Source organism: Dromiciops gliroides, chromosome 3, assembly GCF_019393635.1.
Source record: "Dromiciops gliroides isolate mDroGli1 chromosome 3, mDroGli1.pri, whole genome shotgun sequence".
Classification (NCBI taxonomy): Eukaryota; Metazoa; Chordata; class Mammalia; order Microbiotheria; family Microbiotheriidae; genus Dromiciops; species Dromiciops gliroides.
Window position 1 is genome coordinate 351,867,141 of NC_057863.1, and position 72,089 is coordinate 351,939,229.

Below are 72,089 nucleotides of genomic sequence, written 5' to 3' on the forward strand. Positions count from 1 at the left end.
CCTGACTCCAGGGCCAGCACTCTACTGTGTCGCCTAGCTGACCCCCATATGTACTTATCCTGTACATACTTATCTATTAACATGTTGTATCCTCCCTTGTAGAATATAAGCTTGTTGAAGGCAAGGACCATCTCATTTTTATATTTGAATTCCTAGTACTTATCACAGTGCCTAACATATAGTAATTGTTTAATAGATGTTTGCTGATAGATTAACTGATTGTTGTCCAAATAATCGACACTGACTGTGGTTGGAATAGAACTTAGGAGAGAGTCTAAAGCTAGATGTATAGATCTAGGAGTCATGTGCATAGTGAAGATAATTGAACTCCTGGGAACTGATGCCTCTTCAGGACCTGTGGGACCTTGCCCTGTTCCATGTCTCCATATTCCATTCATGAATGAATGAAGATGATTTATCCCATGTATCCCCTACCTTCCCAGGATCCAGAATTCTGAAATTCTGTTCTCTGACCAGAATCTACTGTCCTTCCAAATCTCTACTCACACAAAACCTAGTTCCTGCCATTTTGTTGAACTCTGTTCCCTTCAACTGTCTATTTTCTCTACTTTACACACTTTGATTTCACTTGCCCTGATCCCAGGGTCTGCCACTACCTAAAACCCTAGAATTCCTTGTCCCTCTGACCTTTTGCTAATCCCAACCTATAAACCTTCATATGTGGTTAACCCCCATCATCTAATTTTCTAGACATAAGTTGGAATAGGTAGCCTCTGGGCTCTTTTCAAAATCTGAGATTCTGTAGTTATTGATTGCCTATTTCTTTCTCCCATATTATTGGCAGCAAGTCTTCTCTTTCTACATATTCAATCATTATATCTTTCCCTTTCTCCCATGCAAATGTAGGGTAGGCTTAAAGCCTGGAAAATTATTCTCTTTATTATTATTATTATTATTAACAATAATAATAACCACTAATAATTACATAATGCTTTAAGATTTATAAATCACTTAAAATATTTTACATATCTCTTTTAACCTCATTTGACTAGTCATATATACAGTATGTCCACTGGGCTTAGCAATTGTTCCTTCACCTTTGACTCCTTATTCATTTTCATGAAAGACCATAACAGTTATGAGGTTGAAAAATTTTAAGGTCTTCCCATGAAGCAACCCTAGAGAATTTTACTGAAACTAATTTAAACTGATGCTAATGAGAAGCAGTTTTTGCCATTGTAAATTAAGCAGGGAAATACAAGAAAGTTTTAACCCTGAGTCAAAGTGGGACCTCTGATAGAAACTTTGCCCTTAGTGAACAGGCCAAGTCAATAAGCATATAAGCATATTTTAAGTGCCTACTGTGTACGAGGAACTGTGCTAATGCCAAGGATACCAAAAAAAAGGCAAAAAAAGTTCCTCCTCTTAAGGAGCTCACAGTCTAATAGGGGAGACAATATATAAATAACCATTGCTGTTTATCCTGTGTTTTCAAAGAGGACTAATGACGTAATGGGTGATGTCTTGACTTGGGTATGAATTGGATGTAATTGAGGCAGAGTTGAACAAAGTCAGCAGCCTCATTCTCTCTTCCTGAGTCATTGAAATTCAGTAGCAGGACAAAGGTCAAGAAAAACGGGCAATAGCCTGGGATGCAGTGGATGACCTTGATATCTTGGATGTTCCACCAAGCTCTAAGTGTTCTATAGTGCCTGCTTCAGCTGCTTTGTTGGAACAAATTGTTTTCATCTGCTCATTCCACTGAGGGAAGTCTTCACATTCTCAAAGTAGATATTCCCCTAATTCACCAATTGCTTTGAGGCCTATTGGTTACCCTCAATCTGGTTTAGTCCATCTGCCAAAATGGTTTATCCAGGTGTAGCTCCTGGGCATGTTACATATTCTTAGAGCCACAGGTAAGAATTGGGTTAGTCAGGTGAACCCCAAAGGTGGATGAGAAGCCCTGAAAATGCTCAGCAAGCCATCACACCAGAGGTGTTAGTCCTCCTGAACACCTCATACAACCCATAAATAACTATATACAAACAAGACATATACATTATAAATTGAAGATAATCTCAGAGGGAAAGCACCTTCTAAAATGAAGAAATAATGGAAAAGACATTTGAGAAATGTAGTAACAGGAAATACAGGTTAAAAACTGGAATTAAGTCTGATGGCTTTACTTAATGGGCCACTTTTCTTTTTCAAAGAAATTGACATCTGAGGTAAGAAATGTCCTTCCCGACAGGAAATAGGCATTTCAGTCAAGGCTGGCAGGAAAAGAAGAAAGGAAGAAAGAAAGAAAGAAAGAAAGAAAGAAAGAAAGAAAGAAAGAAAGAAAGAAAGAAAGAAAGGAAGGAAGGAAGGAAGGAAGGAAGGAAGGAAGGAAGGAAGGAAGGAAGGAAGGAAGGAAGGAAGGAAGGAAGGAAGGAAGGAAGGAAGGAAGGAAGGAAGGAAGGAAGAAAGGAAGAAAGGAAGAAAGAAAGAAAGAAAGAAAGAAAAGAACCCTCTTAATAAAAGAAAAGTAATTAATTTATTCCTATATCCTCACCTCCATCCCAGTTCAAGGAAAGGAGAGGGGAGGGGAGGAAGAGGGGAGGAGAAGGGAAGAGTGGAAGAAGACAAGAGGGGAGGTGAAGGGAGGGGAGAGGTTGATTTGTAAAAGTAAATACACTGAGAAGTATGTGAACTATTGTTTTGAGAGGATGTTACCTAAAGAGTATACTGAATCTGGGGTAGCTTTATGTGGAAAATTCATATAAAAATTAGTGGGTAGAAATCAGGTTTCTACACTAATAGTAAATGACCTAGCCTCTTACTTCATTAAGGAAGATTGGGGACATCTGACTTACACTAGTGTGCAAATTACTTGAGACAAGCTGTAATTTTGATATTGTTTCATTTTGTGACAGCACTATTCATATATTCATACTTCAACTAATGTTAGGCTTACTTAATACATCTTACCTTGGCCAAATGAAACTATACCTTACCTCTAATTAGTTCTCTATAAGTAGAGAACAAAATTTCATGGCATGAAGGTTTAATTGATCTCTTTTATTCTGTTTAATTCCATTGTTTTTAAGATAGATATTAGTTTAAGGAAGTGTCCAAAATTGTGGCTCTTAAAGAGTATACTTCAGTGATTATTAGAGATATCACAACAACTATTGTTTAAATCAAACATTTAAAAGATAATAGCATCAGACACAAAGGGCACTGTGGTCAAAAAATGAGAAACAAGACCAAGAACTGGAATTATGGCTCCAAAACAGCCTAAGTAATCTTAGAAAATAATCAAATACTTTCAGGGGGACCTGGAAGCTGGAGGCTTTGTTATCGATTCCTCTATGTGGTATAGGTTTCTTAAAGGTGGCAGAATAGCAAAAATACCAGCAAAATAATTTTATGGACAAAAAATATTTGTCATAGGCAAGATAATATGAATACTGAAGTATTGAGGATGGGGAAAATGTCATTTTTACTGATAAAATTCACTTTTTCGTGCAATCATATACCAAAACCATTATCAAAAAGTATGGATGGTCCTATAAAATCTAGGCATTTTCATAATATTATGAAATATCCATCCAAAAAACAACATTTGGAGGACTTGTTTAATATCTAATTGGCAAAGAAATCTGTTCCCATTGAAGTAATGATCAATTCTCATAAATATATGGACATACTAAGAAGCAGCATCATTTCAGAATTACAGAAATCCCCAAATGAAGATGGAATACTACTACAAACCTTGCACCATGATGTACATAATAGAAGGTTAGGAAAGTTATCTGAGAGATGGAGATAAGCAGTCTGATGATTTGGGAACTCACCTGATAGAAATCTCATTAAAAATCAACTAGACTTGAAAAATGAGTTGTTTATCAAAGGTATGCTTAGTATTTGTGGTGTCATATTGAATAATACCTGTCAAAATCTTTAGAATACAATGTCAAATCATGTAAAACAGGTGAATGCAGCCAAAGAGGGGCTCGCTGTATGTTTTTTTTAATGTTAAGATGTAATGGTTTACTGTATAAGTCAATAAATATAATGGTTTTATTTTGCCCTAATTATTTGCATATCTCTATAAGCTCTGTCAGCCCTCCTTTTCCATTCCTTAAAAGTTTCACCACAATCACCAGTTCTTATCCTTCTGGTCACAGAAAAGGAATTCTAACCTTTCACTGAGGCTAATCCCTCTACATAAACCCTTGATCCCATTCTCTGTATCTTCTATCACTTTGATACAGCAGTCATCTGCTCTGATCCACATCTTCAGTCTCTTCCTTTCCATTGGCTCCTTTCCATCTGTCTATAAGTATACTCATCTTTCACCAATTCTTTAAAAAAAAAAAAACTTCCATTGACTCTCCTACCCTCCATATACTATGCTTTACTTTCCCACAATCCACTATCTTTTTTTTTTTTTTTAGTGAGGCAATTGTGGTTAAGTGACTTGCCCGGGGTCACACAGCTAGTAAGTGTTAAGTGTCTGAGGTCGGATTTGAACTCAGGTCCTCCTGACTCCAGGGCTGGTGCTCTATCCACTGCACCACCTAGTTGCCCCTAATCCACTATCTTTTTTAACTCCTTGCAATCAGGTTTCTTCTCCCACAACTCTGTTGGAAATGCCTTATTAAAAATCAATAATGTTCAGTGTCAGACACTTAACACTTACTGGCTGTGTGACCCCGGGCAAGTCACTTAACCCCAATTGCCTCACTAAAAAAAAAAAAATCATAATATCCCGTGGCTTCTTTTGCAATCTTTCTCTACCCTGACCTCTGAAGCTTTTGATCCACTCCTTACTCCTGGATATTCTCTTGCCTTGACTTTAGGAACACTATTCCTTTATTTTTATGCCTGTCTTTCTAGAATAGATACTCTTATGTCTCCTTCACCTACTCCTTATCTTTTGCTAAGACTCTTAATATAATTGCTCCTCAGAGGCTGCCATTGGCCCTGTTTTCTGAAGATATAAAAACTGGATTCATCTCAAAGACAAAATGACCCAAGAACATTCCCTACAGGTCCCATCTAGTCTTTTTGGGGGGAGAGGTGGGGAGGCAATTGGGATTAAATGACTTGCCCAGGGTCACACAGCTAGTAAGTGTCAAGTGTCTGAGGTCAGATTTGAACTAAAGTCCTCCTAACTCCAGGGCCGGTGCTCTATCCACTGTGCCACCTAGCTGCCTGCCCCAATGCCATCTACTCAAGTGCTGAACCCTTTACCTATGCTACAGAAAAACCTTGTACTTGTCCTTCTCTTTTCTCTCTGGAATCATCACCTATTCTCTTAACAATTTCCTTCCTCTTCTTTTAAGTATGCCTAAAATAGGTCTCCCCTATTCGGATCACACTAGCCTTTTGAGCTATCATCCCAATTCTCCCCTCCCATTCATTCTTCCTCCATAATTTCCCTGTGTAAACCCGAGGAATCTAGCTCTTACCCCCTACCAGTCCAGTAAAAGTATTCTGACCAAAGTCACCACTTTTTGGACAATTCCACTGGCCTTTGGTCTGTTCTCATCATTTTTGCATGTTATACCAACGTGATACTATCATCACTTTTTTCACCTTACCACTGTGTCTACTCTTGCTGGCAGTTAGTCAGGACAAAACATTTTAATTCAGAGGCCTCTTCCTCCCTTGACTTTCTTTCACACATCCCCCCAAGGCCTCAGGCTTCCCAGAATCCATCTCATTGCTTGACTACTCATAACACCTGAATGAGATAGGAATTACCAATTCTATTCTTTGCAATGAGAGAGGACCACCAGCTTAAGCTTGCCATCTGCCCTGCCCTGACACTCTCTAGACCCATCTTGCTCTGTCATCTGACTTCCTGATACAAACTAAGGACCTCTGGGTCTTGCTATCTATACCAGTGCTGTACGCTTAGGCTTTTCCATGCCCCTCATTCCCCGTAATTGAACTTTCTTTTTATACGTTATTTGTATAAAGTTTGAGCTCCTGGAAAGCACAGACTTTCTCTTTTCTATTTGCACACGGTGCTTGGCATTTAATAAATGCTTTTTTCATTCATTCATTCTACTTTGAAGAGTAGCTACAAGTCACAAAAGGGAACAGGCATAAAAGTTGGAAACCCTTCTCCTTCTCCCCCATCTTACAGGCAAAGGAATCATTTGTATCAATTAAGATTTACCAGACAGAAAATTCTTAGCATGAATGATGAGTAAACTTCTACTGAGGCCTTTCCCATCTGGGAGTCTCTGGAGAAAATCCATAGAGACTAGAATCCCAGAGGGGGACAATATGAAAAAGCCCAGCCAGAGAAGTGATTATTTTGAGAGGGTAAATCTTGACCAAAAATGAACTTGAAATTGCATACTCAATACAATTCTCCTAAAGTCACAAGGAACTTGCCCACTTTCCTGAAGGCTTTTGCCACAGTAATTTACACAGGTACTTGCTACTAGTTTTAGAAAAGACTCATTTGCCTGTTGCTAAAAGGAGGGGCAGAAAAGATTTGATTTACGTAGTTTGTGACCATTTATCATCCTTCTTTTGAAGTCCACTTGTGAGCAAGGCCGCAGCCCAGCACTGCAGAAGACTGGGAACTTTTGCTTGGGAATCAGGAGGACAGTGAGTATGATTTGTGATACTCTGAGGGATAGATGGTAAAATTACATTTCTTCAGTAAGGCATTGGTCAAAACATTGATTGTCGATTTAAATTGTTTCATTCTTGTTCAGAAGAGCATAGACCTGTATCTCATTTATTTGAAAAAGTCTCAATGCCTCTTTCCCAGAACCATCAATTCTTGGGATAAACTTCAAACTAATGATTTTGATTCTTTATCATTAAGTACAAGTCAGCCATATTCCACCTCAATAAAAGCTCCTGAAGAGCCACTGTGTGGGTGGTTGCATCCCCTCTGCACTCTTATCATCTCTGTGGCCTACCACATCAGGTTTGAGTTTATTCTGTGTCCCTCATTGGATGGGTGGGCTCTAACTTGGTTCCTTCAGATCTACTGAGTCCAGTTCTTTAGACTCAATCCAACAAACATTTATTAAACACCTACTTTGTGTAAGGTACCAGAGAAGGCAACTTCTGCTGTAAATATGTCCCATGAGTTCTAACACTGTATCTAGCCCAGAAAAAATAACAAATGGAAACTTATAAGGTATCTAGAACATACTTATTTTTGAAAAGAAACTATTTTTTAGCATAGACATAGAGCAGTTGAAATAACATTGATCAGGTTCAGAGGATCTGAGTCCAAGTCCTAGCCCTGCCATTTATCAGTAAGGAAGCCTTTAGTAAGTCCTTACACAGCTTTCTCACTAGTAACATGAGGATAATAATACTTGTACTATTTCACAGGGTTATGAGGAAAGGTCTTTGCAAACCTGAAAGTTTTAAATGTGTGTTTTGATTATTACAGCCCCAGACAGAAAATAAAGAACCAAACTAAGCTTTTTTTTTCTTGTCTATTTTATGAATTGAAACTGAAAAGGTCATAGAAAAACTGGCATCCCTTTATGTCAGTGTGGTCTTAATTCTGAAAGTCCTATAAATATAATACATCCCAAAATGGTGAAAGCTGAATTAAGTCATCTCACAATAATAATAAAAAAAGGACAAACTTCAGGGATTGCAGGAACATACCATGGAATGGTGTCTCTACTGTTAAGGAAAGATAGCAACAGATCTGCATGCAGCAAAGCAAGAATGGGAAACTCCACTATGATAAGGGAAAATTGAAAATAGAAACCAATATGAAAGCAGCAGTCCAGAAAACAGGCTACTTGAGTCTTTAGTATGGAAAACACTGCAGAGTGCATCTTCAGCAGCATTTTGAATTATATACAATAATGAGACTTTATGCAAGAATAGTAACGCAAGAACAATAAACCATATATGGTGATTATTATAGAGAGAGTATAGATGATAAAAACTACATTAATGAATTGAAGAGTGCAAAGTTTGGTCTAGTATGTTTTCACCTCCATTTCTACAAAATGCTGCTTTGGTAGTCCTCAGCTATGGGTCTGAAACCAGGTTTATGTAAGAGTGTTTGCCTCTGAAGGTGTATGTGTAGGTAAAAAGAATGCCTCCTCATTCCTTTATGGGAGTAGACATTACCACATCTGTCAGATGTGAGGGCCCAGGCTGACCACTTAGCATCTTGTTCCCAAGCACAGACTAAACCACTTACAGCTTCATAGGAATATGTTAGAGCTGATGGCCATGTAAAGTGGGAACAGTTGTCTCTTGGAGATAAGTGCAGACTCCAGAAGATAATATGGGAAGGGAGAGAAAAAAGTTTTCTCCCTGAGCACTAGAGGAATTCATGTTCCATTACATAGAGAAAGAATCAAACAGTGGATAACAAGTAATTTTGTGTTGCTCTCCATGCCAAGATTTACTATACACATTGATAACTGTGTAATTAATGCCTGAGCATTTTACAGAGAAGCCTTCCTCACAAAAGAGATGAATACATAATAAGTAAGCCTCAAGGAGAAAGGTCACTGTCTTCCTTTTTCTTTTCCCTAGCAATTATAAGAAAAATAGGAAGCAAGGTCTGGAGCAGATGTGCTCATCTGCTGATATATGAACAGAAGGGAAGTTTTATTGTGTAAAAGGAATGTTCTGTGTCATTTAAAAAAAAAAAGTCTTTGGAAGAAATCCACTTCCCAGTATGGTTGTTAAGCAGTAGTGCCCTTGTGGATACTCACAGGGAATATTCAACCAACTCCTTCCCTTTCACATTTAATTTCTGACTTGATGTTATGCATAGATTAGTGTTTGCTAAGTAACCTGGGACAATATTTTCAGTCTGCAAACATTTTTACAGCCGAAGGTTATTTCTTAAAACTTTTACACTTTAAAACCAGAATTCTCCTTTCCCTCTGCTGTATAATATGTGTCATCTTTCGACTTTTTACCCCTCCTTCTTTGTGGCTCCCAATTCTTCCACCAAAAAAACCACCACTTCCACCTACCCACCAACTCCAAACACTAAGCACTGCCTTACTGAGGCATTTCAGTACTTAGATCAGCTCATGTTAGGAAATGTAGAGTTTATCTCCCCACAGCATGAATTGGGCTGGCAAATACTGATATAAACTTTTCCACATTGATGACTGTTGACAGGGTGGCAATCATAAGCTTTCCTTAAAAATTGCTTTTCCTATCTTTGGATTTAAAATTTTATTTAAGTCTTATCTTTCCTTAACTTTTTTTATTCATTGCTGACTTGTACTAGATATCCCTGAAGCTGAATTTGGTCTTGAATCCTTTTTGAAGACTCTATTTGGAAATAGACTTGCATTGAAAACATCAATTCTATTTGCTAGGGTATGTTCATCACTAATAAAAGTGTAAGTTTTAAAATTCTATTGTTATCTACAACTACTTGGCTACATATACCACATCAACTTAACAAAGGACAAATTGATAAATTTATAAATAAATTATAATTGTAAATTAATAAAGTTCTTAAAATATGACAGGTGAAGTATTCATTTTTATTACCATATTTTATTTCTATGGTAAATACTATTACACTCAGAAAATTTGTATTCAGTGAGCAGCTCAACTAGTCAAGTGCCACATGATAAGTTGTTACATTCAAGATAATTTTTTTTTCATATTTCCAATTTACTGTATGCTTTCAGGAGTCTTGTAATTATGATTTAACTGGAAGTAGATACTAATAATCATATACAAAAGAAACAAAATAGTGAAACCAAATGTATAAGGATTTGAGTAGAAAGATGACTATTCAAATTTCCTGGCTCCATTCTATGAGGGACTTTATTATAATAGTTAGAAAGTTTCCCCTTTGTACCAGACTACATTTTAGTGATACTAAGATACTACTTTCTTTCTCTTTGCCTGTTTTCTAGAGGGATAGCAAAGGACATGAGAAATGGCACATTGGTCACAGAGTTTATTCTCCTAGGCTTTCCAGACATCCATGGACTGCAGGTTCCCCTCTTCATAGTGATCTTCCTGATCTATATTTTAACCATTTTTGGAAATGGACTTATCATTGCTATTGTCTGGGCTGAGCCAAGACTACAAACCCCTATGTACTTCTTCCTTAGCAACCTGTCCTTCTTGGAGATTTGGTATACCACCACTGTCATTCCCAAGCTGCTGGAAACTTTTGTGGTGGCAAGGACAATCATCTGTGTTCCCTGCTGCCTGCTACAATCCTTCTTCCACTTCTTTTTGGGCACAACTGAGTTTTTCATCCTCACAGTCATGTCTTTTGATCGTTACCTGGCCATCTGCAAGCCCCTCCACTACTCTACTCTCATGACCAGCTCCCTCTGCCTCCAGCTAGCCCTCAGTTCTTGGATGATAGGATTCACCATTGTCTTCTGTCAGACAGTTCTGATTTTTCAGTTACCTTTCTGTGGCAACAACACCATCAACCACTTCTACTGTGACGTTGGCCCCATCCTGAAAATGGCCTGTGCAGATACCAGCCTACTAGAGTTTCTGGGTCTTCTAGCAACTAGCCTGATCATACCAGGGTCACTTGTCTTCACAGTAGTTTCTTATATTTATATAGTGTCCACTATCCTGAAGATCCCCTCAGCCACAGGTCGCCAGAAGGCATTCTCTACCTGTGCTTCTCACCTAACTGTTGTTTCTCTGCTGTATGGAGCAGTTCTGTTCATGTACCTGAGACCCACAGCACATTCCTCATTCAAGATAAACAAGGTGGTATCTGTGCTCAACACTATCCTCACCCCACTTTTGAATCCGTTCATTTATACTATTAGAAATAAGGAGGTAAAAGGAGCACTGTGGAAGGCAATGGCATGTCAAAAAGCCAGTTACCATGGGTGAGATATGCTGTATAATAAAGTGATTTCAACCAGAGTCAAAAGGAGTAGACCCCAAGTTTCTAAGAATTTACAACTCAGTGTTGTACAGTGCAGTCACATAGGACAATGGAGTAAAATGACCAATCTGTTTTTTGAGAATTTGTTGGCTATGAAAAGAAAGAGGTCTCTTAGATGGGAGAAAAAGCCTAATACTGCTTTGGAAAAATATTCCCTTCCCATTAGATGGCTGGAGTACAACTTGAGAGCCATGAAAGCTTCCTCTGATAAATTTTGATGACAGTTCATAGGCAAATGAAATAAACTAATTCTCTATCCTTAAATTAATGAACCCTTTGGAGGCCCAAGCTTTTATATAAACCAGAGTCTGAAGGTATACTGTGAGTAGTACATGGTTAGTCACTGTAAGGTGATATCTACCACTGGCTGTAACCTAGACAAATACTTAGTTACTCAAGCCTCAAACAAGACAAGTGCTTTCGAAGAATCAGCATATTAAGGAAACCATTAGGAGTGAATCAGAATTCCTTGTTATTTTATTGTAATTAGTATTATTTACTATTATCAAATTACTTAGCATTATTTTAATTATCAGTATAACAGTATTATTTATATAATATATAAAACTGAATTACTATTATCTACTATTATCTCTTCCCATTTTTTTAATCAAAGAACATAAGATCATTGATTTATAGCTAGAAGAAAACATAGAGATTGCCTAGTATAATTACCTCATTTAACAGATAAGAAAACTGAGACCTAGAGAAGTGAAATGACTTGGCCTGAGTCACACCATCGGTCAATGGAAAATTCAGGTTATCCAACTCTAGTCAGTGCTCTTTCTACTACACTGCCCTTTCTACTACACTATTCAACCCACACATCTTTGATCTATGTTCTATGTTCCACACTGAAAAAGTCAAACACAAGTTCAGTCTTTCTGATTCAATGATACAAATCATGGTTACTGTGATCATAGTGTCATAGACGCCTGCATTGTCCAATTTCCTGTGCAACATTATAGCTCTCTCCATAATGGGAAGGAATCAAACAAGAATACAGCTAACAAAATACAAATAGCACATTACTACCACCCCTTTTTGGATCCCTGGATATTATTTTCCTACTAATTTTTTTTTAAGTGAGGCAATTGGGGTTAAATGACTTGCCCAGGGTCACACAGCTAGTAAGTGTCAAGTGTCTGAGACTGGATTTGAACTTAGGTCCTCCTGAATCCAGCGCCAGTGCTCAATCCACTGCGCCACCTAACTGCCCCCTTCCTACTAACTTTTAATGACAAAAAACTAGGTTTAAAGATAGTTCTTAACCAAATCCTGTTTAGATTACTGAGATCTTGAGTTAGTTTGTTGCTGAATACAAGGCAAATTCTAAAAACTTCCTGCCACCTCCCTAATGGGCCTGTCTCTAACTAAAGTCACCTCTGCCTTTATATAGAATCAGATTATTCCATTGTATTTGTAAAGACCCATTCAGGAGAGGGGCCAGCCATTCCTGCTGCTAAGAACAAATTTTGGGGCAGCTAGGTGGTACAGTGGATAAGGCATCGACCTTGGATTCAGGAGGACCTGAGTTCAAATCCGGCCTTAGACCCTTGACACTTACCTGGGCAAGTCACTTAACCCCAATTGCCTCACTAAAAAAAAAAATTGTCTTAATCAAACTCATAGTACTAACAGTACTAATTAGTATCTAGTACTAACTAGGTTTCTTCTCAAGCTCAGAAGACTGAAGTTTTCTCCAGTCCCTACCCTACAAAATAAATTAGAAGATAATTACTCACGCCAGAAAAGGTATCTTTTGCAAAAGATATGACAAAATATTTTAACTAAGTCCTCCTATTGCATTTAAAATAGTCTTCAATTTACTGACTATTCAGAAATTCATATATAGTGATCTGATCCAGACATCGGGTTAGAAAAAAGAATGCATTTGCTCTGGCACTTCGAAGAGGATTACTCCTATCTATATTATCAGCAGGATTCATTCTGTTTAACTGCCTTCTCTCTCCCTTTGTAAGAGAACTCTCTTTTCAATTCCTCATATTGACTTATCTGATACCACCTAACACATTACCTTGAAAAATATGCACTTGATAAGTATTTGCAGAATTAACAGCTTGACATGGCCAAGGCCCATAGTCAGAGGAAATCAGAATAGGTAAGGCTTGCTAAATCACTTTACAAAATCTTAACGTGGGAGAATGCAAGTTTGTTGTTTTCGTCATAATATATATCTTTTAGCTGATACAGGGTACAATTCTTAAAGCGGTCAAAGATCTAACCATCAAAGTAAGTTGCTTAAATGTTCCAGTAGCACTGAAAGAGAGTGAAAGACAGCCAAAGGGAAGAAGATATGGACACAGAGACACATCCAGTGAGCCAAAAAGAGAGGTTCAAAGACAGACATTTGGCAAAGATACAGAGGTTTGTGTGGTAAGGGAAAGCCAGAGGGACAGAGAGACAGTCAGAGATACAGAATCAGAGAGAAACAAAGACAGAGAAAGTGGTGAATGAAGAGAAATAGGGGCACAAAGAGTCGAGGAAGGGGATAGAGACATAAGGAGACCTAGCAACAAATAAATATACAGATAAATGAGTAAGGGAGAGGAAATCAAAGTGACACAGAAAAAGGAGACTCGGACATTCATGAAGGAGAATGAGAGAGACACAAGGTGAGGATAGAAAGAAAAGAGGTACAAAAAGAGATTCCTGAAGGGTAAAAGGGGCAAAAACAAAGTGGGTTGGGGGTGGAGGGGAGAGACAGAGATAGAGACAAAGAGAAACAAAGACAGGGAAAGAGAGACAGGCAGAATGAGGGGCTGATCCAGATTCAGGGGTTACTGGGATAGAGCAAAAGAAGCAGAAACAGTGAGGCAAACAGAGATAGAGAGACAGAAGCAGGCACAGTGAGACAGCCTTATCACAGAGACAGGCAAAGAAGAAGACAGGAAGGGTCAGAGAGGCAAAGACAGATATAGAAAAAGTCAGGAGAAACAGAGACAGTCAAGAGGCCAACAAGAAGGCAGAGACAGGGAGAACAAAGACAAACAAAGAAGCAGGGGCGACAGAGACGCAGAGACGGGGAGACAGAAAAGACGAGATCGAGATACACCAATGAAAAAGACAGAGCTAGGGTAGCGGAGAAAGAGTCGGGGAGAGACGACGAGCCACACCGAAAAAGAGACAGAGACACGAGGGAGACGGGAAGAGGGGTCAGAGACAAGCAGAGAGAGCCGGGCATCAAGAGGTGAGCAGAAAGGGGAGGAAGGACAGAGGGACCGAGCTGAAGGGTCAGTAGTGATTGACAGGCTTTCGAAGGGCGGGGCCAGATCTGGGGGCGTGACTATAACAGGCTTGGCTGGGGCGCGGGGTGTACTTCCGGTTTGCCAACCGCGGGGCCTCATCTCAAGGGAGAGCACCAGAGAGATACCGTTTAGCCTCCCATAGCCTAGAAAGGCTCCAGGCAAGATTTGGGGGCGGAGCCGCCCACGTCTTCCGGTTCCGGGCGCTGCTGCCCCCACGTGTTCGGGACCCGTCTGGCCCCGCACTCCCCAGATCCGGCGCCGCCGCTTGGCTCTGGGGGTGGGTGGGGGAGAGCCTGGGGAGGAGTCGCCGGAGCTGCCGGAGCCGTGAGTGCAGGAATGGGGGGCTGGGGCTGGGGGCCCGGGCTGGACCGAGGCGAGACGGGCTGCGCTAAGCTAAACTGAGTAGAAAGGAGGGGGAGGGGCAGAGGAACGGAGACCCGCCCCTACCTCGCCTCCCCCCTCCCCCCGCAGTCCAAGAGCTCGGCGGGGGTGGGGGGTGGGGAAGGAGGAGTGAAAGGGGACGGGAGGGGACGGGAGGAGGCGGGGGTGGGGGTGGGGGTCTGTCTCTCTACTGGGGAGGGGAGGCAGGCCCTGGGCCGGGGTCCTAGTTCTAGAGCTATGGGGCTGCGGAAGACGCTGTGATGCCGGCCTGCGACTACCCTGTTCAACCACGGCAGCCTCCACCCCTCCTAAATCCCCTCACCCCAGCGGCCAGGGCCTTCCCCTGTGAGACCGCTGCCTCCCGGCCCTCCCTCCCCCCCGACTCCGGGAGCTGGGGGTGGGATCTGCCCCCCCCCTCCCCTTCCCGGCGCTCCTTCCCCCGGGTGGGGAGTGGGTTGCCTCTTCCTGTTCCCCCATACTGCAAGTGCCCCCCCCTAGCCGAACATACCTCCCCCCAGTTCCAGGGTTTGCCTCTGCTCGCCCCACTGCTCGGCAAGCGTCCCCCACCCCCAGTGCCCATTCCTGCCATGCCCTTACCTCACCTCACCGACACCTGCCTTCTGCATCTTTACCCCTGCCGGCCCAGCTGCTCTTTCTCCCCCACTCCACCCTGTGTGAGGGACCTGGCCAGTTAGGAGGGGGTAGGAAGTGGTTCGAGGTTCCTTTCCAAGGTTTGTCCGTAGGAGGAAAGCCCAGTGTCAATTACATAGGCTTGGGCCTTCTGTGTACCTTTACCAGTCCAACCATGGTTGGTTCTGTGCCCTAGCCACAGAGCCCCGTAGAATCAGCCCTACACTATCTTTTACGGACAGCCTACGACTGTACAAATGACTGGAGCCTGGAGAATCAGTGTCCCACCAAGCTCTCTCAAGTAGAGCCTCTACTCAGAACTCAGGGAGGGTTTTGTTTTGACTACTATATATCACCTGGCTGGGTGACTCAGGTCAGTCATGGAAACTAACTTGACACTCAACCAGTAAGGAAGCCCCTTGTAAGCCCCAGTAAGAAGTCCCTTGTTCTCCTAACTCCCCATTCTGAGCTGGCCCCTAGGCCTTAAACCACAGAGCACCTGGTAGAGAGTGTGACAGTCACTCCTAGGGCCTGCAGCTGCTGATCTTGGGTAATTTTCTGGAATCTTAAATTTCTTGGAATCAGGAATGTGTGTTTGTGTAGGGGGTGGGGATGGAGCTGTGAATTTTCCATCTTTTGGAATTAGTAGCTTTTCCATCTTTCTCTTACCAAGCCTTGCCCTCACAGGATAGTTGTGACATTCTAGGGTATGACTGTATTACTACAGTGAGGGAATCTTGGGATACAGACTATATTCAGATAGAGTAAGTTACAGCTTTCCAGTGACAGATTATTCACTTAACTTGGTGGAGATTTAAAACATTAAACAGTATCTGGTTCTCTTGTCACTCCCCTTCTGGTTAGTAAACCTTTTATAATTCTGACCTCTGAGGCCACTGCCCTTTCTTATTAGTTCACTTTTTACCCCCTGCCATAAATTAAGCTCAATTTCAGTCTCAGTACCCTAGATTCCTGGAGAAGCAGGATTATTTTCTGGTTAGACTTTGTTTTAGACTTACTAAAATTACCAGTTCAGCGATAGTATTATTGAAAGAGAACTGGATTGGCCATCAGGAAATCTCAGTGTTATGCCCTACTCTGCCACTAGTTTGCTTCATGTCCTTAGACAAGTCACTTAGCTTCTCTGACCTTGTTTCCTTATTTATAAAAGGGGTTGGACTAGCTGATAAAGTTTGATTTTATTTGCACAGGATTTTGAGCTACCTTAGCGATCCATATTGTTCAGTCTCAAGCTCTAAAAGTCCATGCTTCTTTCTCTACAGAAATTTCTTCCCTGACCTTTTCCCTAAGTTCTGAGCAATTAACATGTTGTTCACTTCCCTTGAGCTGAGCATTTCTTGATTACATCTTTGATTCTCCCTACCCACCTCACCCCAGGAAATGCTTGCTCCCCAGCATCTCCCATTTGTCCCCTTTTCTCCACCCATAAAGTGTTCACTTTCATTTAGACCTTTATAACCTCACCAGGACTGTTGCAGTACCTTCCTAATTGGTCTTATTGCCTCTAGCCTCCCTTCTCCAATCCATCCTCCGCATAGCTGCAAAATTGTTATTTCTAAAATATTACCTTGTTCCTCAACTTAGAACTCAGCTGTGGTTCTCTGTTTCCTCTAAGACAGAATACAAACTTTACTTTTTTTGCATCAGGTCCTCCTGAAGTATGTCTCATCTCTTTATTTCTGGTCTTGTTTCATATTTTCCCTTTGATGCATCTCCTCTTTGTTCAGGTAGTCTGCTAAAATGCACTTCCTCTTCACTTCTACCTAGCTTGCTTCACGGTGTAGCTCAGGTGCCACCTACTGTGAGTCCTTTCCTGTTTTTTCCCTGCAAAGCCAGTTGTTAAAATTCTGTGTTTAAAATTATTTTGTATAATCTTTGTATTTGCTTATGTATCTATCACACCCTCCAGCAGGATGTAAGCTTCTTGAGAGCAGGGTCATTTTGTTATTATCTTTATATCCCCCAGGACCTAGTACATTGCCTTGCTTGTGGTAGACATTTAAATGTTTGTTGAATTGAATTCTAAGACCTTACACTAGGCTTTGAGGAAGGTGGTTTGATGAATGAGCTTCTGTTCTCATTCTCTACAAGTTCTGATCTTGTAAGAAAGATAGGAAAGGATAAAAATAGCAATAAAACACATTAGGATGCAGGACAGGTGCAAAGCACCATCTATGTGGTTGCCTCCTTGTGCCCATGATTGGAATGACATAAGGTTGTTTCTCCTTCAGATTCCAGTCTATTATGAAGTAGAAAATATAAAATCAGTCTTCAAATTCAGTAGGTCTCATCCTTACCATGTTAGCCTCACCCCTGAGAAAAATCCTAGGACAGAGCTGAGAAAACATATATGACTATATATGAATTCTAAAGACAAAATAAATACAAAGCAATAATGTAGTAGCCATTCCAGAAATGATAATGTAAGTTTCATGACAATTGGAACCAAAAACATTTTAATAGACACTACTTTTAGACCTTAATAAGAGAGGTTAGATAGGGACATATGTCAGGTCCTAAACTTGAGTTTTAAAAAGCATCAGTAAAAGTATCTAAAAGAAACATGTCTACATAGCAGTTATTATTTGAAAAGCCTGGGGATAGTCTTGACTGTATGCTCACTGAGAAATGAGATCTTAGGTTCCATTAAAAGAATGTATGTCCAGAACCAAGTGAAGATCCCATTGTGTTCAGCCAGTTTTGGTACTTATCAGGAGTGTTGTATTCCATTCTAGGGATGATGTTTTACAACTGCCATTGACAAATGGATATGTCAACCAAGTGGAGGGCAACCAGGTTGGTGAGGGTACTGGAAATCATGTAATATGAAGATCAATTGAAAGTACTAAAATTATTAGCCTGAAGAAGAAAAGAATTTGTAGAAGAGGGTGTAGACTTATTTTGTCTTACCCCAGATGGTAAAATAGATCTCTCTGCTCCCAGTCCAGTGTTTTCAGGCTACATTGTGCTTTTGATTTCACCATTCTGTAAACTTTTCTGCCTATCCTGACTCATTACTGCCTTTTAAAAAATGTTAGCCTCTTATTCGACCTTGTGTCATATTGACTCCAATAAAGAAAAAAAGATAGCCAAGCAAAATTAGAAAAAAAAAATGGTATTGGATTAAAGTGATTTTAATCTTTAACTAGGATCAATGGGTAGAAGTTTCAGGAAGTAAATGTGGCTTGATGTAAAGAAATTGGGAAAAGCTGCCCGATAAGAGAGAGTTCCCTGTTATTGAAAGACTTAAATCTGGGATTGAATAACCTTGTTGGAATATTGAGCATCTTTTTGTATAAGGTTGGGGTTAGATTAAATGACCTCATATCCATTCCAACCTCTAATCTTATGGATTTCTTTACTATTCATTCTTTTTGACAATTCATGCCCCTATATTTACCACTGATTTAGAATTTAGACCAGGAAGAGACTTTAGAGATCATTAGTCCAACTCTTCTCATGTTATAGATGAGAAAACTGAGCTCCAGAGAGGCTGAATAACTTAACTGATAATATAAAGAGGTAATAAAGAGTTAATAGTAATAACTAATGGTTATATAATGCTTTAAGATTTACAAAGCACTTGATGTACTTTTGATCCTCAACAATAACCCCTGAAAAGTAGTAGTTATATTTTCCAGATGACATCCTGGTTCAGAGAGATTGTGACTTGCAAAGGATCACAGCATGTCTTAAGCAGGATTTGAACCCAGGTTTCTTATCTTCTCTTAATAAATAGCAGAGCCAGAATTTAATCCCAAAGCTCCTTAGTGGCAAAAGCTATATTCATAATTTAAATTATTACATCCTTTAATATCAAATAACTTCTCTGTAACAGCACTGCTTAGAAGCTGTAGGGACCAATTTTTAATTGGAGAGTGTTAGCTAGGTGGCTTGCCACAATATTGGGGCAAGGAAGGAGACCAGCAGCCTCCCTCAAGACAAAGCAGGATTTATTTAACAAGAATGAACTTTAAAAAAACACACACACACAAACAGGATCAGTAGGATCAAGGGAAAGGAAATAAAACGGGGAAAAGAGAAATTATACAACCTGAACAATACCACCGCCCAGGAATCAGCTGAGAACACACAGCAGCATCCTGTCACCTTCCAGCTTCAAGCTAGAATGGCGGAAAACCTCCCTTCTTCCCAGCAGACCCCAGGCTGACCACACACAACCCCCAGCCAATTGACTGGCCGCTCTGACAGTCACATGACTGCCCTCACCAGGCTTCCAATCACTATAATTTTTCCAGGCCCATGTAGGCATCGGCGAGTGGTGATGACATGAGGTGCCAGCGCCATGGCAATGGCTACAACCAGTGGGTGGAGCACCGTGCAGTTTTCAGAGCCCCAGGACAGTGCCTGCACTGAGTTTTTTTTTAATTCTAGCCAAAAGATGGGGGTCATAAAAACCTCAAATAACAATTAATTCTTTACATAACTCATTAAGTGCTCAGTACAAGTACCTGCATCTCTCCACAGCAAACTATCATCAGCCCTTTTCTTGGCTTCAGTGACCTTGTAGACCTTGAATTTAACCTGAGCTACCCATCAGCCTTGGCAGACACTACTACTATCATGTATAGGCCTGAGTTCAGACTAGTCATCCCACCCGAGAATCATCAGCCTCACCACATTCTAAGAAGCCTGTCTACAAGTTGGCTACAGGATAGTGGGTTTTTCTGCCACAGCATTTCTCAGTAAGCAACTACTAAGTTATGGAGGTGGTGATTTGTAAATAGTGTTCTCACCAATGAAACTGGACTTATAAGTGCATGCATTACTTTCCTCTGATAAATATGATCTCTGTATGAAATACTGTGCTGTTCTTCTTGTTTTTATGTCAGCTGATCCCAGAACTGGATATCTTCCTTCTCTCCTGATTTTAAGTGATTCTTTCACCCATCCTCTGTACCTCTCTACCCTTAGGAGAGCAGATGAGTTTGTGGAGTGTGGAGTCAGGATTGGTCATTGTATTGATCTGACTTCTGACTGTCTTTTAGGCTTTTATTTTTTGTTTACATTTTTATGGACCTTGTATTATTCTCTTGGGTCAGACTATGTTACCACACAAGTTCCTATAACTCTTCCATTAGTTCATGTTTGTTGTTTCCTTTGGCCACTGGGCCTGAAGTCAAAAAGACTTGAGCTCAAATCTGACCTTAGACACTAGCTGTGTGACCCTGGGCACGTCACTTAACCTCTGTTTACCTTAATCCATTGGAGAAGGAAATGGTAAACCACTCCAGAATCATTGCCCAAAAAACCCCATGGACAGTAATGGTGTGCTATGGTCCATGGGGTCAGAGTTGGACACACCAGAACGACAAAATTTTGTACTATTTATTTGCCACAGCCATTCCCCAATCTGCAGATATGATTCCTTTTTACCATGAAAAGCTGCTATAAATATCTTGGAAGCTATGATCCTACTCTGTCTTTGACTTCCTTTTGGTATATGCTGAGTAGTGAAATTTCTGGGTCAAAGGGTATGAAGTCAGTTGGACCAATTCATATCGCCACTAAAAAGTATTCATGTTTCTGTGTAGCTACAACCCCTCCAAGAGGGACTATTTCTGCCTTTTGCTAATTTGATTAATATAAGGTTAAAATCTCAGCTTTATTTTTAATTGCATTTCTCATACTGCTTGGAACGTTTTCTCATGGTTGTTAGTAATTTGCACTTTTTTTGAAAGTTATTTATTCATATACTTTGACTACATATCAGAATAACTTTTGGATACACATATATGTACATATGTATGCATACATATATATATATATTTACATCAGTTTCCTATGTATCTTGGATATCAGAATTTCTATCAGAGATATTTGATATGAAAATTTCCCTGTTGATAGTTTTTTAGTTTCCTTGATTTGTTCACACAAAAGCATTTTCATCTTATATAATCAAAATTGTCCATTTTATTTTTGTGATATCTTCCACTTCTTTGGTTATGAATTTTCCTCAAAAAACTTAATTCTAAAAGGTGCCTTTTGGGCAGCTAATTGGTGTAGTGGTCAGTGTACTTGGGAGTCAAAAAGACTCAGACACTGGCTTATGACCCTGGGCAAGCCACTTAACCTTTACCTGCTTCAGTTGCCTCTCCTGTAAAATGATGATAACGATAGTACCTACTAGCATAAAATGAGATGTTTGTAACATGATTTGCAAACCTTAAAAGTGCTGTATAACGGTTATTATCTTAGATTTTTTGTGATATGAACTTTAACATTATATCCATTTAGTGATTATTTGGGTTTCAGATTTGTTCATCAGACACCCAGGTTCATAGAGGGTATTAAACAATGAAGGTACTATGGCTGAATTTTTTTTCAATCTCTTCTCAGGTAGTGTGGGCCTTCCTCCACTCATGTATTCATTGTCCCCCTCCTAGGCTACCTTATGCTCCACCAAAAAGTCAGTTTGGTTTTTCTTGCATTTGCCAACCATTCTCTATTCCTGCGCAAACTAGGATTGACAACTCTCATATGGTACCTTCAGCCTATGGATCTTGGTACTACCTCCCTGAGTGTTCTTTGGGAAGTCTTTTATTATTATCATGGAACCCCAGAGGAAGGACATGGATTATCTGAGATACCTAGAGGTGGAGGAGAACCAGAGTACTTAGAGAACTCAAAACCAACAGATATGAAAATCATTCAAAGAAACTGGGGCTCTTTAGATTGGGGAAGAGAAGACTAGGAGAGGACATGATAGTTGCCTTTGAGTATTTGAAGGGCTGTATGCGGAAAGAATTAGAATTGTTTTGCTTAGGCACATAGATCAGAATTAGGAGCAATAGTTATAAGTTGCAAAGAGAAAAATTTCAGTTTATTATGAGGAAAAACTTATTAATATTTAGATCATCTGTGGAGCTAGAAGGATTGTATGGCCATCACTGCACCATCATCTCCCACCACTCCTCCTTTGCAGCACTCTCAGATGATGAAGTACCCTTTTTCTCCTTGCCAACATCACTTGTATTTGTCATGTAGAACCCAAACCTTTGGTTTCTTCCCCAAACTTGCTCTTTTGATCATTCTCTCCAACCCTTCTTTTCCCCTCCCAATTTTCAGCCTTCCTTTATCCAATGTCTCTTTCCCTCTTGCCACCAAGCATTCCCAGATTGCCCTCCTCCTCGTCCTTTACTTGATCCTACCATTTCTTCAAGCTATTATCTTATGTATCATTCCTCCCTTTGATACCAAACTCTTCACATTGGAAGCACCAAATTTGGTTTCAGAAAATCTAAGATTGAATCTGAACTCTGCCATTTATTATTTTTATTTATCTATTTATTCGTCTATCTATCTATTTATTTGTTTGTTTGTTTTATTTATTTTTGGTGAGGCAATTGGGGTTAAATGACTTGCCCAGGGTCACACAGCTAGTAAGTGTCAAGTGTCTGAGGCCGGATTTGAACTCAGGTCCTCCTGAATCCAGGGCCGGTGCTCTATTCACTGTGGCACCTAGCTGCCCTCTGCCATTTATGATTTGTGTACTCTTGAGAAAATCATTGAACCTTTCTGGAGTTCAGTTTCCTCATTGGGAAAATGAGGAGGAACTTCATGGCTGGTCTCTTCCAGTTCTAAATCGGTGGTGATCCTATGATCCTTGAAAAAGCTGTTTGTACTCATTGCCTCTACTTTTTCAGCCCTCTGTAGTCTGGCTTCCATTCCCACCACTCAATGGAAACTGTTCTCTCTAAGGTTGCCAAATAGCTGTTTATCACTAAGTCCAGTGGCTTGTTCCTCAAGTCTTCATCCTTCTTGAGTTTTACAGTGTTTGACATTGTTGACCAAACCTGTCATTCTGGATACTTTTTCCACTCTAGGTTTTTGTGACACTCTTTTATCATAGTTCTCTTCCTATGAATGAGTGAATAAAAAAGCTTTTATTAAGCACTTAATTTGTCCAAGCACTGTGCTAAGCTCTGAAACTACAAATGTCAAAACAGAGCTAGCCCTTGTCCTCAGGTAAGCAACACATATAGTGCAGTGATATCCAGGAGTACTTTAGACCAGAAAGTGATGGGGATGGCAAGTAGAATGATAACATAATGGACTAATAAACCTTATCCAGGAGAAGTGGGCAGTTAACTTAATTTGATCATGGTCCCAAAACTGGAGAGGGATACGGAAAAATGGATATGGTTGAGGCCTTGCAGAGGTAGTAGATGGAGTGAGGAAATTAAATCATAACTGGGGCTTTTCTGAGCTAGTGTTTTGGGAGAGGCAGTCACTGATCAGAAGAATGGATCCCAATGGTGAAAGTTCCTCTGGTGTGTTGGTCTCTAGTTTGGATAGCTGAATGGTTGGCAAAGAGTCTAAGTTGAGGAGGAAAAGAAAGAGTTCCTTCTTGGTCCCATTTGCAAGTTCATTATCCTATGTGGTGGTATACCCCAGGCTCTGGGCCCTAAACTCTGAGTGAACTCAATTCCTGTAGCTTCAGCTCTTCATCTCTATGCAGATGACTCCCAAATCTACATATCCAGCCTTCTAATTTCTCCTGAGCTCTAGTCCTATAGGGACTTATCTTAAATTCATAATGTCTAAAACAACTCTTTTTTTCCCTAACCCTCACTTTTCTTCCTAACTAACCAGTTTCTTCCAATCACCCAAGTTCATGAACTAGGGGTAAGTTACCCTAGTTACCTCTTCCATCTTTTTTTACCTCTTCTCCTTCATTCACCCCCATCCAATCAGTTACAAATCTTGGCCAGAAAGAGAAATTAAACTCTTGCATTTGATGATTATTGGGTGTTTGATTTAGGGTTTGTTTTGTTTTGTTTTGTTTTTTACTTCTGTTTATTTTAGAATGGACACATAGGCCTCTCACTGAGTAGAAATGCCCATTTTTATTTTTCCTACCCAGAACCTGTTTCTTTCTCTTCAATAAGACTTTTGGCTTTAGGTGCCATCATCCTTTATAAAATATTTTCTCAGCTTTAACTGACAAGATAAACAAACCCATGCTGTGTTGTTGGGTTTTTTTTTTCACCCTTTTAAGTCCCAGTGATTATTTTGAGGTGCCAAGTTTGGCACCTCTACCTTGTTCTTTTTTCCCCTTCTTTCTAGTCACACCACAAGCACTCTAGTTCAGACCCTCATTATCTTTCCCTTGGACTGCAGCAATAGCCTCCTGATCCAGTTTCCTATCTCCATTCCACATAGCTTCCAGATTGATATTTCTAAAGCATAGGCCATGTCACTTCTAGGAAGTTATAGTGGCTTCTGTGGTTACAAGGACAAAATGAAAAACAGTCCAGGTCACCAAGGAGCCTACCTCTTACCTCAGAAATTTGCTGTTAGGCCTTTAAAGCACTTCTGTGCAGGTTATGTCTTCATATTCTCTTTGTGCGGGGGCTACAAAGATAAAATGAAAAACAATCCATGCCCTCAAGAACCTTACTTTCACCGTAGAATAAAATGTAGACTTCACAATCTTCCTTCACAATCTAGCACCAGCTTATTTCCAGGCTGATTACACATTACTCCGCCCTCCATACATGTGCACAACATGCCATCTCCTTCCTCAGTGCCTTTGTCTAAGTTATCCCCGTGCCTGTAATACTGTTTCTCATTTTCAATACTTTAAGGCTCAATTCTCTTAAAGGCTCAGCTCAAGTTCTATATTTTTCAAGAGGTCACTCCTGATTCCCCCTCCTTCCCACTGACTAAGAATTTATTTTGTTTATATATTCTGTGTATCTGTGAGCATGTTGCATGCCCCAAGCAGAATGTAAGCTCATTAAGGGCAGAAACATTCTCACCCAATGTTTTTATCCCCAGCACAATCCCTGGTACCTAGTAAGTGCTTGATGCTTGTTGATTGAATGATGTGTTTCAGCTCCTTCATTTTGCAGGTGAGGAATCACACACGTAAAGAGTGATTTGGACACAGTTACTTACCTGGCAGAGCCAGGATTTGGACCCAGGTTCTCGGATGCCAAATCTGGTCATGTTTCCAGTCCTGTTTTCGTCTTACCAGTTTCTTGGAGCTGTCCAAAAGTGGAAGATAACTATCTGAGGGGGTAGTGTCTGGAAGTCATCGAGCAAAGAGAGTCTGGATGGCTACTTCTCAGTGATAGAAAGAGGGGGTTCCTGTTGAGGTGACCTCTGAGGAGGGAAGGAAAAGCCCTTCCAGGCCTGAGGTTCTAAGACTTTGAAATAGTACTGTGCTGTCCAAAAAGAGCCAGTACCATCTTTGACTTTTTAAAAACAAGAATTGCATTTCTAGTCTATTGCATTTACATTTGTCTAATTCTTTTCTCTTCCCTCAGGATTTTCTACCCCAGTCACAACCCCCAGAAATGTCAGCGCACAAGAATTTTATGGCCAACTGTTCACAGTCCCCTCAGCCTCATGTGACTTGGCCACACAATCAGCTCTTACTTTCTGGTTTTTTTATACTTCTCTTCTTAAACTTCTTCATCCTTTGTCTTTGGGTTTTGGTTTTGTTTTGTTTTATTTTGTTTGTCATTGCAAACCTTTGCCTGCTAGTTCAGGTTCTGTTCTTAAATTTTTCCTCACCTCAAATGCCATCATGTTGAATCTAATAAAGAACAAATAAAAAAGTAAAACAAAAATTGTATTGGATAAAAAATACTTTGAACCATAAAATGTCAGAGCTGGAGATGACCATAGGTCATCTGCTTCAGCTCATTCACTTGACAGATGAGGTCTAAAGAGAAGATATGGCTTGCCCAAGGTTTACATAACTGAGTCAGTGCCCAAAGAAAAAGCTCAAGGCCTGTGATTCTCTGTACACACCATCTCTTACAGGTCAAGTTTTGTGTTTCAGGTTATGTTATGTAATCTACTGAAGGCCATGTATATTATTTATAGATAAATACATGTATGTATATTTATATATTTTATGTGTGTATGCTTTGTTTACATGGATATATATAGATTTACTTCTATATGCAGATATATATCTATATATATGCAGATATACCTGTATATATGTATATGTGTGTATGTATATACATACACACACACACACACACACACACACACATACACATATACACACACTAACTAGACCTGTGGTTTTATTGGTATAGAAGACTCTCAGTTAGGAAACTTTTCATTACCAATATAAACTAACCTGTGCTCTGCAGCTTGGCTTAAAATTGCCTGGGGAACTGAGGAGTCAAATGAGTTGCCTGGGGACCTGTAGTATGTGTCAGGGGTGAGAGGCTTAGACTAGGCATTCCTGAGCAAAGACAGCTCCGTAACCACTAGTCACTGTTATTTTATATAAATGAATCAGTTCCCTTGAGTCTACTGTTACTTTTTGGGTTAGAGCACAGATTCCTGCAGAGTTTGTATCCGGGACCACTCCCAGATTGGGCTTGTCAGAAGAAGATATGCATGTCCTCTGATCCCCATGACATGGCCAATAGGGGTGGGGGTGGCACCAGTGCTGGTAGCCAAAGCCAGAGCAAGTTTAGAGACTCCTGGACTTTGGCTAGAGAATCTATTGCAAGATCCTATTCTGCACCCAAGTGTTTTATTTACTCTTACAAAGTAGGTTCTCTGCACAGGGGCTTTGTCCTTTAGCACAAAGCAGATGAATGTAGTTACTGCATGGGTTTTCATGATATGGTAGGGAAAGGGCTGAAGAGAAAAGCTCTTCTATCAGACCTTTACATGTGCAACCATTTCATCCATGTCCTGTCTCCTTTGACACCCTTCCCTTCCCCCTCTACCCCCCCCCATTTGAGAAAATACCCATGGATATGCGTCTTTTTACACTCAATAGGTAATATTCTTGATAAAGATCTTATAACAAGTTCTGGAAACTAGCTACTAAAAATTATTTGGGGGTAGAGGATTCTTACATTTAGGGAGAAGGAAAGGCAATAAGCATTTCTATAGTTTCTGCTGTGTGCCAGGCACTTATGGTATTCTAAGCACTTCTTAACTAAAACTAGATCATTTTATTTATTACCTACTCACCCCCAGGAATTGAGATTGGCACCTTCACGTAACATGCACTACACCTTCAGCCAAGGGTTATAGGGATTGGACTGGGGGCTCAGGCAAGAAAGTGCCTCCCCTCATCATCATTCCCTTGTCTCCACAACACAGAGTATGGAACAAAATTATTTTTAAAAATGTTTAGAGCTGAGAGGGACATTAAACTCATCTGCACTGCTCCCCCACCCCAGTCATTTTATAGGCGAGTGCCAGAGAAGCCTTATTTTCTGCATCCGCTTTGCTCAGCTCAGCATCCTGCTTGCCCTCTGGCCTCTAACTGTACTGTCTGCTGGCCACTTCTTTCCCTTTCCATCCCCATCCAACCTTTAAAACTTCACTTCTGACTTCTTCAAAGAACAGGGAAGATTTGAGTACATTTAATTGGCAACAGCTACAAAACAGATTTGGCAAACCCTTATCCTTGCCATTTTCTAACACCTATCCTCTGTGATCAGAAGAAATATGTGATTTCTTCTGCCTTTTCTGAGCTGTGTGCCCTTATTAGCTGGGTAAATCATAACTATTTTGCACATCAATCTCCATTTACAAAATGGGCATAATACCTCTGCTGCCTACTTTGCAGTAGTGTGACAAGGATCAAATGAGGCAGTGTGTGTAAATGTCTTTACAGATTATTAAGTGGTTATTACTTTACCAGCCCCTACCAGATGCTCCTCTTGCTGCCCTCTAACTTCTCCATAAATTGTTCTTTCCTGACATATTACTTCTCAGGACTACCAAGTCAAACTCAAGATAACCAGGAGTATTTAAAAGTTAAAAAAATTATTTTCCAGAGAAGTGTGACAATACCTTGTTTTATGTCTCCCCTGACCCTTTCTAGGCACGGGATATCTTGAATTCAGTTCCTTAGAAAATTCCTGCATTTTGTTGTTCGGTTTCAGTCATGTCCAATTCTTCGTGACCCCATATAGGGTTTTCTTGACAAAGATACTAGAATGCTTTGTTATTTCCTTCCTCAGCTCATTTTACAGATGAGGAAACTGAGGCAAACTGGTTAAGTGATTTGCCCAGGGTCCCACAGCTAATAAGTGTCTGAAGCCAGATTTGAACTTGGGTATTTCTTACTCCAGGCCTGGCACTCTGTCCACTGCACCACCTAGCTGCCCCTATATTTAGTACCTAGTAAAAACCTCTTGTATCAATTGATCTCAGCAATCATTGTGAACAAATGATGGGCTTCCGGTCTTCCCAGAGAGCAGAGAGACATCCTCAAAATTATTGGTCATGAACATTCAGTAAGGGTCCCATGGGTCATCTATTCCCTGTTCCACTACTCCCTTTCCCCACTCCCCACTCCCCCCAGTACACAGGCTTATGGAATACATAGTTGAATAGCTATTAATAGGATTGTTGGTGTCCTTTAATTTTTAAAGACTTCCATGTAAATACAGATTTTTTCAGTAGGGAATGTGTTTTAAACAAATAGATTTGTGTGTATGATATGTTTTGACTATCTATGAGAAAGCTACCACTTCACTTTGCTAGACATTGTCATGGCTTCTCCCCTCACAATCCCAGGTCCACAAAGACTAGGGAATTTCTCACCAGAAATTTTAGTGTATGTAATAGAGTACCAGGAGTTGAAGATTTACTAGAGCCGAGTGATAATGATCTGTTCTCAAACCAGAGCACAGGTCCTAGACCAGTAGTTTCCACTTATTTTCCACATGCTGACTTTTGGTACTTTATATCTCTTAGTGACGAAGTAACCCCTTGTGAAGTTTCTTAGGCCTTAAGACAATCCTATATATACCAGCTTATCCCACCACTGAAGCCAGACAAAGGGCAATAAAGGGGTTTGTGAAGATGAAATCTAGCTCTTTTCTCTGCTCCAAGAACAAATGTTGTAAAGCATTTTTTTCTAATCTCTTGTTTCCCACCTCACCCCAGCTGCCATAAAGTAGCATATGACCTTTTCCCCCCTACTTCATTGATGATACAACTCATCTCAACCTTTGACCAGAGCCCCCTTAGTCTTTCATTTCTTTTTTTTTTTTGCTGGGCAATGAGGGTTAAGTGACTTGCCCAAGGTCACACAGCTAGTAAGTGTGAAGTGTCCGAGGCCGGACTTGAACTCAGGTACTCCTGAATCCAGGGCTGGTGCTCCATCCACTGCACCACCTAGCTGCCCCCTGTCTTTTTTTATTTCTTAAAGTCCCTCTTTGCTCTTTTCATTCCATTCTCCCTTAGTGATGTCATCTATTCCTGTAATTTCAGTTATCTCCTCTAGACAAATGATAAAATCTAAGCTCCTTGAAATGTGAGGACTATTTCATTTCTTATTTTCATATCCCTAATAACTAACATAATGCTTATAAATGCTTGTTGTTTAGTTATTTTATGATTCCAAAATCTATCTGCCACTATTGCCCTGGAACTCAGTCCTAATTCTCCAACTACCTACTGGACATTTCTGCCTAGATGTCACACTGGGACATCAGGCCCAACATGACCAAAATTGAATTCATAATCTCCAAATTTCTCTTACTGAATTCACCATCACTTCACCTAATTTCAAAACTTGGAAGTTATCTTTAAATTTTCCTGCTCTCATCTCCCAAATCCTAATCATTTGCTAAGTTTTGTTGATTCTATGCCCACATCTCTCCAATTTGTTCCCTTCTCAACCCTAATTTAGAGCTTTATTTTTTGCCTGTACTTACTGCAGTAATCTCTTAATGGGGTCTCCCTGCACCCTCTCCCCACTTTCTAATCCGTCCTTCACAAAGTTACCAAAATAGTTTTCCTAAGGCACTGGTCTGACAATAGTACTATCCTTCTGAAAAGTCTTTGGTGCTTCTCTGTTGCCTTTAGAATAAAATACAAATTCTTAGGAGCCCCTTTAAGGCCCTATGGCTGGCACCCAGTTTTCCCCATTTATGCATTCTCCTTCCCCACCAAACTCTACAAAGCTCTACTCTGAACATTCTATCTTGCTCCTCCATGTTTGCACAGGTTAGTTCCATATCTATAATACACACCTCATTTCCACTTTACATATTCCTTATCTTTGCTAATGGCTTGTCTCCAGTGCTTCCTCCCTTTGTTTTTTTCTGATCTCTTCCCCCATTTGGTAGTGTTCACCCCTTCCCCAGAAATCCCTATAGCCAGTCACTTAATCCTCATTGGCCTAAAAAACCCCAAACAAATCAAATCATGGTTCTACAAGTTACTTAATCTGTGTGTCTTTGGGCAAGTCATAGTACCTTGTAGAGGATGTGGCATTTGAACTGAATCATAAGGAGGAAGGGATTCCAAGAAGCATAGGTGAAGAGGGAAAGCATTTCAAACCCATGCAAAAGTACAGAGACCAGAGAGGGGAGAGTTGTGTGAAGAACCACAAGTAAACAATTGTCTAGAACACAAGAGTACATGAGGGAAAGTGACCTGAAACTCGTCTAAAAAGATGGGTGGGAGCCAGGTCATGTAGGGCTTTAAATGACAAAGGAGATTGGAGGATGATTTAGCAAGGAGAGAACCTTGAAACCCAGAGTCTAGTTAGTTTGATTTAGTATGCTGGTGAGAGATAATGAGGCTGGTGATCATGTGCAGGGAGAGAAGGGGACTAAAAGGGAGAGCTGTAGGTAGAATTAAACAAGATTTTTTACCTGATGGAATATGGGTAACGTGCCAGAATCAGATGCAGGTTAGTGATGACTGCAACAGAAAGAGGGAACTTAGAAGGAGAGGTAGGCTTCAGAGAAAAGATAACAAACTCTGTTTTGGACATATTGAGTTTGAGATACCCATGGGATATCTAGGTAGAGATGTACAACAAACAATTGGTAGTGAGGGGACTGGAACATGGGAGAAACATGAGAACTGGAGCTATAGATTTGGAAGTCATCTCTAGTGATGGTAGTTGAGTCTATGTGAGTTCTGAGGAAATTCCCAAGAGAAACTTTAGAAAAGAGAACATGACTTAGAACAGAACCCTGGAGCATAAGGGATGGGACATAGTTGGTGGTCAAGTAATGGAGAAGTCAGAAAGGTAGGAGGAAGAGATTCACAGATTCATGGAGGAGAGGGTATACTGGAGGAGGTGGTGGGCAACAGTCAGTTGAGGACTGAGAACAAGCAGATTTGATTATTAAGAGATCTTTAGTAAACTTGAAGAAAACAGTTTCTGTAAAGTGTTGAGATTGGAAACCATATTGAAGGGCTTTGAAAACAGAATGGAATGGAAGGAAGTAGAAGAATCAAGTATAAACAGCTTAATCTAGGAATTTGGTTGTGATGGGGAAGAGGTAACTAGGTGGCTAGAGCAAAATTCAGATAACTTACCATTTCTGTCACCCTGAGCAGGTCATTTAACTTTTTTTTGCCAAAATTTCCTCATTTGTAAAACAATGATAATAATAACACCTACTTCCTAGGGTTATTGTGAGGATAAAGTAGGATATTTGTAAAGTGCTTGGCAGTAACTAGCACCTAGTAGTAGGCACTATATAAATGTTAGCTCTTATTAGAGAAAGGACTGTAACTTGAGAGGATTGTAAAGTCAAGTGAACTTTTTTTAAGCATTGAGAGATCTGGGCATATTTGTAGGCATCAGGGAAGGAGCCAATGGATCAAGAGATTGAAAATTGAAGAGGGAATGATCAAAAGCTTGTTACCAGAGGAGAGTTTATATACCATGCTACATATTCAAAACTAAAATTTAGTTCTATTTGATTATTTTTGCCTGCTCCTCTTTCTTACCTGATATCCAGTAAGTTACCAAGTCTTATCAATTCCACTTCTGAAGTATCTCCTGCATCTCTTTGATTTCCCCTCTTACAATTATAGGTCCTTATTTCCCATGATGTGGATTTTTTCAGTAGCCTGCCAGTAAGTCTTTCTACCTGCACTCTCCCTTCCCCTCCCCAATCCTTTTTTTCACACTGCTGCTAGAATGAACCTTCTTATGCTTATAGTTGATCCTGTCAGCCCTCTGCTCAAAAGTCTTCTAGAGGCTCCCTGTTGCCTACTTAGAAGCCTAACATTCAAAATCCTCCAGAGTCAGAGCCTACATTATTTTTCTAATGTTACTGGAATTACTCCCTCTACACACACTGTTACTTTAGTCAAACTGTACTACTCTACCAAGTCTCGCCTTTCCTTCCCTACATTTGCCCACATTGTCCTTCTGAATATATCCTACCTCTGTATCTACATTCCCTATACCTGTGATGTTCTCACCATGGAATGTATCTTCCATGATACCTTCCCTGTTATGACTTTCTAATCCAGTCCAGTAAGCATTTCTTAGTCACTGATTATGTGTAAGCCACAGAACTAGATCATTAGCTTAAAAAAAAAATCAACATTTAATATGGTCTCTGCCCTCAGCTTCTTTCTCTTCTACCTTCTAGAGCAAATTATGTTTGCTTTTTTCTGATAATATTGTTCTAACATTTTTGAGTATACAACACTTTACATATATTACCTTGTTCAATCCTCACAGCAACCCTGTGCATTTATTGTGTAACATGGTATATTATAGTTACCCATATTTGTATCTTATCTTTTAAACCAGGTGTTCATAACCTTCTTTATGTGTCTTGTGCTCCTTTGGTAGTCTGGTGTAGTCTAGGGATCCCTTCTCAGAATAATATTTTTTAAATGCATAAAATATAAGATTTTATATATATATATACATATATATGATTATAAATAAAACCAATTACATTGAAATACAGTTCACAACCTATGTTTGAAGACAAGTGAATAGGCCTCATTAAGAATCCCCATTAAACTAAGTCTGACAAAGGCAGCATTATATAATCTACATTTTGGACCTCTCCTCCACACCTTCACAACCCTTCCTCCCCCACCACCTGCCTCCCATAGCAGGCACTTAATAAGTGTCTATTGAATATAAATGGATCAATTCCTTTCTGTTGCAAGTAATGGGAACCCCTTTTACCTTGCTTTTAAAACCCATTCCTATTCTTGGCCCTTTGCTACTTGTTCAGTTTTACCTCCTAATACTCTCCAACTGAGAATCCTAGTGTTAGAGCTAACAAGAATCCAGATATCATCTAATCCATAATAGAATTGAGGAAACTGAAAGTCCTAGAGAGGAAAAATGACTTATTTGAGGTCACATAGCTAGTAAGTGGCTTGTATGCTTGGAAGACCTTTCTTACTGTCCCTTGTGAATTGTTCCTACCTCAGATCCTTTGCTCAGAGTGTTGCCCCTAGCTCAGATGCCATCACTTCTTTCCCTGATTATTCTAGACCATACTGTCCCTTCAGTGCTCGTCCAGCACCTTTAGAATTAAACCTGTATTGGTATATACTTCAATAGTTAATTATTCAAATATTTCTTTGTTTTCATTTCTAATTTCCCTTTTAATTCTTTAGAGACATGATACAGTTATAACATTGAGAAATGAAGTAAGAAACAGTGATTTCCTTCAGGGTGGGAACTTTCACACATGTGTGTAAAATCATCTTCCTCCCTAACAGGGATATGGTAGGACTAAGATAGAGTGAAGTAAAATGGTATAGATTGGGGGATAGACTGAAAGTTAATGGTTCTGAGTTAGACCCCAAATGCGTGGTCTCTGTATATGCTTTCTTACTGACATTGTGTGTTTTTTTCTACTCTAGTTCCCTTGGGAGAAATCCTTTCTGCAGGTTTCCAGTCAGACCAGGAAATGGCAGTGTGACCTCCAGCTGAAATTAGGCCAACTCGAAAGCCAGATAATGGCTACAGTGCTGGAGCCAGAGGACCAGCATCTTTGGGAAGAGGAAGGAATCTTAATGGTGAAGCTGGAAGATGATTCCATTTGGAGGCAAGACCCAGTTCTACAAAAGGATGATGCCGTGCTTGAGACCTCACATCAGAATTTCCGGAGATTTCGCTACCAGGAGGCATCAGGGCCCAGGGAGGCCCTGAGCCGACTCCGGGAGCTTTGCCATCAGTGGCTGAGGCCAGAAAGGAGGACAAAGGAACAGATCCTGGACTTGCTGGTGCTGGAACAATTTCTGACTGTTCTGCCTGGGGAACTGCAGAGCTGGGTGCGGGGGCAGAGGCCAGAAAGTGGTGAAGAGGCAGTGACGCTGGTGGAGGGTTTGCAGAAACAACCCAGGAGACCAAGGCGGTGGGTGAGGAGGGGGAGTCCTGAACTGTGTGATTTGGAGGAGGAAAGCTTGATGGTGGGTTGGATTCTGGGGGTCACACGTGTTTCTTTTTTTCAGGTTTATTGACTCTACTCTTAGTCAGAACTTGGGTACTGGGCCTGGGGCAGCTGATGGTATCTTTGAGCAATTTTCAGTTGAGCTTAGCATCTGAAGCATTTGCCAGGGGATCATCCTTAGAGCTATGGGATTTTTGATGGCTACTGCCACCTGCAGATCCTGGCTTTGGTTTTCACTTCTTCAGATGTTGATCCTCAGTTTTCTGGGGGAGGAAGTTCTGTGATTTCCTCAATGCCCATGTATCCCCAGCTACAGAACCCCCTTTCAGGTTGGTAAGATGTGAAAGCAAGCATGAGAGAGGATTGGGCAGGTGGAAATGGGAAGCAGGGGTGTCATACAACCCTAGGTGACTTGGGGAAAGTGGGGGGGGGGAGGTGGGGAAAGTGGCGCCACAGTGGAGTGTCCAGAGCCTCTCGTGGCCCAGGACTTGTTCTCAGTAGTCTCTTTGCTGCTCCCCAGTGGAATGAGACTCTTCCTCCTTTCCTGTCTCTGTGTCCCTAGGGTAGCTTTCCTGCAGGCAGCTCCTTGTAGGTTAAGCTCTGATTGCCCCAAGAATTTCCTCTGGGCCCTGTGGTGACAGGAGATGGGGATTGTTCCCAGGTGACGGTCCATGTGCACGGCCAGGAAGTCCTCTCAGAGGAGACATCAAATCTGGGAGCAGACCCGGAGTCACCGATCGAACGGCCGGAGCCTGTGCATACCCTATCCCTGGAGGAGTCCCATGAGGAGTCGCATGAGGAAGGGCCACAGAGCCCAGATCTGAGCATTGAAGAGCAGAGCCACTGCCATGAAGAGGAACCCCAGCCCCTACAGGAGAGCGGTGGGGAGCCTGATAGTGAAGGGGCAGGGGGCTTCTTGGAACAGCAGCAGGGAGGGAAGAAAGGAAGGTTCATGCAGCACCAAGAGCTTGAGTAGGCTGTAATAGGGGATTGATCCTTAGACTCTGGCAGTTGGAAGTAGGCACAATCTCATTTGGATTCCCTAAGCAGACCCCAGATGATGCAGATGTTCTTACTATTCCCTGGCAGTGTGTGAGTATATGTCTGAGTCCTAAATGGCGGGGTGGAGGCAGATGACTTGAGCTTTTCTTAATGTAGTGCTTCTTGAATTCTGCAAGGATAGTTGGGACTGTTCTTTCATCACAGATAGTGAGGAGGGATACCTGCCCTGATTAGGCGGGGATAGCTAAAGCACAGGTCTAACCTTTCTTGGCTCTGGCTCCTTTCTTATCCTCAGAGCTTCCTGTCCCCCAGGACCATGTCCTTCCTGAGGAGGGAAGCAGTGGAGGCCAGGAGATGGTTAACCTTCTTACAGCCATATCCCAGGTGAGCTGCGGTGTCCATCCACAAGTACAACGCTTCTCGTGTGGCACTCAGTACTAATAGTGTTTGTTAGGACAAGACCCTAAATCTGAATCATGCCCCAGCTAGAACAACAAGGAGTTGGGTGACTTGTAAAAAACTGCCTGCTTGGCCTTTCCTAAAAGGAGATGATAACAAGTGGATTAGAGTTGAGTTCTTGAATTTCTAGTCCCTAAAACCATTTTTCCCCCTATGGAAGTGAGGGAGTATGGGGCAGAAGGAAGCTGATAAAAATACTTTTTTTTAGCTTGCAGAAAAAACCGTGGCTATAGAATTTTTTTTAAATGTTTAGATTACTTGAAGGAACTGGGAGGTCCTATCTACTGCTATAGGAGTTGGACCAAATGAGGTTATTCCATAATTAGGCAACTCCTTTCTTTCCCAATGAATTGCTCGCAGTGGTCAGTCTGTGCCATTTATGCAATGTCCTGACCCCAAGGCAAAGAGGTGATTTCACAAGAACTGGGGAACACAGTTCCTGCTTAGGGAGAGCTTACATTTAGTGTTTGCGAGGACTGAAATACAAAACACAAGAATGGCTTAATATGGACAAAACACATTCTGTCGTGTGTGCTCTGCTATCAACTGCTGCTTTGCCTCCCCGCCCCCCCACCCCGCCGCCGCCCCATTCCTCCCTCATTGCTGGAATGTACCCCTCATTACCTATGTTTGCCCGTGAAACTCATCCATCCCTCAATCAAGATTTAACTCAAATGTCACCTTCAAAATTTCTTCCATTCCCTTAATAACATCCCCACTCTTAATTAACTTTCTCTCCTCAAAGTTTTCATAACTGTTCCTGGGGCAGCTAGATGGTGCAGTGGATAGAGCACCGGCCCTGGAGTCAGGAGGACCTGAGTTCAAATTTGGCCTCAGACACTTAACACTTACTAGCTGTGTGACCCTGGGTAAGTCACTTAACCCCAATTGCCTCACTAAAAAACAAAACAAAACACTGTTCCTTTCACGCCTGTCTGTTTTGCATTAAAAACAAGGATAATAGGTATCTTACCTTTGTCTTCAGTTCCTAGCTCAATACTTTGTACACAGTAGGCATTTTTAAGTGTTTGTTTTTGAACAAATGAAAAAAACAAATAATTTCAAACTTCTTGTGTTGAGTGAGTTAATTCAAAATAGCTTCACCAGGGAGTTATATTATGAACCAAACTGTGATGAAAAAAGGGAGAGAAATACAAATTGGTGGAAAGGAATGGAGATATTAAAAATATTCCATAAAGGAATGCAGGGCAGGAGTAAACTCAATGTGGAATATCATAGAATCTCAGAGGTCACACAGAACAGCATTCCTTTCTGTAACATGCCTGACCAAAATCCCCTTGAAGAGCTTTAGAGGCGAACTTGCCTATTTCCTGAGCCAGCCCGTTCCACCTTGAAAAACTCAAAATGTTAGGAAGTGTTTTCTTGGACTCAGCCAAAATCCTCCTTTGAAGTTACCACCTAGTTCATCCCAACAGAGCCCAGCAAAACAAAACAAAACAAAACTCTGACCCCATTTCCACATAACAACTTGGCAGATATTTTGAAGACAGCTTTCATGTACCACTCAGGTTTTCTCTTTTCTAGGCTAACAACCCTAGTATTCTTGTATGGTCTGGTCTCAAGTCATTTCAGTGTCACCCTCAGCTTCTGGATGCTATTCAATTTGTCATTCTCCTTGAAGATATGTGACACCCCAAATTGGTGTGAAATGGGCAGAATGAAACAGGATTATCAGCTTCCTGGTTGGGGATCTTATGCCTTTCTTTATGTAACCCTAAGACTGTGTTAGCCTTTTTTGGCTGCTGTGCTAATGTTATGCCCTTGGCCTCTAACCCCCAGATGTTTTTCAAGACTTTTAATCTAGCCTCCCTTCTCCCATCCTGTACTTCTAAAGTTGATTTCTTTATCCTCTCTATTGGACTTTGCATTTATTTATATTAGATATTATTTTAATAGATTTAGTTCATTGTTCTAGCCTGACCAGGAATTTGGGGGGGCTTGAATTTATCATTTTGATCTATCGTTTTGTACGTTTGAGTCCCAGATTTATTTCATCTGCTCATGATAAACAGGTCCAAGAACCGATCTTTGTGACTTACTGTTAGAAATGCCTTCCAAAATGACCTTAATCACTACTCTTCGGATGCTATCATCTAGTCTATATCTATCTCCTCTTTATCCATAAAGATAGAATATGAAACCTACTATCCCCAGATTTCAGCAAAGCATTTAATGTCTCTACCATTCCCCTGATCTACTGACTCATCAAAAAGAAAATTAATTGAATTGATTAAGGTTAACTTTAATTAATTACAATTTATAAGAAAATTATAGATTAATCTGTCTTAATGTGTTTGTGATCAAGCCAAACTGCCTTTTCATGATGATTTTATTTTCTAACACTCAGGGACAGTCTTTTAAAATGATCCATCCTAGAATTTTGCCAGAAATTAAAGTAAAATTCTCTGGCCCATAGACCAACTATTTCATTGTCTCTCCTGTTTTGAAAATTAGTAATACTCTACTCCAGTCTTATGACACCTTATAACATTCTGTATAATCTTGAAAGATCACTGATGGTGGCCCAACAATTACCTTGAAATTAAGAGAAAGCAACTAGCTTGTCTCTTATCATTTATTTATTTACATTAGATTTCAACTCTTTGTTAATCAAGTTTGATCTACCTTCTACTATTATGTAATCCTGAAGTCATTTTCCTTGGCATTGAAGACTATCAAAATAAGAGTTCTACCACCTCTCTGTTGTCTCTATCCTCTCATGCATCCTCATATTCCTTGTTTGAGCATTCTCTTGCTTCTACAAAATAGCTAAAAATACTTTTTTGTTGTCCTTGACATCATTTCTAGCCTCAGCTCCTTAACATTACCAACCTTACTATTCCTGACATTTTCATAGGCCCATGCTTTTCTATTCTCATCCTTGGTTTATTTTCCTTTACTTTAAATGTGTATGTGATTTGTTTGTTTTTTTAATTGTTAGCAAATTAGTTACTTTCTTGTTCATCTACTTCATCCTCTCTAGACAGCTCCCTTTCTCCTTTCTCATCATAATCTCTTGTTTGCATCATTAGAATTTCTTTATTGAAAATGTAGAAAGCATTGTGGTACATATGAAAAATCACTGGCTCTGGAGTCAGAGGACATGGGTTTAAATCTTAATTTCTGATGTTTGCTACCTGTGTGATTATAAACAAGTCACTTATCCTCCCTTGTCCTCAGTTTCTCCATCTGTAAATTGAAGGGACTGGTCTAGATGGCTTCTGAGGTCCTATATGGCTCTAGATCTATGAACTAATGATCCTGTAGCTTCTTATACTTCTTTGACTGATTTCCTTTATAAATTTTAGGCCATGGGATCCTACCTATCCTTTCTCTGAGTTCCTTGAAGCTCACTATTCCAAAATGTAGAGGGTGTATCTGACCATGCCTGAATTTTTCCTCTCACAAATTCTAAGATGAGAGGGTCTCACGCAGAAATAATATATCATTTCTACTTTAGCAGCTAGTGCCGCTTTTTGTTCAGAATCAGTTCCAGGATAGCAAGTGTACCATGTTTGCTTCCTTTACCTTTTGAATTAAATTATTATGACTAGTTAAGAATTCGCCACCTCCTGCTTTTAGCAGATTATTTGAAATGGAGCAAAGTCTCGTTGGGAAGCCCTTCTCCCCCTGGATTCTGCCTTTATAGTAGCTGCCTCTACCTCTCATTCCAGAACCAAAGTGTGGCCTTGTTCCTGAAGCATCAGTTACTGAGTGAAATTTCTTCTTGTTTCAGGGACTTGCAACTTTCAAGGATGTGACTCTGTCCTTCTCCCAGGAGCAGTGGGGTGACCTGGATCCAACACAGAAAGAATTCTATGGAGAATATGTCTTGCAGGAAGATTGTGGAATTATAGTCTCACTAAGTAAGGGCACATTTCTCCTGATAATAGATTTCAAGGCATTTCTTTCTCTTTTTTTTTTTTTTTTTTGGGGGGGGGGGGAGGGAGGCAATGAGGGTTAAGTGGTTTGCCCAGGGTCACACAGCTAGTAAGTGTCAAGTGGCTGAGGCCAGATTTGAACTCAGGTCCTCCTGAATCCAGGGCCAGTGCTTTATCCACTATGCCACCTAGCTGCCCAAGGCATTTCTAATGCATATAGTTCTATGTTCTCTCCTATAAAGGAACTTTCTGAGATTATAGTAACTTCATCCATTCCAGTCCCTTCCTTTTACAGATGAGAAAATTGAGGCCCAAAGAGAGTGATTTGTCCAAAGCTAAACAAGTAATAACTAGCAGAACCAAAATCTGAACTCAGGCTCTTTGATCCTGAGGGCTAACTAGACTTGAATTTTTCTTATATATCCAACCTCACCAATTGAGTGGGTTTGTGGCTAAAACAGAGATCAATAGTCTCAGGCTGGAGAGAAAAGAGGATTGCTGGTATTAAGTACTATCAAGACTAGAAAAGAATGTTTGAGGTGCTAAAGTGATTATCAAAAGGAGAAGGGGAGAAATAGGATGAGAGCAAAGTAGTACTGACTTTCACGTTTATCATATGGGCTTGGCAATAGGCATGGTGAAATTTGGAGAAGTCACTTCTCACTGGGAAAGGAAAGTAGTCTAAGAAGTGGTTTATGATTGAGTTAGAGAGGAATACTGTAATAAATCAGACAAAAGATATGTCATACTTATGTGAATAGCAAACCAGAGGGACTGAGGATTTGATCTTATTACCCAACTATTACACAGCTACTTTGTCAACATCTGCCAGATCTCAGCTGTCTGCTAAGGTAGTATTAACATACTGAACCATCATGATATTCTTATTTCCTTCCCCTGAATAGCATTTCCAATCCCCAGACTAGATGAGGTCTCCCAGGTTGAAGAGGAGGAAGAATCTTGGGTCCCCGACTTAGAATATCCCCAAGATCCTGAAGAAACAGAGATCCTGAGTTTTACCTATATAGGTAAGGAACAAGATCTTACCCTCCGTGACCCTCTAGGAGTCACTCCAGTGTTTTCCCATTGTGGGACAGGGTTGCCCCCCATTTATTCCCCAGTATTCATTCAGCACAGTAGCAGTTTTTGTTTTCTATGGCTGAGTCTAAACTCCCAAGAGGAAACCCTCCTCTTCCTAGCCTTTCCTTATGGGTCTTGGACATGAGGTAACATTCTTTCTTGCCTCCCCTCCTGTCAGTGGGCCCCTCTCCTGATTTCTAGCCTTGTCAGGGATATAAAATATGTCCTGACTCCTCTGTGATCTCTCCCCATATTTTGTATTTTCCCCATTCTAAGGAAAACATCACTGACTGTATCTGATTCTCTATTTTCTCTTGTCTATATTTTCATAGGAGATAGGAGTGAGGATGAAGAATTTCTTGAACAAGAAGAAATCCATACGGAGGACCTACAGAAAACTATTTTGGGAAGTCCAGAAATTCCCCAGAATATTGATTTGGAACTACTCTTTGAGGATGAGCCGAGTAGCCCCAGTGAAAGAAGAATGAGTGCGAGTTTTTCTCCAACACATAATTTCATGAGCCTTCAAGATAACCTACAATTTCATCCCCTCTTAGGGAGGCCTCATGACTGCCCTGTGTGCAGAAAGAACTTCAGCTGCAACTCCCATCTCATTAGGCATCTCAGAACCCATACAGGAGAGAAGCCTTATAAATGTCCTGATTGTGGCAAGAGTTACACCCGTAGTTCACACCTTGTCAGGCATCAGAAGATCCACAAGTTGCAAGTACCATTTCCATTTCCTCATAACAGGGACAGATTTGATGAAATCTCCCCATCTTTCCAACATGAGATAGTGCCACAAACTGAGAAACCGCATAGATGTGAAACATGCGGGAAACACTTTCGCTGGAGCTCAGACCTTGTCAGGCACCGTAGAACACACACAGGAGAGAAACCCTTCTTCTGTAGTATTTGTGGGAAGAGTTTTAGCCAGAAATCTGTCCTCACAACACACCAAAGAATCCACCAGGGAGGTAAACCCTATTTGTGTGGGGAATGTGGGGAGGACTTCAATGACCACAGACGGTACATGGCTCACCGCAAAACCCATTCTTCTGAGGAGCTCTATCTCTGTAATGAGTGTGGGAGGGGTTTCAGCCACAGTGCAGCATTTGCCAAGCACCTGCGAGGACATGCATCAGTACGATCCTGCAGGTGCAATGAGTGTGGGAAAAGCTTCAGTCGGAGGGACCATCTTGTCAGGCATCAGAGAACACACACTGGCGAGAAGCCATACACATGCCCCACCTGTGGAAAAAGCTTCGGGAGAGGATACCACTTGATCAGGCATCAGAGGACCCACTCAGAAAAGACTCTCTTACAGGACTCAAGTATAGAGAAAGCTACATTCAAAAAAGTCTCCCAAACTGAGGATGGGGATGGACTGTGAGAAAAGCCTTCTTATCTTGAAACTGGGACTTCTTCTAGGAAGTTCCACTGACCAGCCCAGATCTTGCCTCTCCTCTTTCTATTCTTGTGCAGATCCTCAGTCTGCTTTTTTGCCTTTGAGGGGACATGTTTTTATTTTTTTTTCTACTCTGCTACCCCAATAGGGCTTCACTGAGGGATCATGTTTCCACATCCTTGGGATAAGTTAGGAGAGTGAGAGAGTGCTAAGGAGCTGTGGTTAAGACACCTTCCCTGGAGAGGCTGTGGTGTCTCTAAAGAAATCTTGGGTATTCTTGAGTAAAAAAGTGACATAAAATGAGCCACAGGCTTCCTGGGCCTCTGCATGGCAGCAAAACACCCCTGACTGAGAGACAGGAGATGTAGGGCCCTTTGACTTTGCCACAAATTCACTGGATGACCCTGGACAGACAGGCCCCATGCCCCTTCGGTGATTCAATTGCCACATCTCTAAACGGAGAACACTGTTGATGCACTTTGCTTTGATGGTACAGGGTGGAATGGCAGAAAATTCTGGTCTTACTAAACAGGTGCTCAAGTCTTATTATCTGAGGCCTTTTGCAGCTTCTCCCCTCCCAGTTGCCAAGGTGGTGGTAAGCAGTGCTGAGATGGAGCTGAGAAGGAGGTCTCTTAGCAAAGATGTCCTCTCTTTCCCTCAGGTTCTTTCTCTCTTGCCATTCATTCATTCATTCACACTTTTAGCCTCCTTCCTCTTGCACCAGGTTCTTCTGGTCTGTCCCAAGAAATACTTCTACTACTCAAGGTGGGGTGGGGGAAGAAGTAAAACAATTAGGATTTAAATGAAAAGATCTAATTTCCCATCCTTTCCTCCCACCCCCTTTTAGATTTTATGGGAATTCAAGGGTAGTAACAGTTTAGAAAGGTACCATGGTACTAGAGGCATCTTGACTAGAATGTCATAGTTCCATGGGAACATCTACCAAGTGAAAAACTAAGAGGGACCTCACAGAATCAAGGAAAAGTTGTCCTAGCCTTTCCAAGGTGTCCATACAAAGCAACTTGGGATGAGGTTCCCTGCTGACACCTTGTACCCATCAATTTCTGCATAGTATATTGTATCCGATATCAGAAAAAGATTTCAGGCATTCTCATGTTTCTTCAGCTTCTCTAGCCAGCACCTGGAAACTAAGAGATCATATTAGGAGTGATTGATGGTTGATTTTAATGCATTTGTGAATTCTTTTTTTCCTCTTATTTTGTGTTTGGCTCCATTTTCATGTTAGTGACAAAACAATAGCAATCTCTCTCAGTGCTCCCAAGAACCCTTGTTGCCTGATGAAAGTTACCATGGAAACAAGGCAAGTTGCCATGGCAACTCATGGACCCAACTTGGTCTAATGTGGGTGTGGTAGAGACGGGAGGAACTTTTTCCTATAGTTGGAACACAAAGTCTGAGCATGAGACCACAAGGGGGAAGAAGACCCCTCTATTCAGTGTCTGATTCATTCTGCTCTGCTGTGCCACCTATGCTACTGTAGACCTCTGTGCCCTAGAGATGTTCAAATGGATCGATAATTCCATCCTTTCCATACAAATGAATTAGCTCTGTGCCTGCTCCCTCCTTATAAAGGAACTTTCATTTCATTCATCTCTCAGACCTCTGTTATGTGACTTCTTAGACTTTCTGAGATTCCCAGAAGAACTTGTCATTTTTCTTCTGAGCACTGGCATGGCCCATTCATAGGTGTCTGGAGCAGAAGTGACCTAAATGTGAACTAGCACTTAAGGAACTTTGAGTGAGCAGGGCACAACCCCTTCTCCCCCCCCCCCTTTATGGGGAGAGAAGGCTTTCAGGAGGAAGACTATGTACAGGAAGATGCTCTCCCCATTCACAGGAGATACATTCTAGAGATCCCTGGGAATGAAGAAATCCTTGAGTACTGTACTATACCAATAATAAAAATTTCTGAAAAGATCACTGGCAAAACTGCTCTAAAATGAGACTAGAGGAAATGAAATTTTCTAATCTGGTTTCATGATATCAGAATCTGAGAGTTGGACAGGGGCTTTATATTTATCATGAACTCCAGTACTAGCATTTTCCATATGAGGAAGCTGAGGCCAAGAGAACTGAAGTGACTTGCCCAAGGTCAGACAGCAACACAAAGCATAGCATAGATTAGAGGACTTTAAGCCACAGAGGTTACTAAAATAATAGGAGTTGTTTCATGCTCTTGTCATTCTGTAGCCCCTTGGTTGTTGGTGGTGGTGTTTAAGGGCAAGGTGGGGAGAATTTGTCATACCTTGAGTCTTGGAAAAGAAAAGGTATCCTACCTCTCTGCTAAAATAAAAGGCAGCCTGTGGAAGCTTTAAAAAACAACAGGGGGCAGCTAGGTGGCGCAGTGGATAAAGCACCGACCCTGGATTCAGGAGGACCTAAGTTCAAATTCAGCCTCAGACACTTGACACTAGCAGTGTGACTGTGGGCAAGTCACTTAACCCTCATTGCCCCACAAAAAAAACAAAAAAAAAAAAACCCAACACTTAAGAGGGGTATTACAGCAACAACATTTACATTTTCAGAATAAAAATAGTCAAATGAAGAATAATAAGAACTTGAACAAAAATGAAGAATTTATGGATTATCATGATTCTCTATTCTGTCATCTCATAACTTTGTTCATTGGCAAACACAATGAGCATGCATCTATGCCTTTACCTGAGTGATAAAAATTAGAGGCTTCCTTCTGAGTTGACTTTTTTGGGTATATCCATTCAACTAGTTCTGAATCTACCTGATTGTGCTTTAATCTAGCTCACCTGTGTAACTTATCCACAAGAGTAGCATGAGATACTGTCAAATACTCTACTGTGTTTTTAGCATGCTGCTCATCCACTGGTCTTAGTAATTATGAAGAAAAAAGAAAATGAGATGAGCATGGGAAACCCTCTTCTTGATTCTCAGTTTAGAATTTGGAAAAGATCTTAAGTCATCCAGTCTAGTCTATACCTGAACAAGCAAACCCTCTATGACATACATGGCACATGATCATCTATCCTTTACTTAAAGGAACCTACTAATTCCAGAGGCAGCCCTTTACACTTTTGGATAATTAACTTGTAGGAATTTTTTTCTTACATAAAACTTAAATTTATCTCTCTTCAACTTCTATGCATTGATCCTCATTCTGTCTTCTGGGTTAAGTAGAATAAGTCTAACCTTTCTTCCTAATGACAGTCGTTCAGGTACTTAGGACAGCTTTATTGTCTATTCATGCCCTAAATTTTCCAGGCTAAACATCTGCAGTCCTTCAACTGATCTTTCTGACATAATCTTACTATCATAGATCTGAGCTCAGAAGCGCTTTTTTTTTAACAGATAAAGAAACTGAGGCCCAGGGTGGTTAAGTAACTTATGCAAGATCAGATAAGTATCAGAGGGGTCTTCCGATATGAGGTCTTTTGACTCAATAAATAGTGCTTTTTCCCATCTGTTCTTCACCACCAATTCTTGGTAATCAAGTCTTCCATTTCGTCCCTTTAACAATCTCACAAGATCTCATGTAACATCCACTCTTCCCTTTTTTTGAAAATCAGGTCAACAGTGGATAAAGCACCAGCCCTGGATTCAGGAGGACCTCAGTTCAAATCTGGCCTCAGACACTTGACACTTACTAGCTGCGTGACCCTGGGCAAATCACTTAACCCTCATTGCCCTGGAAAAAAAATCAGGTCAAGGTTTCTTCCACAATTCAAAAGCACCCATCTTTTTCAAATCAAAAATCCTTCACCACCATTCAGCCATCACATCTGCCAGTTCTTTCAGTTTCCTAGGATGTATGCCCATGCCTTGCCTCTCTCTTTGCTATCCTAGCATCTTCTCATAGAATACATTGGAAGGGGGAGAACAGATATGAGAGATATCGAAGATATATAACTTTGATATGTGAGGGAGGGAGAAGGAAGAGTCAAAGGTAATCCCAAGGTTCTGACTGGGAGAATGATGGTACAATTAAAATAAATTGTCGGGAGAGAGAGGAGGATTTTGGCAGTGAATGGGAAAGAAATGAATACATTTTTTTTTAATTTTTAGTGCCTATAAGCAGAGTACTGTGATGGGCCCTAGAGACAATAAAAAGTTAAAGTATATATAGTTGCTGTCATCAGACCTTATAGTCTAGTGAAGGGATGTGACACATCTATAAATTTCTGTAATACATGGCAAATGCATAAAATTGAGATTTCTCCTCTAATGGTCTAAATTTTCTCATCAAAGTTGGAGGATAAATAGTCTGTTGGAAACCTGAGTTTAAAGTACAAGGCTACCTGTGGGACAACAACTGTCAGACAACTGTGAGGGCCCAACTAAGATGATGCATCACAAATTTGTAGTGAATGAAGTATATTAACTCCCCAGTGACAGTCAAAACCCCATGAAGGGGAAATCAGGTTTTGGAAGTTACCCAGAAATAATAAACACTATTAGCAGGTTGAGAAGAGCAGAAAGAGGAACAAAGAGACTCAAGCAGTAGCTAATAAATTGGTGGCAGACAACGGTATGAAGACTTGATATAGTGGTGAATGAAGCTGGGTGGGGGAGAGGGAAATATATAGGAAGGACTTGGTAGTTACAGTACAAGTCACAAGGATGAAGAATAGTTTTAATGTGAATGAGTGGAGAGGTGGAAAAGTGGGTAGTAACAGGAATAGGATTTCATAATTCAGGATCTTGAAAGTTATACAATTTTAGATGGTGAAATGTAAAGTTTGATTATGTTGTGTGTGACTCAAGGAAGTTTGAAATCAGAGATTTGAGAAATTGTGTGGTCAAGATGTTAGAAGGGCCATCCAAATGAATATGTAAGATCCTGAGTATGTAGAAAGGATGAGGAAGGATTGAAGGCTGTGAATCAGAGTCTGAGAGTTGGAAGGGACATTAGCAATCCTCTTTCAGGTATATATGCAAAAGAAATCCCCATTGTAGCATAGTTGGCAAGTGGTCATCCAGTCTCTATTTAAAGAACACTCCCCCACACCTCCATCCCTAGAATTGTGAACCACTTAACTTGCAGTAGCCCATTTCACCATGGGACAGTTCTGATTGGTGTTAGTTCTTCCTGACTTCAAGCCTAAAGTTAATTCTTGGCAACTTCCACTCCCTTTTCCTGATTTTGTCCTCTGGGGATAAAGTGAAAAAATCAAATTCCCCTTCCCCCTGACTTGTCAGATATTTGAAGGTTGTTATCATATCCCCCTCAGTCTTCTGCAAGATAATCATCTCCTTTTCCTTCAACCAATCCTCATGTAGCATGGTAGCACACCCTGCTTGCCCACTTGGGTGCTCATCAGTCATCAACCACCTTTTTAAACTATGGCATCTAGAAGAGAGTACAGTGCTATGAATGAGGTCAGATAAGGGCAGAGTTCTAAGCAGCTTTATCACCTCCTTGTGTCTGGAAACTGCCTCTCAGTGCAGTCTAAAATGGCATAGTTTTTTTTTTTTTGTAGTCACATCACACTGCTGATGCATAGTGAGTTTGCAGTCTACTAGATCCCCTGTATCTCTTTCAAACTGCCATCTAATCACACTTCCCCCACTCACTTTTTGTGATAATTTTTAAAATCTAAGTGTTACTAGGTTGAGCCCAAGCTAGCCTGACAACATCTTTTGGGATCTTTACTCTATCTTTTACCTTACCCCCTGCAGCTTTATGGGCGTACTGTCTATGCATTTATCTAAATTGATAAAAAAAAAAAATTTAACCACATCTCTGGGAGTACTCCACTTGAGGCCTGGTACATGAACATTGAAACATTTAACAACTACTCTTTGAATCCAGCCATCTAAATGTATCATCTAATTCACTTCTCTGAGTCTTTGTAAAAAAAATAGCTTGAAATGCTTTACCAAATGCTTATATATTATATCTTTAGGATTCCCCTCAACCACCAGTGTAGTCACCCTGTCAAAAAAGGAAATATGGTTAGCATCTGACATGACCTATTCTTTTTTTTTTTAAGTGAAGCAACGGGTTAAGTGACTTGCCCAGGGTCACACAGCTAGTAAGTGTTAAGTGTCTGAGGCCGTATTTGAACTCAGGTACTCCTGAATCCAGGGCCGGTGCTCTATCCACTGCGCCACCTAGCTGCCCCTGACATGACCTATTCTTAGTGAAGTTATGTTAGCTCTTTGTAATCCCCATTTCCCTTCCTAGATGCTCATCAACCATTTCTTTAATAACCCATTATAGAATTTTTCCAGGAATTGAAGTCAAACTCACCCATTTTAAAGGCTGCATTCTATTTTTTCCCTCTTTTTTAGAAATAGGAACATTTGCTATTTTCCTAAACTATAGCACTGTTCCCATTTTCCAAGAACTAACACCAATCAGAACTGTCCCATGGTGAAATGGGCTACTGCAAGTTAAGTGATTCCCAATCTTAGAGATATTTCAGATGTCATATCTACTAGTTTTGTCAGGACCCTTAAAATATAGTTATGTGAGCTAAGTAATTTGAATTCATCAAGGGCAAGCAGACACTTTCTTATCTTGGTATCAACTTCCTGTTAGCCTTTCTGTCGTTACTTCCTTAATAAATATCACTCTGCTTGTCAGAGAAAATAGAAGCAAAGTAAAGGTAAGGCAGCTATACTTTTGCTTTATTGTTAGTTGTCATTGCCCCAGCCTCCCCAAGCAGGGATCCTATCCTCACAATGGTTCTCCTTTTCTTCCCAACATGAGAAAAAAAGAAAAGGGGGGGGGGGGAAGGGAACCTTCTCTTGGCTTTCCCTAGCAGCCTTCACTCATTCTGAGTTTTACCATGCCTGATTTTATAGAACTATGCCACATGTTTTGTTAACTGCCATTTTCATCTGTATGTTTCTTTTTTAGTCTTCTGTTAGATGGTAAGTCCCTGTGTATTTCATTTGGTTTCTTCACACTAATTCCCACTTTTCCTCTTATGAAAATGAGGTGGAAGCCAGATGCTGAAGTCTTTGAGAAAGTTGGAAAAAATTATCTAGAGCTTGGTGGCCATACAAGTGATCAGGAGAAGGTGGCATCAACAGATTCCATGCCCTTCAGAAAGTGGAAAAGTGGCCTAAGACCAGCAAAGGGACGAAAGAGTTTATCAAACCTTCCTCTTGGCCCTGTGAGGTAGAGAAAGTAGAAAAAGGAGTGATCTTGGGGGAAAGCCAGGTTTCAGTTCAAAACTAGGAGGTGGTAAGAGGAAATTCCATTCTGACCATATTGAATTTAATTCTTTAGTGTCAGCCATAGAGAAACCCAAGTAGAAATGATCAATAGGCATTTGATAACCCAGGTAGTAATAATAAAGATGTTGGGCTCATTGTGCAATTGAGTTCCTAACCCATTTTTAGGGTTGTATATTGAAATATTAAGAATTTTAAGAAGGCAAGTCACTGGGGGTAGCTAGGTAGCACAGTGGATAAAGCACTGGCCTTGGATTCAGGAGGACCTGAGTTCAAATCGAGCCTCAGACACTTGAAACTAGCTGTGTGACCCTGGGCAAGTCACTTAACCCTCATTGCCCCACCAAAAAAAAAGGAAAAAGAAAGAAGGCAAGTCACTTAAAAACATGTCAAACTCATTAATTCAGAATAGGGAAAAAAGGTAAAGCTGCTAACAAACACACCTGGAGCCTTGTAGGTCTGCAGTGGTTTAAAAAGTCATCATGTGGCAGGAAGGGGATTTTATGGACCCAGGTACACTGTAGACTTTGGGTCCACTTGCACCCCCTTTCCACACTACACATGTATACACACACACACACACACACACACACACACACACACACACACTTCTCCACCTTTGTGATAGTACCAAGAGCCCAGAACTGTGCCATTCGGACATATCACATGTAATTCCTTGTGTTAAGGCACTAAGACATAACCACGGTTTCACTGACTTACTGCCCTGGTTCATGGTGCCTACCTTCATGAAGACACCTTCCTCATGATCTTTAAATCAGAGTTTGCCCGAGGGTAAAGACAGGCTTCTGCAGATCCACATAACTGATGACTTCCATAGTCATTAATTTATTGCCTCTGCTTGATCAGTTTAACAAACTTTTCCTAAGCCCTTACTAGGCACTGGGAATACAAAGACAAGAATGTATAGGCTAGGCCCTCAAGCGTTTACATTCCTTTGAAAGTAGAGTAAGAGATGTGTAATGTGCACAGAGAAGTAAATACAAAATGATTTAATAAAGAGAGTACTACCCAACTTGTAGGACCAGAAACAACTTCCTTCAGGATATGCTGCCTGAACTGGGCCTTGAACGAAGCCAGGAATTCTGGAGGTGGGACAACCTGTACAAAATATTAAATTTGGGAAACAGGTGGTAGGTCAATTCAACCAGAAGAAGATATGAAGGAAAGTAACCTGAACTAATTTTGGAAATAGAGCTAGGATCCAAATTGTGGAGAGCTTCAAAGCTCAGGGTTTAAATTTTCCTCTTCAGTGGAGGAACCCACCGAAGATTCTTAATCTGGGGAATGATATAGTCAGACCTGTTCTTAAGAATATTAATTTGTTAACTGAAAAAATGGATTGGAGAGAGAAGAAAATGGAAGCAAGAAGACCAGTTAGGAAGCTATTATAGTAATCCAGGGAAAAACTGATACCTGACCTAGCATGGTGGTTGAAGAGGAGATGAATACTATAGATAGTGTGGAGGTCAAAACAAGACTTAGCAACTGGTTAGGTAAAGAGATTGAGGAAAAAAGAATAATTGAAAATTTATTCTCAGGTTATGAATTTGTATAATTAGAAGCATGGTGGTATGTGCAATAGAGAAGTTTGGGAAAGGGAAGGATGGTATTAGGATTGGGGTAGGAAGAGATAATAGGTTCTATTTTTGCTTGTTGAGTTTGTTATGAGACATTCAAACAGACAAGCTGTATATTCAATTGGTAATTGAGGTCTGTAGATCACGGTTGAATGTTTATATGTGGGAGGCATCTATATGGAGATGAAAATTTAATTCATGGGAACTAATTATTGATTGCCAAAGGAAAAAGAAGAGAGAAGAAAAAACCCACACAGAACCCTAGAGAACACTTACACTAAAATGGCAGAAAAGATCCAAGAAGTTGGTGCATGAAAATACCAAAGAGCTGATCTTGAAGTGTATTCCACACCTGGGAGTCCCTGGAAGGGAATGATCTCTAGGATGTTTTCCACCCTAATGCTTGGGATGGTTCTTAAATTTCAGCAGCAGAAGATGATGACAGTGGTGATTGGATCCCTTCTGGATGACCTGGACTCACACTGTTTGCAAATATAGCCTCTATATCTTGTAACCATTATTACCATAGAAATTGCTCTCAACACCCTCATATGCCAGAAGATGAATTTCATAGCCACACCTACTCTAGGGATTCCCACCACCAGAAGAGTGCCCTAACTAATATTTTATATCCATAGACAACTAAAGGCAGCTGCAAATTCTCTAACAGAACATATTAGCCTGTGTAGAAGGTGACTGTGGTAAGCTATCCTGTTGTAGTCACAAGACTCTCCTCCAGTGTTCTACCTCTACTAATTGCCCCCTGGCAATCTGGCAGCTCATCAGTTAGAGTTCCAGACATTGAAGTAGCAAATGATCTCTTTGGAAAACTATATATAGAGTTCAAGGTCAGATTTAACTCAGGAGATTGGTGGTAATGAGTCAGAAAGGGTCATTCAGCTCCATCCCAAAAGAATATAAGGGTCCCATTGATACTCTGCCCTCACCCAATCCCATCCCTTCTCTGAAGGTTTCCTTCACATTCCCCTGGATATAAAGGTGTTATGGCAAGAGTCAGAAGATTTTAGTTTGAATCCTACCTCTAAAGTTTGCTAGCTTTGTGACCATGGGCAAGTTACTTAACCTCGCTGAGCCTTAGTTTCCTTATCTGTAAAATGGGGATAATAACTACAGAACCTACCTCAGGTATATTTTGAGGCTCCAATGAAATTATTTGTGTAAAGAGCTTTGTTAGTCTTAAAGCACTATGTAAACAGCTACTCTTATTACCTATGTGACTGGGAAAATCACTTAACCTCTGAACTTCAGTTTCCTTTTCTGTAAAAGAGAATTAGACTAGATGATCTCTAAGGTCTCTATCAACTCTAATGCTGTGGACCTGTGTGTGCTTTCCTATGTCTTTTGTTTTTGTGGTTTTTGGTTTTGGTTTTGGTTTTGGTTTTTGGCTTTTAATGGTTTGGGAGTTTTTTGGGGTTTTTTTGTTTGTTTTGTTTTTTCAGGGCAGCATGGGTTAAGTGACTTGCCCAGGGTCACACAGCTAGTAAGTGTCAAGTGTCTGAGGCCAGATTTGAACTCAGATCCTCCTGAATCCAGGACTGGTGCTTTATCCACTGTACCACCTAGCTGCTCCTTTCCTATGTCTTCTGTAGCATGGCATCTCTGTTCTCAAGTGACCCTCCCTTGGTCCACTATTACTTCAAGGCAGAACTCATTTTAGAGAGCTCTAGATTTCTCATTCCACAATTAAATTCCGCCCCTTTGTGATAAGCTAGAAATTATCATAGAACAATACAGGCAAGAAAGATCCTAAAGATTAATATTAAACAGCTTCTTGATCAAGGGTTCTTAACCTTTTTTTGTCATAGAGCCCCTTTGGGAAGTCTGGGGAAGCCTATGGATTTCTTCTCATAGTAGTGTTTTTAAGTGCATAAAGTAGAGAATTCCAAAGAAAACCAATTGTGTTGAAATAAAGTTAGCAAGGGGATAGCTAGGTGGCACAGTGGATAAAGTGCTGGCCCTGGATTCAGGAGGACCTGAGTTCAAATCCAGCCTCAGACACTTGACACTTACTAGCTGTGTGACCCTAGGCAAGTCACTTAACCCTCATTGCCCCATTAAAAAAAAAAGAAAAGAAAAAGAAATAGAGTTAGCAAAACATTTTTTTAATTCATGGGCCCCAGGTTAAGAACCCTCATATCAATACCAAAATTATTTGGGTAGTCACAAACTCTTGGAAACAAGTACAGATGCCTTGAATAGGTCTTAATTGACTGGGAAGGAGTAGAGTGAAGGAACATGACAACCTTCAACCCCCTAGGCTTTCAGAGTTTCCTTGGTTCTGATCTTTTCCCATGGTTCCCAAAAGACTCCCCAGCTTCCTATTTAAGATCAACAAGAATCGGGACAAAAAGAACACTGCTATATAGAACAGAAAATTTGCTCCTCCCCAGGCAAGCCAGGGCCCAGTGGGCACTGCCCAGGTCAGAGGAGTCACCAGGGACCTGGCCAACTGTACACAAGTAGTCAAAGCCCTGTTACCCAGAGTCCTAGTAACTCTCACCTGTGTTCTCTTTGCTAAAAGGATCTATAATTTCATCCCTGTGGACACTCCATCCCCTAATGAAACTTTGACAGGGGCTGTGGACAAAAAATAGTCAATATCATCATCATCATTTTTGTAGTTGTTGGCATCGTCATCGTCTTCGTCATCATCGTCATCACCACCATCATCATTTCTGGTGATCAGACCTCTGGTGCTAAGCCTTTTTGATCTGACATCTTGGACCTTGGATGACAGACATAAATAAAGTACTTTATGCAGTACTTGAAGATTTGCTTGACATAGGGCCCAAACTGATTGAAGATCCATGTGATGTCCAACCCACAGAACAAATAGAATCACAGGATATTTTAGTTGGAACATGTTACAAGGGCTATTTAATCCAACAAATAAAATTAACAAGTATCCACTCTGCAACATTGCCAGGGATCATCCCAGCTTTGGTTAAAAACTTCCAGTAAGGAAAGAGGAACTCACTACCTCCCAAGGCCACCTATTCCACTTTTGAATAGCTCCTATTGTGAAGAAGTGCCTTTCTGCATCTTTGACCAATTATAGTAATTCTTCCTCCAAGGTTAAAAATAGAGCAAGTGTAATTCCTCTTCCAAATGATAGTTCTTGAAGACAATTATGATATTCCTACTCCAACCCATCCCCACCCCCACAATATCTGGTCCAAATTATATATCACCTTCCCTTAGATTCCCTCAAATTATCATCATGTAGTTATCACTGCAGCCCTTTCACCAACCTGGTTGCTTCCTCTGAACACTTTAACATACCAATGTCCTTCCTAAAATGTGGTACTTAGAACTGAATATAAAACTCAGGATGTGGTCTGACCAGTGCAGAGTACAATGAGACTATCACCTCTCTTCATTCTGAACACTGCTTCTTAGTGATGCCTAAAGTCACGTACAATTTGTGGATTTCCACATCATATTGTTGACTCATATTGAGCCACTAAAACCCCTAGATCATTTTCAGAAAAACTGCTATCTAGTCATGCTACCCCTATATTGTATTTATAAAGCTCATTTTTTGAACCCAAGTGTAAAAATTAAATGTTAACTTATTAAATTTTGCACAATTTTACAGCCTGTCAAGATATTTTTGAATCTTGACCATGTCATCTAACCTGTTGGCTAACCTTCCAAGCTTTGTATCTTTTGAAAATTTGATACAGATGTCTTCTGTGCCTTTGTCTAAGTCATTGATAAAAAAATGTTAAATAGCACAGGACCAAGCACAGATCTCCAGGACACTTCACTTTAGACTTCCTTACTAGATGACATTGACCCATTAATGACAACTTTTTTTTGGTCCAACTCAAGTTCCAAATCCACCTAACTATACCATCATACCACTTTACCTTATCTATCAGAAAAATGTGAAAGAATTTTTTAAATGCTTTGCTGAAATCTAAGTATAACTGCAACATTCCCTTGATCTATCATTCTAGAAACCTGTAAAAAAGAAAATGAAATTAGTCTGACTTAGCCTGTTCTTGATGAAACCATACTAGCTTTTTGTGATCCCTGCTTCCTTTTTTAGAAATTTACTGTGCACCTCTTTAACAATAGATTCTGGAATTTTGTTGGGAATTAAAATCAAGTTCATTGGCCTATAGTTTGTAGATTCCACCCTGTTCCCTTCTTTGAAAATACTCTTTAGATACATTTACTCCTCTCCAGCCCTGTAGCCCCTCCCATTCTTCACAGTCTTGCAAAGCTCACTGAAGGTTATTTGATAATCACTTCTACCAAATCTTTCTTTACCTTAAAATATAGTTCTGAGCCAGATGAGATGAATTTATTTAGAGGAGCTAGGTGCATCCTTTTTATTTCCTTACTTATCTTGAGTATCAACTCCCTGTTGCCAATTTCTTGTTCTGTCTCTTCCATTCTCTTTGACATGAAAAAATAAAAACAAGAAAAACTAGGACTGACCAGTCTTGCCTTTTCTTCATGTCTTGACCAGTCCTGCCTAATCTTTAGTTATTCTTGTCCCATTCGTCCCAAGTTGTAGCTCCTTTTTTTTTTCAGGGCAATGAGGGTTAAGTGACTTGCCCAGGGTCACACAGCTAGTAAGTGTCAAGTGTCTGAGGTCAGATTTGAACTCAAGTCCTCCTGAATCCAGGACTGGTGCTTTATCCTCTGTGCTGCCTAGCTGCCCCTGTTCCTTCTCTTTTACCAGGATGGAATGGAATAGGACAGGGCCTATCATTCCATTGGTATGTAGAATGTCCAATGAGGAACAACCTTTACCAGTACAGATCATCCCCTTCCCAGCAACTTAAAATCTTAGAAAGTTGCCTGGGTACCGAGAAATTGTGTCTTGCCAATGGTCTTCCTAACTCCAAGACATGCTCTCTATCTACTTTGTCACACTGCTTCTCTTTTCTCACTTTTTCTCACTGCTTAAAAACAAAAAATAAAAATAAATCCTCTCTGTTTTCCTTGGCATTCCTTGTCAACTTCCATTTATTCTTCTTCAATTTGAGGGAGATTTAGGACTCAAAGGAATTTTAGATCTTCTGATCCAAAGCTTCTTAAACTGTGGGTCATGACCCCCTGTATGGTCCTGTAACTGAATGTGGGGGGTCACAAATAATTTGGCAACCGTGAAAGGTTATGTATGCCTATTTTATATACTATATGCCTGGGGTTGTATAAAAATTTCTTGGGTGAAAAGGGGTTGCAAGTGGAAAAAGTTTAAGAACCCTTGTTCTAATCTACTCTTGTCGTTTTACAGGAGGCTCAGACATTTGGTAATTTTCCCAAGGTCACACTGGCTCTGGAGTCAGAGAACCCAAGTTCAAATCCCACTTCTGAAGCTTTCTACATTTGTGACCCTGGCCAAGTCATACCTCCCTAGGTCTCAGATTCCCCATCTGTAAAATGAAGTGGTTAAAATAGATGACTTCTGAGGTTCTTTCTAACTCTAGGTCGATGACACTTCAACAACTTAAGACACTCTCACCTTGGGGTAGCAGCTCCTCCAGTACTCTTCAGGGGCATGAGATATGAGGACCCTAAAATGCCGGAAGGTAGGAAAGGAAAAGTAGGGGAAAGGTAATGTTGAGGCTTCGTCCCAACTAGATTTGGAGTCAGGAAGATCCGGATTCAAATGGGCAAGTTGCTCAATGTCCATGAACCTGTTTTCTCATGTGTAAAATGCAATTGATGCCTGCAATACCTTCATCACAGGGTTGTTGTGGGGGTCATTAAAAGAAGTAATGTATGTAATCTCTGTACCATATAAATGTCAGGTTTCATTATTGTTAACCCTTTCCAAGACAAGGGTTATAATTCAGTTATCTCAATATCTCACACCCAGAGTATTAATCTTTATTTAATACGCCTACTATAATGAGCATAGCACATCAATCAAGTCCAATTACATGTTGTTATTTACAACAAGATTGGGGGGGGGAGCACATGCGACTTGAATAGTAAACAACTGGTAAGCACATCTCTACAAAGAATGGGAGGTCTTTGGCTTGATTGTCCCTGGGGAGTCTTCTGTTGAAGCAAGAATGTGGTGTGGAATTGAGTACCCTCTCACCATCAAGGCTATGGGGTGACACAGAAAGAACCCTAGCTATAGTATTAAGAGCTGGGACAGCCACCTTAGCTCATGTCAAGCTTTGCCCCTCATTAGCTTGTATGACCTTGAACCAATCTCTGTCTCTGCGGGCCTCTGATTCTGTAAAATTCTGAAGTCTGTAATATAGGGATCCTCATCTGTTCACAACCTACCTCCAAGGTTGTGAGGATCAAATGAGAAAATATTTGTAAAGTGTTTTGTAACAGTAAAGAACTGTATGTCAGTTATCGTTGTTGTTGTCATTGTCTTTGAATGACCACAAGGGGGCAGAAGCATCACCTGATAATAAACTGTAGCATCAGCTTGGGTTTCTTAGCAGGCACAGAACGGATGCAACAAGTACAACAGGCACTGCCAGATGCCCGGATCCCTAGAGTCTTGTGCTACTAGTAGAAAGAGTGTGAAAGGATGCCTGGGTGCTGTCCCTCTGCCCCAGCTCAGAAATAACTTGGCACAGTTTGCTGATTGGCATTTTTCCTACAGACATTTCTAAATCAAACTACCAACTTGATGAGCTCCATTGGACCTCTGACTTGACTCATTAGACATGGGGTTTTGTCCTATTATGATATAGTGCTATAGTCAAATTTCCCACACTGAGGGGAGCTGGAGAAGACACAGAGCAACCTGTTCTCTCTGTATTGGATTTGGTACATCCCAATTTCTCTTCAAGTCTCAAGAATTTGTGTCCATGTTGCTATGATGAGAATTCTTAAAACATCATTTTCATGTGGGAGGTGAATGGAGGGATTCAAAGGATAATCAGTACTTGATAGCCAAACCAAACTAAAAAGAATTGAGCTATAGCTCAGCATCTCCCATGCCTCCACTTCTTCACCACTGATAATGAAACAACACATCAGTAAAGGGAAAAAAAGGGAACAAGTGCCTATGCAAAGATTATCTCTTTTGACCTGCACAACACTATGAAGAAAGTGCTTTTATAACCATTTTACAACTGAAACTGAGGTAGACAGCTTAAGCGTTTTGCCCAGGATTGCATAGCTAGTAAGTATCTGAGGCCATATTTAAATTCAGATTTTCCTGACTCCAAGCTCAGAGATCTGTGTGTTGAGCCATCCATATTGTTTTCAACAGGATTGTAAAAAAAATGCTACTTGAATAGTAATTATGACATAATAGAAAAAAACAACAGGAGGTCTAGGTTCCTGATTAACACTTAGTAGCTCTCTGACCACGGGCAAGCCACTAAACCTCCATAAGCCTCGATTTCCTCTGCTATGAGATGGGAATAATAATACCTACCACACAGAGTTTGCAGAAAGAAGTTTATACACATAAGAGTGCTATACCAAGGTGAATGACTGTCAAGAGAAATTATAAAACATTAATATTCAGCAATGGGGAAAGTCAGGGAACTGGCCTCAAAGCCAGCAAGACTTGGGTTCAGGTACCTCCTCTGATACACACTGACAGATGTTGGGCAAGTCACTTAACTTGTGCCTGAGACAGCTCTCTGAAATTATGAACTGCAGAGAAGGTGTCAACCAGTATTGTTGTTGTGGGGTTTTTTTTTGTTGTTTTTTGTTTGTTGTTTGTGGGGCAATGGGGGTTAAGTGACTTGCCCAGGGTCACACAGCTAATAAGTGTCAAGTGTCTGAGGCCATATTTGAACTCAGGTCCTCCTCCAGGACCGGTGCTTTATCCACTACACCACCTAGCTGCCCCAACCAGCATTGTTAAAGAGAATTCTTTATCCCCAATATTCAACAAACAATCAAATCAACATTCTCATTACTGTGTGCAAGTTTTTTTGAATCCAGGGATGTCTAGATTAAAAAAGAATACTCCTGGGGGGCAGCTAGGTGGCAAGTGGATAAAGCACCGACCCTGGATTCAGGAGGACCTGAGTTCAAATATGGCCTCAGACACTTGACACTTACTAACTGTGTGACCCTGGGCAAGTCACTTAACCCTCATTGCCACGCCAAAAAAAGAATACTCCTTTACTTCAGAGGCATTCTACAGCTGCCAGGTTGGGGGGTCAAATGGTAGCAGATATGACACATACATATATAAATATAACAGAGAAGGGTGTGATGGGGTCAAAGGAGAGATCCAGAGAAAGTCTTCTAAGAAAACTAGAGAGGGGGAGAGAGAGAGAGAGAGAGAGAGAGAGAGAGAGAGAGAGAGAGAGAGAGAGAGAGAGAGAGAGAGAGAGAGAGAGAGAGAGAGAGAGAGAGAGAGAGAGAGAGAGAGAGAGAGAGAGAGAGAGAGAACACTTTTAACTAGGAGGAATTAGGGAAAGCTTCATGGAGAACCTCCTGTGCCTTTTCATCATGTGTCATTCCCATCTATGTCTTAACTTTAAATCTTCCATGGAGGATCTACTATGAATGAATGAATGAATGAATGAATGAATGAATGAATGAATGAATGAAATGAAATGAAACATTTATTAAATCTTAACTATATTCATAGGAGCAGCTAGGCTGATAAAGTGTGAGGCCTGGAGGCAAGAAGACTCACCTTCCTGAGTTCAAATCTGGCCTCAGACACTTTCTAGCAGTGTGATCCTGGGAAAGTCACTTAACCCTGCTTGCCTCAGTTTCCTCATCTGTAAAATGAGCTGGAGAAGGAATGGCAAGCCTCTCCAGTATATTGAAGTGAGCAGAGCTGGGGGGACATTGTGCATAGTGACAGCAGTATTGTTCAATGAGCAATTGTGAATGACTTAACTACTCTCAGCAATGCAATGATCCAAGACAATCCCAAGGAACTAATGAGGAAGCTTATTATCCACCCCCATAGAAAGAACTGATAAAAAGAACACTTGGGGATTGTACATATATAACCTGGTTGCAATCTTGTGGAGGGGGGAGGAAAGGGAGGGAGGGAGGGAGAAAAATTTGGAACTCTAAATCTTATGAAAATGAATGTTGAAAACTACCCTTACATGTAACTGGAAAAAATAAAATAAATGTTGCTAAAAGAAAAAAGAAAAAGAAGAAAAAGAAATAAAAAAGAATAATAGGAATGTGGGTTGCTTTTGTGGGCACCTTAAATAAAACAGTACTTTTTGATAGTAACTTCCTGTTCTTTTAGAAGCCTCACTTCCTTGACATATCTTAAAAATAGATCCCTGGGGCAGCTAGATGGCGCAGTGGTTAAAGCACCGGCCCTGGATTCAGGAGTACCTGAGTTCAAATCCGGCCTCAGACACTTGACACTTACTAGCTGTGTGACTGTGGGCAAGTCACTTAACCCCCATTGCCTAAAAAAAAAAAAAAAAAAAATAGATCCCTGAGTGCCTTTACAATTGTGTCACCTCTAGGGTAGTCTTCTTTATGAGACAGTAGATAAGCATTATCATCTGACTCCCCCCTCCCCTTGCCCCCCAGTCAGCCGTTCAGTCCTCTCACCAGACCGTGAGTTTAGTTCCAGAAGATGCCAACACTGCAGCTGATTCAGAGGCTCAGGGGTAAGTTTCTCTGGTGCAGCCTGCCTGAGGCTGTATCTGTGATTATGGGACTGGTCTCCACTTCCAGCCTGGCTCCTCCTTCTGCAGAACTTCCAAGGTGTCTTTAGCTGGAAAATAATCCCAGTCGTCTTTTTATGGGCTCTGCTGCTCCAGGAGTTGGTTTTTTTTGGCTGTGTTTGGAGGTTTTTTGGGGGGTAATTGTGTCAGGAAGTCTGAGTGGTTACAAGTCCAAATGCATAGTAACATCAATGGAGTGATACCCATAGTGACATAAGAGTGCTAGGCTGCTTGCATAAGAAAGCACTACTGAGTCTGGGACTTCAGAGAGAGTGCATGATGGAAGTACATGTGGTATTGGACCAATCCTCCTTGCCTCTATTGCCCTTGGATGTGTGACAAGTACTCTCTGCTACCTCAGTCTCCCAGAACTAGGTTGGTTATAGTGCCCCTGTAGGCACTAAGGTATCCTGTGGAGTTTGGAAACTTCTCTTCTCAAATGCCATTGGCTCAAACCCCTACAAGTTGTGTTCTTCCTGCTGTTAGATGCCAGTGAGGAGGACCCAGTTCCATTTAACCACTTAACATAAATTAGCTCCTACAAAGGGATATTTACTTTGATGATACAGCAATAATAAAAATACAAACACTTCCCCCTCAACACCTCAGGGGACATAGCACAATTTATACATAGCATTGATCCCACCAAGTTCAAGTCCAGATATGGCAAGACTAGCAGATGAGTTTTCATCTTTGCTGCTGCTGGTCTGGGTCCTGAAGGTAACTCTTTGCTCCTCAGGGTATTGATGTTGTGTTAGCTAAAAAACCTGGACCCTGGAATGCCAGGATATTGGAGCTTTCTCTTGACTTTTCCCAACTCACAGGATCAGAGGGTCCAAACCTTTACCTAGAATGGACAAAACAACTGAATGACCAAAAATAGACCATAACCTGCTGCAGAATGTCCCAGCATGTTCCACTGTCACTCTAAGGCATTTCCATTCCACATCACCAACACTCCCAGAAGCAGACTCTCCTCAGGAATTTGCATAAGCCAAGCTCGCTGGTATCTTTTGCACATGAGATAGTCCTAGGATATCACAAAAAGTGTTACCATAACATTAACATCATGCACTCTGCTAAGCAGGCAGGAGACCCTGAAGTCTAAGCAGAAGACTGAATGGAGTATCATTTTAATGCCCTACATTGTAATGCCACCTAAAATAATATCATACTTTACTCTGTGCCTACTATTATAAGGGTAAGAGCCTATGCTCTTTCCAGTGGCTATGCCTATGGCTCTATTCTTTGGAATCTCAGAATATGGGAGCTAGATAGAGACTGATAAACAATATACCACATAACTGAGAGGTTAGTTGAAGGAGGCCTACCACAAAGCTGCATCCTTAGCTCAGAGGGGCAAAGAGATGAGCAATGAACAATCAATCACCAAGAACTTACTAAGTGCTTACTGTGTGACTAGTGCTGTGCTAAACTCTGGAGATACAAATAAAGTAAAAAGTAGAGCCCTTGACCCCAAGGAGCTGATGCTCTAATTGGGGAGACAAAATGCAAACAAGTCTCTACATGTAAGATATATGCAGTGTGAATGAGAAGTAATCCCAGGAGGGAGGCACTAATAGTGGAGGAGACCAAGAAAGGCATCTTTCAGAAAGTAGGATTTGAGTTGAATCTTGAAGGAAGACAAGAAAGCCAGAAGGCAAAAGGGGTGGGGGGGGGAGCAGAGAAAGTATTACAGGTATGGGGAACAGCCAATGAAAAGACATGGAGTCGGGATTGGAGTGTTATGTGCAGGGAACAGTAAGAAGGCCAGGGTAGCTGGACTGTAGAGTACATGGAGAGGAGTAAAGTAGAAGAAGACTAAAAAATTTAGGGAATGGTGGGAAGGAGACAGGTGTGAAGGACTTTAAAAGTCAAACAAAGAATTTATATTCGCTCTTGTGAACCATTCCCTACCAGCACTGCCCCCCCCCCCCCGGAAATGAAGCATGCCCCCTTAATTGTTAACTCCCTGAAATAAAACCCCATTTGCCCTGTGCAGATTATATCTCCAAAGTGGGAACCAAAGGAATTCTGAATGAAAGTGGCAAAGAAGCCAAACAAGGAAGAGACCTAAGTACACAGAACAGGTCTGCTAATGCAAAACAGCCAAAACAAAGGCAACACCAACCGGTGGAAAGTTAAAAGCAATCAGAACAGAAGGAAAAGACATGCAAGACTGTTCCTGAAACAGATGTAAGGACATTCAAAAGACAAGTGTTACACTGAAATAAAATGTAAGGCTTTGAGGCAAATTAAAAACAGCAAAAAAAAAAGTGCATTGGTGTTCTGAGCACTCATCTACTGGAAGATGTATCACATAACCAGAGAAGCCAATGCTAAGTAATATCCTCAAGAGGGAGATAATATGGCCACCTGGGAAACAGGGGGAGGTCAGAGAGCAGGAAAAGCCTCCTGTAGAACAGAGATGCACATTGGAGATTTGAAGGAAGGTAAGGATTCTATAAAGCAGAAGTGAGGAGGAAGGGTCAATCAGAAGACCTGAGTTCAAGACCTGACTTCACTAGTTATTATCTATGTGATTTTGGACAGTAGGAAGTCCTTGTGTTTTCAACTCAAGCTCCCATTCTATGTTTTATAACATTGATAAATCCTCACATGAGTCCTAAGATTTTTAGTTGTTTTTAAAATTTTGTTAAAGTAACTTGATAAGTTTCTTTCAGAATTACATATCTTTGAAATAAACACCTAATGTGATTTTATTATGGAATTAACTTTTTTATCTTAATAGGCAGTAGGAGTTAATTAACTTGGCCAAGGTCACACAGCTAGTAAATGTCTGACACCAGATTTGAATTTAGGTGCTCCTGACTCCAGGGCTGGTGCTCTATCCACTGTGCCACCTGCCCCCCCCCCCCCCCCCCCCCGCCCCGCCGCCGCGAGTTAAACTTTAACAATAGAATTACATTCACTTTAAGACAGATTTTTCTCCTTGATCTATTTTATATACTAAAAGTATAAGAAAATCAAAGTTATGTAGTCTAGGGAACAAGGAGAGACTCTTTCTTGTTTGGGAGTCTTTATGGGCTTTCATCTTCTCATCTGTAGAATGAAGATGATTTCTATGGTCCATTCTAACCCTAATTGCCATGATTCTATGATTTAAAGTCACTTAAAGTCAAATGTGCACTGGACTGATCAACAGAAGACCTGAGTTACAGTCCTAGCATTGCTACTGATTGTAAAATTAAGGGATTGCAATTCAGGAGTGCTTAATCTGGGGTCCATGAACTTTTAATTTAGAGAGAGAGAGAGAAAGAGAGAGAGAAAGGCAGATGGATATACAATGGATGGATGGATGGGTGGATAGCTAGGGAGGGAGGGAGAGAAAAGGAGGAGAGAAAAAGAGAGAACTATTTCAATACAATTGGTTTTTCTTTATAATCCTATGCATTTTATTTTCTGCACTTAAATTATTCTCAGAAGGGATCCATAGGCTTCCCCAGATTACCCAAGGGGTCCATGATACAGAAAAGGTAAGGAACCTCTCTAGGCTAGATGACATCCAAGGTGACTTGCAAATCAAGAGGCTGTAAATATTTTTTGACCAGTTGATCCTTCCTCCAGCTCTCCTTTCTCTGGAAAGCACACGATGGCGCTAGCATGCCATGATTGGCAAGGTCCCCAATCTAGTGGCAGATTGATTTTGAACTGCATAGGTGAACAAAGAAATATTGATGGCAGCAATGCTTCCTTTGCCAAGGTAGCATGTAAGGTGGGAGATCTCATATCTCAGCAGAATAAGGCAAAGTAAAGTGAAAACAAGCAAATGAACAAACAGAAAACTCTGCAGCCCCAGAATGGTCTCGGAAGCTGGCACTATTTCAACAGAACAAAGGGAATTAGAGAGCTGCAGGCAAAACAAACCAGAAAGGAAGGGGTTTTGAAGAGTAAGCAAAGTGAATCAGCAAGTCAGGGTTCTATGCTGGGGTCTTGTGGGCCATGGGGAGAAAAGGGGCCAAACAAAGCCGGCTGCCTGTGGAAGACAGAGACCCAGGCCTTTAGAATACTGTATTGAAATCACGGCAGGAGCAAGACAAAAGCTGTTTAAAATAATACCTTGCATTTAATAATCATGACATTTAAATAGTATTTCCATTCTAGATGAAACTGTTTGCCTCAGGGTGTTGTGAGCTCTTTCCCTGTTCCTGGAGGAATGTCAAGCAAAGCTTGGATGACCATTTGTCAAGGGTGCTTAAAAAGTTTCTTGTCTAGCCAGGTTTTAGACTATTTAACTTCTGAGGTTCTTTCCAACTTTGAGATTCTCTGACTCTATTTAGAAAATTTTGCACAGTTTACAAAGAGTGCACTAACCTCACAACATCCCTAAGTTGTAATAATTATAGGGAAATAAGGAAGCTTGCACTGACCAGAATATAACACAAAATCTAGGAGTTTTTTGTTTCCAGCAGATATACATGATAATCAGCACTAGACATCATTAAGATAAAGGTGTGGCATTCTGGAGAGCAATTTGGAACCATGTCCAAAAGGCTATATATAAAACTGTGCATACCTTTAGACCCAGCAATACCACTACTAGACCTATATCCCAAAGAGATCATAAAAAGGGGAAAAGACCCACATGTACAAAATTATTTATAGCTCTTTTTATTGTGGCAAAGAATTGGAAATCAAGGGGATACCCATCAATTGGGGAATGGTGAAACAAATTGTAGTATATGAATGTAATGGAATGCTATCGTGCTGTAAGAAATGATGAGCAGGGGCAGCTAGGTGGCACAGTGGATAGAGCACTGGCCCTGGATTCAGGCATACCTGAGTTCAAATCCGGCCTCAGATACTTGACACTTACTAGCTGTGTGACCCTGGGCAAGTCACTTAACCCCCATTGCCCCGCAAAAAAAAAAAAAAGAAAAAAAAAAAAGAAATGATGAGCAGGCAGCTTTCAGAAAAACCTGGAAAGATTTAAGTGGACTGATGCCGAGTGAAGTAAGCAGAACCAGGAGAACATTGTATACTTTTATTACAGCAACATTGTGTGATGATCAACTATGATAGAGTTAGCTCTTCTCACCAATACAATGATCCAAGACAATGCCCAAAGACTCATAGTGGAAAACGCTCTCCACATCCAGAAAAAGAACTATGGAGTCTGAATGCAGATTGAAGCATACTATTTTTACTTTTGTTGTTGCTTGCTTGTTATTGTTGTTTCTCCTTGTTTTTTTTTCCTTTTGTTCTAATTCTTCTCTTACAACATGACTAATATGGAAATATGTTTAACATGATTGTAATTTATAACCTATATCAGATTGCTTGCTGGCTTCAGGAGGGGGAAGGGAAGGAGGGGTAAGAGAAAAATTTGGAACTCAATATCTTACAAAAGTAAATGTTGAAAACTATCTTTATATGTAACTGGAAAAAATAAAGGTCTGGAGAAAAAAAAAGATAAAGGTATGGACTAATTCTTATCCTGGGGAATTCTTCTGGATTCTACTGGAGGTCTGGGTGTCATAGCTCAGAGCCTTGGCTATGTATTTTTAAAAGAATGTATCTGTGCTTGTCAAGAAAGGTCTTTTAGCTACTGCATCCCAGTAGGTAGTAGTAGAGAGCATTAGCTGACCCTCAAGTAGTTAAATAGCTAGAAATCAGTAGATAGTCTCAGGAGAAACTTTGGTGATCATAACCTCACTGGAGGTAACCAGCAGAGAATTCAAGAGAAAGCCTAGAAGAGAGAGACACACACCCAACAGAGATGGATCCCCCCTTTCCACTAAATTAGGCTGCTAGCAATAAACTTAAAAACTTTAAAGCCAATTTAAAGCAGAAGGAAACAAACTTGAGTTAAGTCATTAAATCTCTCTTGACCTTAGTTTCCCCTGATAGTTACAATGTTTCCTGCCATGGAGGCATCTTTGGTGAAGTGGAAAAAGCCAAAGATATGGAGTCAGAAGATCTGTGCTTGAAACCTGGTTTTGCCATTTATTAGCCATGAAACCATGGGTAAATTGCTTTCATCTCTCTGGGCCTCAGTTATCTGTAAAATGGGAGGATAATAATATCTCTTTTATCTACTTTATATGACTGGGATATGAGGTAATGGATGTTAAGAAGTATATAAGGGGGGCAGCTAGGTGGCGCAGTGGATAGAGCACTGGCCCTGGAGTCAGGAGTACCTGAGTTCAAATCTGGCCTCAGACACTTAACACTTACTAGCTGTGTGACCCTGGGCAAGTCACTTAACCCCAATTGCCTCACTAAAACAACAACAACAACAAAAAAGTATATAAGGGGCAGCTAGGTGGCGCAGTGGATAGAGCACTGGCCCTGGAGTCAGGAGGACCTGAGTTCAAATCCGCCCTCAGACCCTTAACACTTACTAGCTGTGTGACCCTGGGCAAGTCACTTAACCCCAACTGCCTCACTTAAAAAAAAAAGAAGTATATAAATGCTAACTATTATTGTTATTGTTATTAATTTTGTTTTTACATGTAAACATTAATGTTTAGTTGGAAAGTTGGGGAAAGCATCTGTTTCAGAAGATTTTTATAAAACATTTATAACAGTAACTCACATCTTCATGGTACCATATTGTTATATCCATTATCTCATTTTGTTCTTCACCACAACTGTGTAAGATAGCTAGAACTATATCATCTTATTATTACTATTTAAAGGGAAGAGACTGGCTTACATGGACTCTAGGGTCCTTTTCTGTTCTGGAAATGTTTGCTATTTCTGTCACCACATCACTTTCCATTTTCACCCAAATGCAAAACCATCAGACTTAAGGTGGCCTGGGCTAGAGTAAACAGGCAGGGAGAGGTGTGTGCCGGTGTCAAACAGAACAGACCTTGATTCAAAGCAATCGGGAACCTGATTTGGTTCCACCAACCAATCGAGTCTAAATGACTAAGTCACTAGTATCAGAAAATAACCTTGTTGAGCCCAAGCACTCTTTTCAAGAAGCTAGTTTAAACCTGCAGGAAAAAAAGGAAGCAAATTCTCAACAAAGCCCAATTAGGAAAGAAAGATCCAATTTGGACTCAGGACTGGTAATTGCTCAGCACTGAGGTGAATTCTTTATCTGCAAAAGGCAATGAACCAGTAGTGGTTCAAACTTTTGTTTACTGAAAAGACACTTAATGTTTTTTTGTTTTTAGTGAGGCAATTGGGGTTAAGTGACTTGCCCAGGGTCACACAGCTAGTAAATGTTAAGTGTCTGAGGCCGAATTTGAATTCAGGTCCTCCTGAATCCAGGGCTGGTGCTCTATCCACTGCGCCACCTAGCTGCCCTTAATGTTTTTTTTAACATATTTTATTAATGCTGTTTGTCCTTACATTGCAGTCATTTCACATACACACCTGTATCACTGAACCCTCTCTTTGACAAAGAAAAACAATTAGGCAGTACGATCCTGTTTTATACAGTGTATATATCACATTTAGAGCTGTAAGGGACTGTAGAGATCATCTAGTCTAGCCCCTTCATTTTCCAAATGAGGAAACTGAGGCCCAAATAAATAAAGTGGTTTGCCCAATATGACTCAGGGTAGCTGGGAATATGTCAGAGATCTCCCCTCCCCCCTCCCTCTTTCTACAAGTTCTATCATGATTCCAGGTGGGGACAATCCTCCTCTCACAAAAAGAGACAGCATGGTGTTGTAGAAAGAATGACAAATTTAGAATCAGACAGATCTGGGTTCAAATCTACATTTGCCACTTACTAACTGCTTGACCACAGGAAAAAATTTCACTTTTTCTGGCCCTAGTTTCCCTCATCTGTAACAAAGAGGGGGTTAGACTGCTAAGTGATCTCTTCCTTCTCATCTAGTTCCAACATTCTACAGTTTTATGTAATTAGGCATCCCAGCCTTGCACAACCAGGCACTTAAATTCTCCCCAGCCCCTAAGGAGCCTCTATTGGACTGTGGTAAGTTCAGAACTAAGGCCTAAATAGCCATAATCCCTTGTCTCTGTCCAATCCAAACCACTGCACTTCTATAATAGCATCCCTCAGCCTTCTTCCTCCAGAATGAACCATGTTCTTCTTCCCCCATTAAAACCCATTCACCAGCTGAAAGGTACCAAATGTGGCCTTGGAATCAATATGAGCCACAGATACAAATTTTCCTTCCTTCCTAGACCAAACTTTGTTCTGCTAAGTAGGAAAAGCAGCAGATGGTATTCAGCAGAGAAATCTGCTCCCCAAATCTCTGCTCTCCAGCCCACAGCCACTCACCCTCCACCCATCCTGGTCAAATGCAAAGACTATTTCCTGCCCAGAATCCCAGAGATCACTAAATGCAGCCTGCCTTTTAGGTTTCCCTTAGGAAGCTGTTACGTTGTCTACTGTGTAAGGGAGTCGAGAATGAAGGAAGAACTAATTAGCTGAACTTAAGCACATTCAAATAGCCCTATAACATTTACAAAGTGCTTTCCCCACCACAAAAATGGAGAACAGATAGGACAAGTGTTATTATCCTCCTCTTGCAAATGAAGAGATGAGGTTCAGGGACTTTGAGCAATTGGTGTCATAGTCACAAAGCTAATATGTACAAGGGATAGGACATGAATCTAGGCCACCAGGCTCCATGTGCCTTACTCTTTGCACTTTGACATTCTGCTGCAATCAGACTGGACAGAATCCCTTCCAGTTGTCCAGTCTATGGGCTGGCAGGGATTCTTAGAGGAGATCAGGTCTGGTCTGATCCTTCACTATCTCAAAGCATAAGATCCTTCACCACTGAAATTTCCAGAGGCACTCCAACACTTGCTCCCTGGGATGGCCCCAAAAGGGCCATTTCCATGCACACCCTGAGCACCCACCATTTTACTTGCAAGGAAGGCACTGTGTTAGGTCCTGGGGATACAAAGACAAATATGAAACAATGCCTTCCCTCTAGAAGTTTACATTCTACTGGGGTGAAACAGCACATGCATAGATCAAGAGACCTCTTAATGGGGCCAAGATAGGAAACAACCTCAAGTAGGAAATGGTACTTGAATTGTGCTTCAAAGGAAGCTTGGGATCCTGTGAAATGGAAGTGAGGAGGGAGTATATTCCAGACATAGGGGACTCACTTGTGCAAATGCACAGAGGCAGGACATGGGGTATTATGTACAGGAAGCTTTATTGTGGAGTGCTTTAAATTTACATTCCAGGCTATGGATTTTATATTTTATTCTAGAAGCAGTAGTCACTGAAGATTTTTGAATAAGACCTCACATTTTATTGTATCTTTAATAATTTTATTGATATTCTTTGTTTTTATTTTACCTTTCTTTCTGAATATATCCCACCTCCTACCAGCAAACCGTCTCTTTATAACAAAGAACAAATAGAGGAGAAAAATCGGTTCAATAAAATAAATCAATCCCAGCCAAGTCCGACAATGGATTCCATATTCCACACCCATAGACTGCCATTTCTTTTTTTTCATAATTAGAAATTTAATAGAGAGACCTAAGGATTTCCTAACTCTGAGTCCAATATACATATATTTATGCATACACACACACACACATATATATACACATACACAGAAGATCTCATATATTTATAAATATGCATATATATGTAACATCAGTGAGTTGCACTGTGGAAAGTTCTCTTTTCTTTCTGCTTCCTCACCTCTTCTGGAAGGGACAAAGTTGAATCCCATCAAGGTCTGTCTTAACAAGATCCTGCCCATTTCCCTCTTGCCCTCTTTAATTAACCATATACTGTTAGAACATAGACTGCTATTTCTGCAAAGAAGGGGAGGAATATGTTTTCTCACATGTTCTTCAGGGCCAATCTTATTACATTTTTCATGTGAAATTATGTAGTGAGTGCCTGAGAATCTTCTAACAGAGCACATCTTGACATTTCCTAAATATTCCACAGCCCACAGTAGAGCAGAGAAGGAAAAGCATAATCATTAAAGGAAATAAATCAAACCTTTTCCCAACCCTTCTCTAGCATTGTCACAGACTCTTGCCTACCTCAGACCTGGAACTCTGAATTCCTTTGTAACTTGGACTCTAGAATCAGCAAGTGAGTCACATTTTGATTTCTCCAAAGAATTAGAAATAGTGAGTAGGGCTGATTCATATCCACACCAATTCCAAGTTTGGGGTTTGCTTATTTTTAATTAAATATCACATTTGTCTATACTTTCCCCAGCCTAGTCCTTTCCAGGCAGTGCAAATCAGAACAAATTGTTGGACCCTAAAAGTATTTGATTGACCAAGATTTGTAAATAGCCACTAACCCAGAGTGAGCAATAATTTCTGCCAGAAAAGTAGGGTAAAGAAGACTGGGCCCATATGTTTATTCCCTAGGTCCTCCTTCAAGAAGTGAAAGTCAATAAAAGCCATTTTCAGACTGTTAAATATTTAAGACTCATTTATATGACTACTCTATTATTTAAAAAGGCAAGTGTGACTCTGCTCCTTGTCCGCATGCTGTCAGGTATCTGTTGAGAGAGGGGACAAAACATAAGCTACCTGCCACCATTATCCTCTGTGTCACATGGCTTCATTCAGACAAAGGCTTAGTTCTTTGTTCTTATTTGGAAGCTCACACAAGACAGCAATTCAATTATCCTTTGGGCATTTTCAAAAAAAGCTAGAGAGGGACTTAGAGAGAATGGTCTGTTTTCCTTCATTCACAGATATTTCCCAAAAGGGAATGATCACAGTACATAGCAGACAGAATAGCCTGTCGTCCATTACATGTCTTGGAAAAGTGATTTGATCAGTCCTTGAAATCTGGGGGAAACAAAGACAAAGACAGAATCTACAAGCAACACAGCTAATTAAAACTAAAACTACCATAGTAATGCAGAGGCCTGGAGAATCACCCCTAATCCCTCCAATGACATCTCCTTGCCTTTGGAGAGACTGACCTTCATTCTGGAGCCTCATTTGATGGTTTAGGATAAATATCACATTTACCATGCTAATTACTTTAGTCTTAGAATAGTATTAAGATTAACTTATATTCACTAAATACAACTGACTGATGAATAGACTTGGGGGCCCAAATGTGCTGGGTGGCAATAAAGAAATCAAACAGATTTTTTTTTTTACACTTTCAAATACATTTTGTTGATGTCTTTTATCTTTTCACAGAAGTCATTTAATACCCTCCTCCAGAGTGGAGTTTGCTTTGTCATGAGTAAAAACAATTAAATAAAAGCATCATATACTATGCCTGCATCTGACAGAGAATCCAATATTCTGCCCTTAGTAACCCTCCACATCACTGCTCTCAGGAGGGAGTAATGTATCATTATCTGTTCTCTGGGACTCTCATTGGTTTGTAAGTTACTCTGTTCATTTTACGTTATGCAGCCATTCTGTGTATAGTTCTCTGGGTTGTGCTTGTTTTATTCTCTACCAAGTCTGACTGATATCCCCATGTTTCTCTGAATTCCTCTTATTTATCATTTTAGTGCACAATAATATTCTATTCACATAGCATACTTTTGTCAGCCATTCCTACAGTCAATGGGCACCCACTTTGTTTTTTCTTGCCACAAAAAGTACTTCTA

At 40.7% G+C, this 72,089-nt stretch overlaps 2 protein-coding genes across 3 annotated transcripts; both read left to right on the plus strand.

The window, feature by feature from the left end:
* Positions 1-9,813: 9,813 nt before the first annotated feature.
* LOC122747598 (olfactory receptor 6X1) lies at positions 9,814-10,806 on the plus strand. Its single transcript, XM_043993530.1, has one exon. The coding sequence runs from the start codon at positions 9,868-9,870 to the stop codon at positions 10,804-10,806; it is 939 nt and encodes a 312-aa protein (XP_043849465.1). The 5' UTR covers positions 9,814-9,867.
* A 3,533-nt stretch (positions 10,807-14,339) lies between these two features.
* On the plus strand, positions 14,340-52,359 carry ZNF202 (zinc finger protein 202). Of its 2 annotated transcripts, none has more exons than XM_043993313.1 (7): positions 14,340-14,454; positions 33,781-34,329; positions 34,972-35,191; positions 35,608-35,696; positions 39,529-39,658; positions 40,579-40,701; positions 41,086-52,359. In XM_043993313.1, exons 2-7 carry the CDS (start codon positions 33,877-33,879, stop codon positions 42,144-42,146), a joined length of 2,076 nt encoding a protein of 691 aa, XP_043849248.1. In that variant the 5' UTR covers positions 14,340-14,454; positions 33,781-33,876; the 3' UTR covers positions 42,147-52,359. The 2 variants fall into 2 exon arrangements, with proteins under 2 accessions (XP_043849248.1, XP_043849249.1); XM_043993314.1 differs by having other exon boundaries at positions 33,781-34,278.
* Positions 52,360-72,089: the final 19,730 nt, after the last annotated feature.

What these genes read in the sequence shown, in the direction of transcription:
- LOC122747598 (XM_043993530.1), top strand. Translation starts at nt 9,868, where the DNA reads ATGAGAAATGGCACATTGGTCACAGAGTTTATTCTCCTAGGCTTTCCA.
- ZNF202 (XM_043993313.1), top strand. Translation starts at nt 33,877, where the DNA reads ATGGCTACAGTGCTGGAGCCAGAGGACCAGCATCTTTGGGAAGAGGAA. An exon ending in TGGAGGAGGAAAGCTTGATG is followed by an intron (nt 34,330 to 34,971) that starts GTGGGTTGGATT and finishes GATTGTTCCCAG; the next exon opens with GTGACGGTCCATGTGCACGG. An exon ending in TTCTTACAGCCATATCCCAG is followed by an intron (nt 35,697 to 39,528) that starts GTGAGCTGCGGT and finishes TTCTTGTTTCAG; the next exon opens with GGACTTGCAACTTTCAAGGA.